At 50.2% G+C, this 71,076-nt stretch overlaps 1 protein-coding gene across 2 annotated transcripts; it reads right to left on the bottom strand.

Annotated features, from left to right (window-relative positions):
* Positions 1–25,031: 25,031 nt before the first annotated feature.
* Positions 25,032–58,585, bottom strand: AKAP1 (A-kinase anchoring protein 1). Of its 2 annotated transcripts, none has more exons than XM_029927592.1 (11): positions 58,506–58,585; positions 37,677–39,300; positions 34,999–35,132; positions 33,341–33,467; positions 32,673–32,800; positions 30,473–30,650; positions 28,935–29,085; positions 28,400–28,467; positions 26,951–27,024; positions 26,681–26,743; positions 25,032–26,105 (listed from the first exon to the last, which is right to left on the bottom strand). In XM_029927592.1, the coding sequence occupies exons 2-11, from the start codon at positions 39,274–39,276 to the stop codon at positions 26,031–26,033; spliced, it is 2,598 nt and encodes an 865-aa protein (XP_029783452.1). In that variant the 5' UTR covers positions 39,277–39,300; positions 58,506–58,585; the 3' UTR covers positions 25,032–26,030. The 2 variants fall into 2 exon arrangements, with proteins under 2 accessions (XP_029783452.1, XP_029783451.1); XM_029927591.1 differs by lacking the exon at positions 58,506–58,585 and adding an exon at positions 46,117–46,296.
* Between the last annotated feature and the right edge of the window lie 12,491 nt (positions 58,586–71,076).

Genomic DNA, 71,076 nt, shown 5'->3' on the forward strand with positions numbered 1-71,076 from the left:
ACTGTTCCTCAGGCTCTCCAGGCACACTCCTGCCCTCGGGCATCCCTGCTGGCCCCTGTCGCTGCCTGGCTCTCACATCCCCCCCGGGAACCCACAGAGTGCCTCCTCATCTTCACATTTTTGTTCAAATGTCACCTTTTCACTGAGCCCCAACTCGACCATCCTACTCAGAATTGCAGACCAGAAACCCCCACCTCGCACCCTCTGTGTCTCCCTCCCCCGCTCTGTTCATCTACCATCTTCCAGCTCAGGGCCCCTTAAACCTGAGTGGTGTCAAAATCATCTGGACGGCTTGTTGAAGAAAACACAGACCTGCGGGGCCCCCTCCTAGCAAGTTCTCAAGGTGACACTGCTGCTGCCTGCCCAGGGACCTCACTTTGAGAACCGCTGTGCTACCATACCGCATGCCGGCTAGAATGTAACCCCTGAGGGCAGGGGACTCGCCTGGAGAGTATGGTCTTGGGAGTCAGACAGCCCAGAGCCCCAGGCCTAAGCCCGCCGCTTCCTAGCTGTGACCTTAGTCTGTGTCACCTCTTAGAGCCTCCGTTTCCTTGTTTGTAAAGTGCATAGAATTAGGACTGGCTACCAGATTTGCAGGGTCTGGTGTCAAATGGCACTTGTTAAAAAATTATTAGGAATTTCAAGGTGTGGACTGCAGAGTATCGAACTGAGGGCCGGTCTCCTTCTGAGCACGGGGCCGCGTGTGACTACCCTCATGGCAACGCCAGGGACGCTGGGCCCGGGAGTGATAACGCGTAGTATCTATGTCATTGGGTTGTTGTGAAGACCAAATAGGAAAAGGTACGTGGAAATACCTTACACAGCTCCTGGCATATAATAGGTACTAAAAAAAATGTTAATGAATCTCTCCCCCTTACGTGTTACCTTCCTCTTCCGCCCATCTGTTGCCTCTCAGGATAAGTTTTCTTGGCTCCCGTGTTGCAGTCCTCACCCTGGAGCTCGGTCCCGCTGGGAAATAACAGCAAAGCCCAGCCTCACCCACTACGCAGCCTTGGCCTGCTGCAGCTGCTGGCTCAGCTGTTGCTGGAAGTGGGGGCCATGGCCCCCTGCCTAAGAGCCTTCGTGGCCTGCATGGGCCAAGGGGGAGGTTCTGGGAGGAGCAGGCTAGGCGCAGGAGGGAGCACAGACCCTGACACCCGAAGCTGCTCTCCGTAGCTGGATGAGGAACAGAGGCGCAGTCGGGGGCTCCCCGGGCTCTTGACCTCCCACATGAGTGAGCCCCACACAGGGCTGGCGGCTGCCTCCTCCCACCCACCTGAGGGGACAAAGAGGGACAATTATCTTTGAAACTGGAAAGCATGCTTTCTATCACTTTACTGTTAGCTCCTTTCACAGACCCTAAAATAATCAGACCTGGCAGAAATGACCGGCAGCTCTGTGGGTGTGGGGCGGGGAGGGGGTGGGGGTGGGAGGCGGGGTAGAGCAAGAGCCCACCCCCACGTACCGCCCTGAAGACTCTAGAGCCCTCATACCCAACCTAGCTGAAAGCCAGGGTCAAGGGCCTTGCCCACATCAGGCCACTGCAAACCAAGGCAAGACATTGAGCTTCTCGTAGCACACACGACAGAACTAGAGCAGGGGTGAGCGAGACGGGGCGGGGCCAGGAGCGGGGCCAGGTGTCTCCTGTTTTCAGCACGTTCCAACTATGAAAACTTACAGGGGCGCCTGGGTGGCTCAGCTAGTTTGGTTGAGCATCCAACATCAGCTCAGGTCATGATCTCAGGTTCGCGGGTTTGAGCCCCACGTCGGGCTCTGTGCTGACAGCTAGGAGCCTGGAGCCTGCTTCGGATTCTGGGTCTACCTCTCTCTGCCCCTCCACTGCTCACACTCTGTCTCTCAAAAATAAATTAAAATGTTTTAAAACTTTTTAAAAATAAATAAAACTTACAGGTTTACACACAAGAAAAGATAGGGTCACATTTTCCAATAGCCTCCCCCAAACATCTCCTTTTAGATTTTTTTTTTTAAGTCAGGTCTCCTGGTAAGTAATGTACTTCAATTTACAAGGCATCCACTGTGCTTAGTCTTTTAGAAAGAGCAATGCCTGTTCCAGCAAGTAGCGTTCCCATGCACACGTGGGCACCTGTGTGCGCACACACCAGCCTGCACGTGCATGTGTAAAGCTTATAGTAACAGAGGCTCCACTTTTTGTTTCCCCGCCATGCTGGGCAGTCTGGTTCCAGTCCTGCTCTGGCACTCACTAGCTAGGTGACCCTGCACTAGTTACTTATCTCTCTGCTCTGCCTTTTTTCTTCTTTTGTCCGTGGAGTCATGAAGATGAGCAATAATGAATATTAATGAGGTGCCTTGTTAATAATAACAAATTTGCAAGGTTGTTAGAACGGCCAGGGCGAATATACCTAGTGTGCAGGAGCTGCCCCAGAAATGTCCCCTGAAAGGAGGCGAGGACCCTGAGTTAGACACCGAGACCCAGCAGTGAGAAGTTGTAACTCGGGGTCTCTCGCTGCCCCCTCCGACCTGCTCTCTCTTTGTCTGTTTGACTGTCTTTTTCATGACCTCTTTGACAGAATGGTGGAATGGGGAGTTTCCCCCACACACCACTGCCTGGTGGCCAAAGGATGGTGACCGAAGTCTGAGGTATGACAGTGTAATGGTTGACGTCATGTGTCAAACCAATGGATGGGGCTGAGGGGTGCCGAGATAGCCCGCTATGTCTGGGTGAGTCCATGAGGGAGTTTCTGGAAGAGATGTAGCATTTGAATCAGTAGGTTGAGTAAGGATCACCCTCTCCATTGCGGGCGGGCATCATCAGACCCGCCGGTGGCCTGAACAAAACAAGTCAGGGGAAGAGTGGATTTGCTCTCTTTGCCTGAGTTAGGACATGCGCGTGCTGCCCTCACACATGGGTGCTGGTTCTTGGGGCTCCAGATCCTCCAAATATCGCATTCACAAGGTAACACTAAAATGACCAAAGGAAGATGGCAGGCATCCTGCATCTTCAAATGTGTATCCATACGCCTGTGCTGCAGTGGGTACAGCCACTTGCAAAAACTGGAGGGCAGAGTCTTCCAGAGCAGGACACGCACACCCCCGATCCAAGGGAAGTGAGGATGCACGGGCAGGAGAACATTGTCTCGGTCTGTTCAGTTGCTATAACAGAAGCACCAGAGACTGGGTGGCTTACAAACAGCGGAAATTGATTTCTGACCATTCTGGAGGCCGGGAAGCCCGATATCAAGGTGCTGGCAGATTCCCTGTCTGGAGAGCCTGTCTCCTGGTTCAAAGATGGCGGTGTTCTCACAGCGTCCTCACGTGGTGGAGGCACAAGGGAGCCCTCTGGGGTCTCCTTCCTAAGGGCGCTAATCCCATTCATGAGGGCTCCCCCGTCATGACCTAACCACCTCCCCCAAGCCCTCCCCCCAATTCCACTACACAAAGGCTTGGGTTCCAACATAGAATTCTGGGGGGACACAAACATTCCGTCTATTGTAAATGTTCCTAACAGTTTGTTCCTAATAGCCCCAAACTGGAAATAACTCAGATGTTCATCGGAGAGAATGGGTAAATGATGGTACATATTCATTCGATGGAATTCTGTGCAACAAGAACAAAAGCGAATCGCTGTTACATGCAAAACCATAGATGATTTTGGACCTTACATTGGGTGAAAGAAGACAGACTCAAAAAAAAATATGCACTGTATTATTCCATTTGTATGAAATTCAAGAATAGTTGGGTGCTTGGGTGGCTCAGTCGATTAAGCGTCCAACTTCAGCTCAGGTCATGATCTCGCAGTTCATGAGTTCGAGGCTTGCATTGGGCTCTGTGCTGACAGCTAGAAGCCTGGAGCCTGCTATGGATTCTGTCTCCCCTTTTCTCTGCCCCTCCTCCATTTTCTCTCTCTCAAAAATAAATAAACATTAAAAAAAAGAAGAAGAGGCAAAACCAACCCCTGGTGATAGGAGTCATAACAGTGGTTACCTCTTGGGGGTGTTGACTTCAAAGGAGCACGTGAGACACTTCCGGGGGCTGTGCCTGTCCTGATCTGGGTGATGGTACGGACAGTGGACACAGGTTAAAACCATCAAGCTGTGTACCTGTGATTAGTGCACTTTACACATACTTTACCGTATGTGTGTTAGATGTCATTAAAACGAAGAAAAATAATTATATTCTTTTACCAGACTCCACTGTGTGTGTGAACTACAAATGAATGAATCCAGTTACTGTCTTGGTAAAGCACACTTACTTTTCGTGCCAATGGCCTTAATTTTAAACACGTACACATTCGAAATATGCCATGATTTTTGCCACCTGTTTTGACATTGCTTTGTTGTTTAATAAGCCAAAATGAAAGAAAAGCAGCAGTGGTCTGCCCCTCTCTGAGCTTCTGGAGGCCACATCATGGACGCAACCACAGGACGAATAAAGTCCGTCCCCGCCCCCAGCGCCCAGCCTGGAGATGCAGTGGGGTTTGGCCATGTGCCCACATGGGGGCGCTGATGAAGCAGGCGGGAGGCCTCAGGGTGTCCAGTCCAGGCACTGAGCACTGGCCAGGCTTTCTAAAGCCCAGTCAGTGCTGGTCCTTTCTACAGCCTTCAGGGCATCCTACGCCACACCTCTGTGAGGACACAGCCTGGGAAAGAGGCACAGGAGCCAGAAAATGCCAGCAAACTGCCCAAAGCAGGTGGTCCAGGCTGACTTCCTGGGAGTGTTTTGTGTGCTGTCACTCAGGACCCCACAATTCGTTAATACTCTGTGACAGCAGAGTATTAACCAATTGTGTATTAAAATTCTTTTTTAAATTAGAGAGAGAGAGCGAGAATGAGCATGAGCCAGGGAAAGGGAAAGGGGCAGAAGAAGGGAGAGAATCTCAAGCAGGTTCTAAGCCCAGCACAGAACCCAACAGAACTCAATCCCATGACCATGAGGTCACTACCTGAGCCGAGATCAAGAGTCGGACGCTCAACCAACTGAGCCACCCAGGTGCCCCTTGAAACTCTTAATAATTATCAGACAGGGGGCCTCACATTTTCATTCCTACCACCCCCTGCTGATTCAAAGGCCAGTCCCAGAAGTAGCAGAGTCTGGGGCTAACAACCCAGTGTCCAGCATTGAGGTCCAGTCCCCACTCTGCCCCTTGCTGGCCGGGGTCCCCAAGCCACACTGTTTAACACCTGTGCCTCGGCTCCTCGTCTGTAATGTGGGGGTGACGGCAAGACTCCTTCAGGAGGTGTTAGGGGAATTAAATCAGCCTGCTGCAGCGGGCTGGCACATTACAAGTGCTTAGTAAAGAGATGTGATTGGCATTAAGATGATTGAGGGCCGATTATTGAGGCCGTGGTCTTGCCTGGACCTGCCTCAGAAATGCCTTTTCTAAAGGCAGGAGCCAAAGAAAGAAGCTTTGGGATTAACTCTTCCAAAATAGCAAATGTTCTCTCTTCGGTATTAGGTCTAACACCAGCTGCATTATTACACCCCAGGAGAAATGTGTCCTCATCAAGTCACAAAAGCCTGGTTTCAACCTGCAGGGAGAACAAAAAATAGTCTGAAATCCTGAAAAAGCCAATAGCATCAGGTACACGCTATCCAGTCCATCTTTGATTTGGGGGTTCACTGAAGCATGGCTGACGTGTGGTTATCTCGGGTCCTATGTGTCGCTTCTGTAAATAGACTTTTGTTAAAAAAAAAATTGACTGACTTGGAAAAAACGAAAGAAACAGAAGGAGCAGCGAGGCTACTTTTTCTCTATATCCTTCCCCAGAAAAGTGACAGGTCTGAGAACTCGGGGGATGCTGGCTGTTCACACAATAATTAACCTCTTGTAGCCTCCTTTCTGCCCTGTCCACAGCGGAGATTAGGAATGCAGATGCTGGAGTCAGCCTCCGGGGGGCGTCTTAAACACCACCACTCATCAGCTGTGTGGCTTGCGACCAGTCACAGAGCCTCTCTGTGCTTCTGCCTCCTCGTCCGTGAACAGGACAATAACGGTAATTACCTCCTGGGGTTCTTGTGAGGATGAAGCAAGATAATACAAGTAAAGCATATAGAATGGTGCCTGGCTCTTGGCAAGTTAGCTGCAGGCATGGGCATGAAGCACCCGGCCAGGGTCATGCAGAATACTGGGAGGAGTATCAGGAGTGCCCGTTATTACTGTGATTTAGAGTGCCCCAGGGTGTTTGGTCACATGGCTGCAGATCCCTTCTGAGGAACCCTCCAGACCCGGGAGGAGCAGAAGTGATTGTTTAAGACCTGGGGAAAACCTCGACCTAACTGAGACCTCAGCCTTTTGCGGGCGGTGGCCATAGAGCTCAGAGATATTTTCATGCCAGAGCAGAAAAAGCAGACCTTAGAAGTCAGCAAGTCCACGTCCCGCATCTATATAGGAGGCCTAGAGAAGGCAAGTGACCTGCCCAAGGTCACACAGCAGACTCGGGCTGGGCGGGGAGGACAGCTTGGGGTTTAGGACTTGCCACGAACGGCCCTGCACTGCTCATTCCCATCTCCAGCTCACTCTGCCAGTGCTCCTGGCTATGCTCTCATAGTCCTCCCCGCCCCTCTGTCTCTCGGGTGGGCATTCTATCAGGCTACGGGCTCATCTTATTCTTGGCCACATCCTGCTGAAGACCCATTTTTCTTACTGAATCAGGCCGCCGTTAGGTCCTGAAAGCCCCATAAGTCTTCTACGGATGAGCAGACCCCTTAATCTATTATTCCACAGTCCTATTTATATATATTTATCCATATGGCTATACAAATAGGGCTTTGAGACATATACGTGGCAGGTTATTGCTGTGACATAGTTGTTCTCCCCAAGAGGAAAACAAAAATGATGTAGAGCTGAGGCTCCTCTCCATGCAGAAAGCTCCCGTCTGATTTATTAAGAGTTAGGTCGCAGCCACATGCTCCGAAGGTAGAGAATCTATCGCAAAGTTGTCCGAGAACAGGACCCTCGGCTCCACAGGCCGAAAGGCAGGCTAGGCTGTGGCAGGAGCTCAAAGCCCCTTAGAGCAGCTGCTCACAGGCACTCGCCATGCACCGGGCTACTGACTGGGATTCCTTGGGTTGTGAGTGGAAGCAAGAAAGGGGGAGTTTGTTACAAGGAGACCGGGTGTGTCCGGGAACTCGGAGAGGAATGTGGCGGGCTGTGAGAACGGCCGAGCTGGGGAGATGCGCGCCACGTGCCGCCCCTCCCCTCTCCCGTCTCTGGCTCTTCTCTCTCCCTCCAGAGTGACGTCCTCCATATGGAAGGAAGCATGGCGGCCAACAGCTGCCACGTTTTCCTCCTGTGGCCTCCATGGACTTGGTGCTTTCTCTGGTGCCAAGCACAAAACCCCAAGAACATGGAAGGGAATTTCTGTTCCCTGCTTGGTTCCTGGGTCATACACGCGGTGTTGAGAGCCCAGAGCAGCTGCTGCAGGCGTCATATGGACAGACTGGGTGTGGCAAGGAGCAGTTCTAGGATGAAGGCGGGGGAACTTCGCGAGGAAACGCCAGCAGGCAAAGCTACCATATTTAGTCCATTCACTGAGTGGGTGCAGAGAGGCACTTGACCTCCCTGTGCTCCAGCCCCCTACGTGTAAAGTCAGGATAATGGTGTGCCCCATAAAAGCAGAGATCTGTGACTGTTTTGCTCCCGGATGCCTCTCCAGTACCTAATCCACGCCTGGAACATGGTCATGTCCAATAAATACTTATGGAATAAATAAATGAGTGATAACTCCCTGGCAGCATTGTTGGGAGGATTAACTGAGATGATAATAAGAGCTAACACTGAGAGAGCGCTTATGTGCCAGGAACTGGTCTAGGCATATAATTGAATATAGGAAGCGCGCTGGGGCAGTGCGTGGTGCACGCGGGTACGTGTAAGGAGGAGCGACGTGCTGGAGGTCACGCAGCCGGGAAGCGGCGTTCTGAAGCCGCCGCTCGCTTCCCCTTCTCTGATATGCTCTGGTCCAGCCATGGGTCAGGAGGTGACGGGAGTGCAAATAAATCTGGCATACGGCGTGTGGGCAAACCAGATAAATTATGTCGATTACAGATACATTTATGGCCACTTCAAAATGTATTACATGTGAGAATATTTAATGAAATACAAAGTCCTTGTAAATCATGAGTGAACTCACAGTGTTTTCTTGGCCACTGACTACTCCAGTTACCTCTGCTTTTATGGGGAAGGTTTTGAAATTTTAATTTTGAGTACAGACATTACGAGGAGGAGCCTCTGAGTTCAGCCTGCCTCCTCATGCCGCAGATGCGGGAGGCTGGGATGGGGTGGGGGGCGGCAGGAAGGGACTCACCCAGGGTCACACAGTGACTTAGGAGGGGTTCAGCACCAGGACACAGTCCCAGGACCACCAAGGTTTCCAGAAGGCAAGGGTGCCACACACCAGAGGGGACGCTGCCTCCTTCTGCTCTGGCAATCCCGAGTGCCGCTGAGGATGAGGGTTCGCAGGGAGTCATTCTTACAAGCACTTGGAGAGCCACTTGGCATGTCCTAGTGACGTTGAGGGTGTGGACACCCTATGACCCAGCACCTGCAGGATGATGCCCTCGGGAAGTTCTAGACACGTGAATAAGGAGGTGCGTTCAAGATACTTCACTGGGGGGCGCCTGGGTGGCTCAGTTGGTTAAGTGTCGACTTCGACTTAGGTCATGATCTCATGGTTCATGGGTTTGAGCCCCACATTGGGCTCTGTGCTGACAGCTTCAGATTCTGTGTCTCCCTCTCTCTGCCCCTCCCCCACTCATGCTCCATTTCTCTCTGTCTCAATAATAAATAAAAACATAAATTTTTAAAAATATACCAAAAAAAGATACTTCACTGGAGCTTTTAAAAATGGAAATAACATAAATGATCGTCAAGAGGAGAACGGCCAGGCACCTGGTGGCTCGGTCAGTTAAGCATCGGACTTCAGCTCAGGTCATGATCTCATCGTTGGTGAGTTCGAGTCTCCCATCAGGCTCTGTGCTGACAGCTCAGAGCCTGGAGCCCACTTCAGATTCTGTCTCCCTCTCCTTCTGCCCTTTTCTTGCTTATGCTCTGTCTCTCTCTCTCAAAAATAAATAAACAGGGGGGAGGGGGGAGGGGAGGTGGTGGTGATGGTGGAGGGCACTTGAGGGAAAGAGCACTGGGTGTTGTATGGAAAACAATTTGACAATAAAATATTAAAAATAATAATAAATAAATAAATAAATAAACATTAAAAAATTTTTTTAAAAGCAAAAAAATCATAATTTTTTAAAAAGAGGAAAAAGGACAGGGTGAAACATTCAATGACTTCCTACGCAGCAATTTTTAGAAAGAATAATCCAGTTACATCAATTCATAGAAATAAAGCTAGTGGCTGGAAGTATGACAGCCTGGACTCGTCCCGGACTTGCAAACCCTTAGTCCCTTCTCCTGGCCAGACCTCAGTTTCTTCATCTGCAAAATGGGAACTTGTAATTCGATCGGCGGTTTTCAAACTGCCTGGCAAAGCCATAGAGATGCTTCTTGGGTTCTGCAAACATCTTTCAAAAATAGTTGTAACTTTTAAAAATCTGTAAGGACAACACATACACTCCAGTGTGCTTCATACAAAACGTTAACCCCTTCGAGCCTGGTACCACACCAACGCGGCTCATATTGGATAGAACTCCCAACGAGCCCTCCACCTTCTCACTTTAATTGGAGCACGTCCGGAGACCGCAAGGCGAGCAGTTGTCAAAATCTGTTGCCATTTTCAACCACTTAGCTGAGAGTCAAGATTTCTTTCAATATTGTGCGACCAAAGCAAAACACAGCGGTAACTTGTATGCTGTGCAAGATGATCGTCATGGTCCATGATGTCAAACGTGTCGTTTTTGTTTCTTTCTTGTTTTATGTGCTGATGCAATAAACATGTTTAAATAAACTTCATTCTTTGGTACTTTTAGAGCCACACTCACGTTGTAGAGAGAGTCCCACGGGTTCCTGAATCCCCTCCGCCCAGTTTCAGTTTCTCCTATGACTTGCTATCATACATGACATACGCTTGTCGAAACGGAGACACCCACATACTAAACAAAAAGATGTCATCGGCTTTGCTACTAATGTCCTTTCGCTGTTCCAGGGTCCAATCAACCCAGGACACGACCCTGCAGTTAGCCAAACTTCTATTTTTGTCGATCCCAGTGTCGTCATTTTATAAATAAATGTTATAAATGCAAACCTGCAGGTTTATAGTGATAAAATGCCAACCGTATCTATTTGGCAGAGTGCAATTCTAGGAAGGCTTCTTCCGGGGGGAAGAAAAGGAAGGAAACAGAGCTCCTGGGGACTCCGCTAGGACCGACAGCCCGGTCTGTTGTGCAGAAGTAGGTCAGTCAGGACTTGCTGAGGAGAGCCAAGAGTCTTCGGCTCTCAGAGGGGAAGTTTCACGCCCGTCTTGGGTTGAAATTGCGTCTGCCTGTTCATCCTGGGGGTGGGGGCGGGGACTGGGATGCTCTTCTTCAAGAAAATGAACGTGAGCCAGGCGTTCGTCTCCTCATTCTTTCTTTCAACCTGCTGCCTTCCAGCAATACTCTAGGAGCTGGGAACACCAGTGAATAAAGCGGACAAATTCCTGCCTTGACGGAGCTTATATTCTGGCAGAGGAGACAATGACAAACTAGAGAGAGAAGTAAACTGTACGATGTGTTACGGACGCCTGGGTGGCTCAGTCAGTTAAACATCCGACTTTGGCTCAGGTCATGATCTCATGGTCTGTGAGTTCGAACCTGGCATCAGGCTCTGTGCTGACAGCTCGGAGCCTGACACCTGCTTCAGATTCTGTATCTCCTTCTCTCTGTGCCCCTCCCCTCCTCGCACTCTGTCTCTCTCTCTCTCTGAAATAAATAAACATTAAAAAAAATTTTTTTAACTATACCAGGTGTTAGTTGGTGGTGCCTAGAGAAAAAAACAAGACAGGGAAGGGGGGAAATGAAAAGCCATGGGGAAAGCAAGTGCAAAGGCCCCGAGGCAGAAATAATATACCTGTGTTTGAGAAGCAGTGCAGGGGACTGAGTAAGAGGAAGAGACCAGTCAGGAGGTTGGGTGGAACATGATGACCTGCCCCGAACAGAGAAAGCCCAGAGCCTTCTGGAAATAGCTGGAGACCCTGGGGGGCAGCAAGGCAGCCCTGGCTCAGCAGCAGGGGCTGGGTGTTCCTATGTGAGCTTTCACAGGAGTCCGACCAGTGTGAACCTCTGGGGAGGCCCAAACTATGCTCTGAAAGAGCTGAGAGGCACAACTATGTCCGGTGTGGAGCCAACGGGTCGGGCAGGGCTAGCCTGGACGCTGTGCTCGGCTGACTCCAGGACTGCTCCTGAACCACCCGCTGAGAAGCCACAGATACAAGGACCAGTGTTAGCCGGCCCCCTACACCCAGGGCCCAGGCTGCCCTGAGGATGAGCCGAAGAGGACAGTGAGGTGGGGGAGGGGGGATATGTTTTCCGGGGCTGGCGGCAGCAGGTCCCGAACTTACCAACCCCCAGAGAAATGACCCCCGCAGCCCTTGGTGCCCTTGCACAGGTGGCTGGATAGACAAAGTGCGGTACATCCCTCAGTGCAACACAGCAAAATGAGGCAGGAGGCGCTGATGCCCACACCAACAGGGATGAGACTCAAACGTGAGGCTGAACAAAAGAAGGCAGGAGGAGGAGTCCATGTGGCATCATTCCAGTTACGTGAAACCCCGGGAAACACAAACTAGTCTCCAGTGACATTCAGCCGAGTATGGGCTGCCTGGGGACGGGGTGGGGGTAGGACAGAGGGACTCAGCAAGCGAGTGGGGGTGACGGATATGTTCACTGTCTTGTCTGCGGCAAAACGTCCACATGTGTGTCCACCTCACATCTTACCAAGGTGCCGACTTTAAATGTGTGCAAAGTATCACACCAAACCGTATACCGATGATACGGCAATAAAGTTAAAAAATGTTAATGGACTAAAAACACTCCAAATAAGAGCTAGAGATTGTCACTGTGGGAAAAATAAAAGGCTTTGTTTGGTATCCCAAGATTTTATTTCTATACTATTTTGTGGATATGCTTAAATTATACATATTGAAAACATTCTTATATGTTCTATAGTTTATGTACATTATGATTATACATGATTATCATACTATAGTGTGTACGTCTATATGTGCCATATGTGTATTCTGTGAAAATATTTAGCTTTTATATCTTTTACATTTTCTCTCTCTTATGTGATTCTTTTTTTAAATTTTTTAATGTTTATTTTATTTTTGAGAGAGAGAGAGAGCATGAGCAGGGGAGAGGCAGAGAGAGGGAGACACAGAATCTGAAGCAGGCTTCAGGCTCTGAGCTGTCAGCACAGAACCTTACGTGGGGGCTCGAACTCACAAACTGTGAGATCATGTCCTGAACTAAAGCCAGACGCTTAACCAACTGACCCATTCAGGCCCCCTTCTTTTATGTGATTGTATACATTTATGAATGTATCCATACCTATTATATATAATGTGTTCATATTGTATATGATGTATAATCTCGCATGTATACATTTTATATATTAAGAGTGTATGTGTGTGAGTGTGTCTGTATTTGCATAGAAAATCCCAGATGTCAGCTGTGGTCTCATGGCCCCACAAGGAGTAACATTGATCATTGATCTGACTGCCCCATTTCACAGATTCCCTAAGATTTCTCCCAATTCCCAGCAGCCTGAAGTTCTGGACAGCCAGCCGCCCCCGGCTCTTGCTCTTAAGCTTACCTTCTGGATGTGGCTTTCCCTGTACATTAGTTCAGAAACAAGACACAAAGTCTCCTCTCCCTCCCCATGCTCTAATCAGCTCATATACAAGGCTGATGCCTAAAAACCAAATTTTCCATGAAGACTAGGGGATGACATGGCACTTCATGGCAGACAGCTCAAAATGATAGTGTATCATTCTTCAGGCTGTCCTGGTTGAGAAGTGGGGGGATTCTCCTCGGCCACACCAACCCGGCCCTCCTCTCCCCTGTCCCCTTTCTCTGCTTTGCACTCTCCCTGTTGGACCACCTTAGTTTTCCTGCCTGCCAGCACCTCTCCTGGACTCTCAGATCGCCGTGTGGAACGAAAGACTACAGAGAGGTAGTTGTGGCCACGGACAGCTATTTGTCCGACCGCCTACTATGTAGACAGGCTTGCAAGTCCCTCTGCCAATGTACCTCTGCTAACCCAAAAAGCAGCCCCCGAGATTGGCAGGCCACCGCTCCCAGGGTCCCTTCTCCCCTGCTCATGCCCACGTTCCCGGGAAGGGGGTGCTCAGTGTTCCTGCCTTGCCCCCTCCCTCTCTGAAGTCTTTCCTTCCTGTCCTAAACTGGGGCTCGGCGTCCCCCATCCCTCCCTTCGGGGGCTGCGTAAGTAGCAAGCCAGTCAGCACAGAGGCTGAATACACAGTTGGTAGAAATTAACCTGAGTGTTCAGGGAGGAGAACAAAGACTTTCTATGTGAGCCGGGGAGGGAGTCCTAATTGCTGGGAGAGGGGTGGCCAGGCCAGCTGCGGGGGGACAGTGGCAGAAGCAGGCAGGCACGTGCTGACTCGGGGAGCGTCCTAAGGGAGTGAAGGCGACACCGATGGAAAGGGGAATTTGGGCTGAAGAGGAGAGGTGGGCGAGGGGTCCCAGAGGCGGCCAGCTGGGGACATGTGCCTCTCCCCACAGCCCCGCTGGAAGAAAAAGGGCATGTGGGGACAGGGGCCCGGGTGGCAGGGGTCTCCCTGCGGCCATAATTGCAGCTCAGGAGGCATCCCGTGGTCCCGGGGGATGAGCAGACAGGAGATGGGTGCTGGGGTCTTCAGTGTGGAAGGAATGATGGGCCTCCTGGACCCAAAAAGAGGGGTAGACCCCATCCTGCAAGAACCCAAAGAAGCAAAGATGACTGGCTTGAGAGACTTCTCTAGATCTTACCTCATGCCTACCCCATGCAGCAAGCCAAATGGCACAAATAATAAGATATTTATCAAGTGCCGCCTAGACACCAGGAAATTCACACTGTTTGAGGTGATCCTAGTTTACAGATGAGCAAACTGAGGCCCAGAGAGGTTAACTAACTCCCCTGAGATCACACAGCTCTTAGCTAGTATGCCAACCCCCAGGTGTCCATGCATGTAGGTAGGCTTTGAAGTTGAGAGCTTTCCATCTTGGTGGCACATACTGTGGTCAGACACATCGTGTTCCAGGGCCTAAAACCCAGCAGGATATGTTTCTTTTTGCCCTGTGACCTCACAAGAGAACCGCCAGAGGTAGCCTGGGTCCACACCCAGGGTGTGTGCTGGGACCAGCACCACCTGTCCAGAAATCCCCACCACTGGCCTGAGCGACGGGCCAATCGCTCCGCAGGCGTTTTCTCGTTTAGCCTCCTCCTCCCCCACCTGCATGCAACTCTACCTGGCGGACCCGGGACGTAAGGAAGGGCTCCCGACACAGGCGTGAGCAGCTAGAACCCAAGACGAGGCAAGAGTCTTGGAACTCCTTTCTGGGCACTGCATCCTGTTGACGGATTTCCCATGGTATCCGCCTGAGGGCAAAGGCGCTCAATCATTTATTCATTCAACCAAACATCTTGGAAGGCCTCTGACGTTCCGGTGTTCCGGGCTCACCTGCTAGCGTTTACAGAAGTAAAAGACGCATGCGGTGCTCACAGCAGGAGAAGGGTGTGCCCTGGGGACGAGAGGGCCCGCATCCCACAAGTGGGGGGCTCAGGGCGAAGGCTGGGGAATACTCCCCGGAGGAGGAAGCCTCAGTTGTTGGGAGGAGGAGAGACCCAGCAGGGGACACAGCCCTTGCAGAGGCTCAGAGCGAAGAGAGGTAGAACCTTCCAGCAGGAGCTGAAGGCCAAGGGTGGCAGTGAGCCGGAGATCCTGGAGACCACGGGGCTCCGGAAGCCTTTCTAGACGGCATCAGGGGTACCCCCTGAGGATGGTAAGACTGGTGGGCGCCCCTATCCAGCCCGGAAATGGAGCTAAAGAAACCTTCCAGGAGTGTTTCTTTCCCCGAGAGAAATGGAACAGACCCGGTAGGCCCTCTGACTGGGTCTACCCAGCCTCGTCCGCCAGGATCCAAACATGGGCCCTGGCACATTCCAGGGGGTGACTGTGCCAGGCCACCTCCACACGCCCCTGAAAACCACAGGAGGGACACGCAGTCCCTGTTGCCGAGTTGCTCCGTGTTCCGTGTGTGCTCAGGTCCGTGTGCATGCCATAAATATTAATGGCTGCAAAACCAAGGCGACGGCCCCTCCACGCTCCGGAAGAAACCACCGGAGGGCATCTGGCTTTCGTCCTCCTGCCTTTACAGGCTGGGTCAAAGCCCAGAAAGGACTACACCTTCTAAAACCCGGGCTTTCTTAATTTGTTTAACAAAAGTCATCTCCAAGCTCTGTGGCCTCTTAATTTCCGTCGATGTTAAAGTGCAGAGAATTAAAGAATCAATGGACAATCAAGGAGACGCTGGCAGGTTCTGGCCAAGAGCAGATTATTTATTTATTCAGCCAGCCGCGCTCATTTTTAAAGCGCTAACTTTCCATTTTGTTTCTGACATCAAAAATAAATCAAACTAAACTGTACACGTCATAGCTGAAAAAAAGTATTTGTATGATGCATGGCCCCTTTGAAGGGCCAGTAGCCACCTGCAAAAGAAATTTTTGTCTGCGTTGAAAAAAAAGAAAAGATATAAATTCATTCTGGCACTTAACTCCCCTTAGGATACAGAGGGGATTGAAAAGACAGAAAGATTTTAATTCGCTAGTGATTTTTTTTCCCACCAAGTCTCGAGTTTCTTTCTGAGTTCTGAGCTTCCATCTTCCTGGATTGTCTCAGGAGGGTTGCCAGGCTTTAGTCCATTACACAGCGGTGCTTGGGTGAAATTTCAGAATGGGCAGAGGTAAAGAGCCGTAGTGGGGACATAGGCTGGCCTTTGGGTTTCCGCTCCTGGTCCTGGCCCTCCATCCAAAGTGGGGGTTACCCAATGACCTCCATAGCTTCCACCCCACCGACACCGTCTGACATGCCATACCTAAGAGGAAACACATATCTGCAGCTATGGGCCCTCAACTGCTCCCTGATTTGCACAAGCCCTGTCAGAATTTGGACAGTTTGGAGTTGTTCTGTGCTGGTTGCCTTCACTCTCCCCCTCCCCCTGCACCTCTCCACTCTTACCCCTAGCCCCTCTCCATAAACCCCCAATCCCACCTCCTACTTGCATCAGCCCAAGCTACCCCAAGGTCGAATCTAGGACAGTGATTTCAAACCTAAGTGTGCAATCAGAACCACCTGGATGGCATGTTTTAAACACGGTCTCTGGGGGTGCCTGGGTGGCTCAGTTGGTTAAGCATCCAACTTCGGCTCAGGTCATGATCTCGCAGTTCATGGGTTCAAGCCCCGTGTCAGGCTCTGTGATGACAGCTCAGAGCCTAGAGCCTACTTTGGATTCAGTGTCGCCCTCTCTCTCTCTGCCCCTCCCACACTTGCAATCTGTCTCTCTTTCAAAAATAAATAAACATTTAAAACACACACACAGTTTCTGATTCAGTGCATCTGAGGTAGGGCCTGAGAATTTGCATTTCTGGTAAGTTCTCTGAATGAGATCACCACTGTTCTAAGACAGCCAGTGGAGGCCAGTAGAGGCCACCCTTCCAGAAACTTGTGATGTGGCGCCATCTAGTGGTCCAAGGCCACAGTGGCAGCAGTCTGTGCAGGGCACATTGGGACCCAGACCCTGAAATTCACCCTTCCCCACACACCTCCAGAACTTCACGGCTTGAGTAGTGTATCCACCTTTGTTACCTCTACATTTTTGGTAAGCTTTTTATTTAAATGAAATTATCTCCTTTCATCCTCTGAACAAACACAGGGCAGAACTAAGAACGAAGTCTCTAGAGACCAGAAACATCACAGTGCAAATGGACCTTGGTGGTGTCCTCCAAACACTGTTAACGAACGGCGGGACAGCTCTGACACAGTGGCTGACAACAGCCACCGAGGTCCCACGGCGCTTGAACTCTAATTTAACCCGAAACTTGGTCCTGAACACTCCTGGCAGCCCAGTTAAGAAGGTAGGAAATAAGAGTTTCATCTTTTCCCAATCTGAAGCCAAGAAGCATACTTTTAAGAGGAAAATCAGGGGCATCTGTGGCTCAGTCAGTTAAGCATCCAACTCTTGATTTCAGCTCAGGTCATGAGCTCACGGGTCCCGAGTTCAGGCCCCGAGTCAGGCTTCGTGCTGACAGCACAGAGCCTACTTGGGATTTTTCTCTCCCTCTCTCTGCCCCTCCTCCTGCTCTCTCTCAAAATAAATAAACTTTTTAAATAAAATTTTTAATGTTTATTTTTTTAGAGAGACAGAGTGCAAGCCAGGAAGGGGCGGAAATAGAGGGAGACACAGAATCTGAAGCAGGTTCCAGGCTCCGAGCTGACAGAACCTGATATGGGGCTCGAACCTGTGAACCATGAGATCATGACCTGAGCTGAAGTCAGACGTCTAACCAACTGAGCCACCCAGGTGCTCCGAAATGTACGTTTTTAACAAGCGGTCCAGGTAAACTGAAGCAAAGAACCTGAGCCCTAACTTGAGAAACATTATCTTAAAGAGTCTGACTTCCTCTAACAGTGTTCCTCTATCCAATGCTGTCCCCACACATGACAGGAGCCACAAGTGACGTGGACATGTCCACCAGCCACCCTTTAAAAAGCAGAAATACCTGGGCGCTTGGATGGCTCAGTCAGTTGGGTATCCAACTTTGGGTCAGGTCATGATCTTGTAGTTCCTGAGAATGAACCCCAAGTCGGGCTCTGAGCCTGCTTTGGATTCTGTGTCTCCTTTCTCTGCTCCTCCCCCACTTGGGCTTTTTCTCTCTCTCTCTGATAAACATTAACCAATTTTTTAAACAGAAACATGTGTGCCTGATCATATCTTACTTTACCCACTATGACCACAATCGTTCATTCTTTTCCTCTAATCATGCTTTTTCTCACAAAGCGTATCATCAATGTTTACAGCACACCTCCATGCTTCACGAACTCGAGAGCCGCATGCGGCCGTGGCTACCATGTTGGACAGCACAGCTCTCCACACATGGAAACTGTGCGCACACGGAGACGGTCTCTTCTCTGCATTCAGGCACCAGTGACTTGAACACTTTCCACCAGACCCTTGCTAAGTGCTTCCCGTGCTCTATGCCAGCCTGCTTCATGCCAACCCTCTGTCAGTGCTCTTGAGATAGAGGCGACGCTGGGAATCGTCCACCACCACCGCCACGGCCACATGTCCAGAGGGCCCAGAGGCTGCAGAAGGAAAAGCAAGAGGGAGGGTCTGGGGAGAGGTACTGGGGCGAGGCTGGAATCCAACCAACAGGGTGAAGTGGATTCAGAGATGGAGTGGGATCGGCCTGGAGCCACGCATCTGCTTGGATAGGGCTCAAGGGACAGAAATGAATTAGGGAGTTTCTGGAAGGCCACTGGGAAAAGCAGCAAGGAAGCACTGGGAAAGGCCAACTCCATTTTAAGAGATCGGAGCGATCCTCTGGGAGCAGAATTCTCCAGCAGCACACTGGAGCCACCTGGTGAGATGTGTGTGTCTGTGTGTGTGTGTGTTAAGATTTTTATTTTTTAAATTACTTATTTAAGTCATCTCTACACCCAGCATGGGGCTCAAACTCATGACCCTGAGATCAAGAGTCGCATCTCTGTTGCTGAGCTGGTCAGGTGCTCCCCTGGTGAGCTTTTGGAAATCTCAGTGTGCAAATAACTACTGAAGCTAAACATAGTCCGACCCTCTCCACCCCTTCCCTGCTCCCCCGCCCCTGCTGGCCTTACAGGCCCAAGAAAAATGAATATATATGTCAACCCAAGAATGAATCATAGCCACTAAATTCATTACAGGCCCAAAGGGAAACCTGCATGAACATTAATTAAAGAATGGGTAAAAAAGTCGTGGTACATTCGTGCAGGAGACACACCCAGACGGCGAAAGTATGATGCACGAGGAAGCATGGTGCAAGATTCATGCAAAGTTCTAGAACAGGCAAAACCAATCTTACGGTGGTCAAAGAATAATGGTTACCCGGGGAGAGGTCACTGGCCAGAAAAGGGCCTGAGGGAACCTCCTGGAATCCTGGAAATGTTCCCCTCTCTTCACCTGACTCCGCTTACCCAGGTGTCTACATAAGAACGCATCGTGTTCTACACTCGAGAACTGCGCTTTTATGTACTTCATGCGTCATCTTCCAAAGGTAGCAATTAAAAACCAAAAACGTATCTCAGTGCCCAGGCTGCAGCCTAAATGAATTAAATCTGCGTCCCTGAGACTGGACCCCAGGTACTGGCAGTTTTAGACGTAATTCCGACGTGCAGCCAGCGTTGGGCCCTATGTACGCCCTAGAGCAGCATTTCTCAAACCTGCGTGGGCGCAGAAGTCACCTGGGAGTCTTACGAAAAGAAGGGTGCGGACTTGGGGCTCTGCTCCCAGGGGCTGCTGCACGCTGGGACTGTGGCCCGCACTTTGCTACGCGGGCAGTGTCTTCCCGGTCTCCCCAGGGTTCCAGGCTGGGTCGCCCCTACCAGGAACAAGGTTTCTTACACGGGGGAGTCTACAGGGCAAAGGAGCTGCCAGACAGAACCTGAGGGACCTGAAGATTCTGTCCTTCTCCAAGTCTACGGAGTTCATGGTTGGAAAAGAGGCAGGAAATACCAAGGCTGCATTTAAGTTTGATTAAATAGGGGGGAGTGAGCAGGAGTGTTTGCAGGGGGGAGGTCGGTGAACTCCCTCCACAAAGGACGAGGTATTTTTGACCTCGAAGGCCACACAATCTCCACGCAGGTTCTCAAGCTGGCGGCTGTAGCACAAGAGACAACATGTAAACAAATGCTCGTGGTGGGGGTGCCAACAAGACTGCACTTACAAACACAGGTCCGGTCCGTGCCATCATCTTGTGTGTGTGAGGCATGGACCCACTGGTAGAAGCCTGAGAAATGAAGAATCATCGCCCCTAGGGAGGAAACACGGGTACCTAGGGAACACGGCAAGAAGACGCCCTTTCACTGGTTATCCCTAGAAATCTCTGGAATCATGTACTGTGTGTACCACCTGTTTAGAAAAAATAAAAACACAAGATAGGACTCCTACACGTGACGTATTTGCAGACAGCCTCCTGCGACCACATGCCTTCTCTTTCACCACCTCTTTCTCCGGGTGTCCATGAGCTAGCTACAGGACAGCCCTGCCTCGGGGGAAGGATGGCCTTGCTATGCCACCTCCTGCGAGGAGCCCTCCCAGATGCACAGGAATGTCAGCCTCACTCACCATTCCTTTCACCAGGGAAACAAGCAGAGGCATCGCATGCAGATGCAGAGTCCTGGCCCTGCTGATTGTAAGCCCGGGTCCCACCTCCCTGGCAGTTGCCAGGGTCCCATGAGATGTGAGGAGAGGCACCTCCACAGGAAAGCACCGTCTGTGTAAAGGTCGCCGAGCCCACCTTCCCAGAGAGATGCTTCCTAATGGGTCGGTGTGGGACTCACCCTTGCAGCCCCCAGCAGGAGGCTCGGCATGCAGCAGGCACTCCATGGAGGCCCCTAACAGGATGCAGGGTATACAGTAGGCACTCCATGGAGGACCCTAACAGGATGCTCAGCATACAGCAGGCACTCAATGGAAAGGGATCACTGAGAGTAGGCAAAGCTCCTGCCTGTCATGAAGCCAAGGGAGCTGGAGAAAGGCAAGAAATCCATCCCAGGTTGAGGTAGGAGGTGTCTGCCTTCCGGCGCCTTCCAGGGCTTCTCACATGGCGTCTGTCCCACCAGATGTCAGCTGGGCCTATTTCTAGCAACAAACAGCCAAGATCTTGCCTAGGTAATTTGCTTTGTAAAAATACAAAGTAAGCCAGCCTCATCAACAGGAATCTTCAGGAAGGCTTTTACAGAACAGATCAGTCTAAAGGCAGAGCTGGCAAGTGCCTCTGTGTTCATCTAATTTACCCCCATGTTTCACAGATGGGGAGCTGGGGGCAAGCTCCTTGCCCCCAGCCCCATCGCTGGGGCTCTGAGTCCTCCGAGGAAAGGTCAAGGACCCAGAACGAGGGACCATCCATCAGGACAGGCTAGAACAGACTGCAGATAACACACAACCTTGACCTCAGTGACTTACGCCAGACTTGCTTCACACAGACATCCACCAGGAGGTCGGCTCCAAGTCTGCTGTACACGCCTTCGCGCCGGGCCCCAAGCACATGGCCTAGGCCGGAGGGAGAGAGCACGGGGGTCTGCCCCTGCCCACCTCACTGACCGCGCCAGAGCTCCGGAGCACTAGGCCACACAGTCCCGCTGCAGGGAGGGATGGGGGGCGGAATTTTTGCCAAGGAGACATTCACTCCAGCAGGGATGCTCACACTAACAACTGCTGGTGTTGTCAGGACAAAAAGATAGACATGTTCAGATATACAAGGTGTTCTGAAAACCGAAAATAAAGTAAAATAAAAGGCAACATAATACTCCAGACAAAAGCGAATCAAAAGCAAGAACTTAGGAACAGGTGCATATTAATGAGCCATTAAGCTAGTGAAACAAAGTTGGGCCAAAACATTTCCCAGTAAAGTGACTGAACTTCAAGGTCACCACTCTAAAATTCTTGAGCAGAGGCCTCTGTGAAATTCTGACCCGGGTTCTAGAGGATTCTAACAAAACCCAGGACACAGCGAAGTGTGTACAGAGCACTTTTAGGAAGAAGGGCAGAGATCTCTCTGCTGAGTTTCTTCTTATCTGGGGAGAAAGGCCTTAACCATGTGAGATTCATGGAAATATAAATTCAGTGTTACTGGTGAATTACTCCTATCTACCGATAACATAGGGACAAGATGTTCAATGCTCATTTCACTACAGGGAAAAATTCGAGTCAAAAAAATAAATAAAAATTAGAAAACATAATAGAAAAATGAACTCAATGGCAAGTCATATTGTGACAGGGACCACAATGAACAAGTCAGATTCACCTACTGACTCCACAGATTTTGCTAAAAAAACAAAACAAAACCCAACAAACAAAAACCCCAGCAGTGTGCAGCTTACAAGCCATTCACCCACCCGCTTAAACGACAGAAAAATATACAAAATTTAAAACAAAAAGCATCAAGCAGAATAAACACCAAAGATATTTTAGATGGAGAGAAAATGCCACCCATATGCTTTTTCAAACAAAGTAATGTAATGTTACTTAAAAAGTACCAGTTTCCAGTTAAGAAAAACAGTAAAACACAATACCAGAACCCTTTAACGTACTTTTCTTCTTGGAAATGGAAAGTACAGACACACACACAAAACAAAAAGTTGGAAGGAGAGGATAAAAAAACCAACAGATTCGGATAATTTACAAGCTTGATTTAATCTAGGACATAAAACTTTATACCAAACCAACAACATACATTTTTTTCCAAACATCAGTAAAACGTTCACCATTATTGCCTCTAAGAAAAAAAAAATCATTCTGAAGTTCACCTGGAAAAATGGAGGTGCAGAAGAACCAAGAACGCTTTGAATAAGGACAAACACAAGACGGGCAGTAGCGGGGTGATGGTGATCGATGGGATGGTCTGGGATCCGACGCACAGCCTCTTGTGGCTACAGAGAGAGGACTGTGGTTAGTCCAAAAAGGCAGGCTGGAAGTGTAAAATACACACGCTGGATTCCAAAGACTTAGTATGAAAACACTGTAAAATCTCACTGATATTTCTACTGTGCGTTACATGTTGAAATGTTGGGTTAAACAAACTATTAAAATTAATTTCACCTGGTTATCTTTTTTTCCTTTTTATTGCTCTCCTACAGAACTCTCAATTACCCATGTGGCTCACGTGTTTCTCTTGGACACTGCTGGTCTGCAAAATAATCCAGTTTTCCTATTCTCTGTCCATACAGGACATTTGCCAGTGGAGGGTCCGTTCCTTTTTGGATCATCAAAGATTCAAAATGTTCACTCTGGCCTAGATGCTGCTTGTAATTCCTGACCTCATTTACGTTTCTGAAATTTTCATTTCTCAGAGAAGCCAAATGATTGAGCACCTCCTGTCGTGTTTTCCTGTGCTAAGTTGCAAAACTTGTCCATGGGCCGAGGATTTAGCGAGCGTAGCCTTTACGTGGGGATGTGGCACAAAGCATGGTTCATCCTCACGCCGTCTCAGAGGGAGCTGTGGCTCGGGGCAACAGCCTGGCTCTGAGTCTCCCACTGCAAACCACCTTCTTAAGTCCCCACCTCTGTCCAGGCTCGGTCCCCGGCTCCCTGGGGCATCTCGGGGAACAAGTATTCCCTCCCGAACAGCATGGCGACCCCATCACTCCTGTGATAGCCAGTGGGATGCAGGAAGGTGCACAAGGTGCAGCGGCAACCCCAGAACCTATACTGACACCGCACTAGGACCGGCCACCCCTAGCAGGGCCTGAGGGCCAGAGGGGCAGCAGCTGGAATAAACACCCGTGGTGACAACTGGCCTCCCCCTTCCCCGACCCAGGGCGGGCTACCCAGTCTCCTTGAGCACTCATAACTTAAGCTGTCCCCTGGATGGCCCAGGTAATCCAAAGAACATGTCTAGGGGAACCTGGGTGGCTCAGTCGGTTGAGTGTCCGACTTTGACTCAGTTCACGATCTCATGGTTTGTAAGTTCAAGCCCCGCATCGGGCTCACCACTGTCAGTGCAGAGCCCACCTTGGATCTTCTCTTTCTCTCTGCCCCTTCCCCACTTGCACTCTCTCAAAAATAAATCTTTTAACAAAAACAAAAACCAAGAACATGTCTAAAATAACACCGGTCCAGAGGGTCAACGTCCAGAATGAGGGAGTGAGGACCTCCCTAAATCTACTTTTCCATAAGAGCAACAAGACTACCAGCAAAACGGACAAAGCTTTTTCAGAACTCTGTAATCTGAGTTTATTCAAGAAGCACATGCCCTTCGCCAGCTTCCGAACTCACTTTTCCTCCCATATACCAACACTTCCTTAAACGGACCCATCCCCAAAGGCTAAAACTGTAGGACTGAGCAGCCCACCCCCTCCTCCGCATTGCCCCACTTCCCCCGGTCCTGGGGGCCTTGTTCAAGGGGTCCTGCCCCATCACTTGTCACCCCTATCTGTCCCACTGGAAACCTCCATCTTGTCTGGACCACCCTGGCTTTGGTCTCTGTTCGTCTACCACCCTCTCCCCGCCTCCAGGCACCAGAACTGTGGGGTTCCCTCCAAACCCCTCAATGGCTCCCAAATCTGAAGGCCAAACCTGCACACCAGCCTTTGTGACTGTCCCCAAACTAGGTGAAGGCTCCCCCACACTGGTTTCCGCTCCAGTGATGAAGAACTGTATAGAAAAAGCAGAGACTGGGTGTGACCCAAGTTGGCCAACATAACAGCCAGTTCCTGCTGGAACTTAGGACTACCGGCAGCGGAGACCGCACGAGACCGCCTCACTCCCCACCGCGACCCTTCTGTGACTGTACTTCATTGCCTTGAGGTGGGTCTCAGGAGCTGGTCCCACAGACGAGGGACAGGCTGCCAAGCACTCACTACCCTCGGCCGGGGAGAGTGGCTGCGGCTCCCTGGGAGGATCCCTTCAGGGTGAAGGAGCCCTGGGCAGCCTCAGCTCTCCAGACAGCCCTGAGGGGCGGGAAGGCCTCGAGCCAGGGCCTGGGCTGCCTCTGCCCTAAGACGAGGAGCAGTTAGATCAAACTTCACTCCGCTCTCCCCACATCGGGAGTTATGGCTCCCACCACTGCAGTGCATTAAAGAACTGCAATGATCTACCGAGACCGCCCAAAGGAGTTGGGAACCCAGTGCTTTAAACTCAGGCCTGGCTGTTTGAGACACTCACGAGGGGAAGCCAGGGGAAGCGTGGCTGCCACCTTGTGGGGCAAGGAGCGGAAAAAGCTGGATGGAAATTTCTGGCTAACCGGGGTCCTAAGAGCCCCGGGTGTCCTTTAGAAGGGCCCCTCCAGCCCGCCACACACAACCACCTCCTCACTCCCCACCCTGACCCTTCTCAGCAGGAAGAAATGGACTCCAAGCTACAGCGTGTACAATTCAAGATTTATAGAAGTTTAAGTTACTTTCTTAAATCGCACAAAGCTAAAGCGAGTCTAAAAAAGAATCAAAACACACCACTGTAAGGTAATTCAATGTTTTTTTTCTTTCCTTTCTTCTTCTTCTTTTTTTTTTTTTTTTAACAAATTTGTACAGGGGAAAAAAAGCCCCGATCACAATCTACAGCCCAAAGCCACCCTGTCCGGCACCTAGGAAGCCGCCAGACGTGCCAGCCCAGGCAGGCAGGCGGCCGGGTCCGCAGAAGTAACTACTGTTCACAGAGGATGTGGGTGTGGAAAAATCTCGAGTTCCCTTTGTTCTCCAGTGTATCTTATACAAAATATTACATTTTTTTAAACATATTTACAGAGTTTGCACAAGTAGAAAATGGTTACAAATTACAACCAGGCTTGGCAAGATAAGAGCTCCCCTCCCCGGGGACCAAGGCCAGAGGTATGATTGCTTCCTATTTACATACGCATTAAAAAGTCTGCCTTCTGAGAGACCTAGATGGAGTTTATAAAAACTGGTTAAGCATCACAAATTCATTTACGTCAGCCGTACAAGTAATCAATACCAATTAGTGACTTCATGTCTTGCTCCCTGAAGAAAGGTTGTGAAGTAAAAGAAACCCTCTGAAGCAAGCAGGGCAGCCTGTGGCCCTCGGCTGCTGTCAAGGTCGGCCCTGCCGAGGGAGGGGGGCGGGCAGCGGAATGCAGGTGCTGGAGGACAGCCTGGCGGCCGCCCTTTCTACTTCAGCTTTTGTTTGTTTTTAAAGGCATGGAACCAGGTTCAGCCGACTGGCTTGTTCAACACCATCCTATGGCTTTGAGAGAGCCCACAGTCCCGTCTGAGAGACGCATCAGACGACATACAAAAAAAGAGAAGTTTCCGGGGAGGATGACATTTGTTATTCGGGTGTAAAGTCTTTGCCTTAGCGCCAAGCCCAGGTCAACAGTGCAAGAGACTCCGGAGAGGCCGTGGGGGGCAGGGTCAGAGGCTTGCGTAGTAGCTGTCTACCCACTGGGCAAGTCCCCGCTCCACCAGCGACCGGTTTATCAACACCGCCTGGAAAGTAAGGTTCCCGTGAGAGCTCTGCCCGCCGGCACCGGGCCCCCCACTCCCGCTGCCCACCACCCCCCCCCACCCCTGGGGCAGGTCTCAAGCCAGCAGGGGCTCTCCCTCTCGGGCCCAAGCGACCACACATGCCCGCAAGAGGTCTGAGAGAAACCGGGGGTGGGACAGGACCCTTCTAGGCCAACAGGGGCATTTACTTAATGTCCTGTTGGCAGGATGACAGGCTTTTCAATACACTTAAGAGATCTGAGCTTTAATACCATGAAACACAGAAGAAACCCCAATGGACAGAAGGTTCAGGAAGGTCTGAGAAGGACGGCTGACATTTGTCACGGGGCCTGTCTGTGCACTGCCAAATGCCGAGTGGCAGGCCACCACCTGCTAGGTGACTCTAAGCATCACCACCCCCAACTGTGGCCACCAAAATCTCTCCCGACATCCTACGGTCCCCAGGGCGGCACTGGCCTATAGTTCCCGACTGTCTCAAGAGGAGACCAAGGCAGAACCAGCCCCTAATCAATCCATGACTGCTGGCCAGCAGCTTAAAGGAAAAGAACAGAACTTACTTCGTTCCCAACCACACTCCATAGCTGAATCAGAGGAAGGCCAGTCGGACTGTAACTTGTCACCTAGAAAAACAACAGAAAAAAAGCATGCATGTTTAAAAGCTACCCCATGCACCCCTCCTTAACCCAGGGCCCAAGCCACAAAGGAGAAAGGAATTCAAAGGTCAGTTCCCAGGAATCCAACATCCTGGAGGCGAGAGGCCCGGAGGCAGGCCCGGAGGCCGGCCGGGCAGCAGCTCCTCAGGCAGGCCCCGGCTGCCGCCCGCTCACCTGAGCCAGCAGCGCAGTGTTTCCTGTCATCTCGCTCATAGCTGCATCGGCCTCAGGTGAGAAGTGCTCATCGTCTTTAGAGGAAAAGAGAAAAGCAGCATGTGACTTCACCGGGGCAAAGCGCCCTTGTGACTTACAGACTCCAGGGCTGTTCCAAGACTCCTCAGACGCTGCCAGGCACCCGAGACCCTCATTCGGAAGAGCCACCTATGCCAGGGGCAGAGGCCAGGCCTCCACGGCGCTCCAAGTGGATACACGCACAGCGTCTCCGCTACCTGCCACCCACTGCAGGTGGGGCCCATAGGGACAGACACTCTGCCTTCAGTGGGGATGCTGCCACCCCCACCCCCACCACCTTCCTGGGTGCAGTCCGGGCCGTGCACGTGGTAGATGTTCTTCCACTAAAGGAGCAACACCCTACAAAGGTGATGTTATCCCCACTCTCCAGGTGGGAACAGAGATTGAGGTGATGGCTGCAGGTCCACCAGCCCCCAGAGTGCTGAAGGGGAGTCTCAGATCTAAGCAGCAGGCCACGGAGGTGGCCCTCGGTGTTAGATTATAAAGTTATGCACAAGGACACAGCCAAGGCAAGAGGTGGCAAGGATGGGAGAGGCAATTCTGACAAAGGGAATGCCTGATGACAGAGGGGGCGTGTCAGCTGGGCCAGACTGCGGAGATGGACAGAAATGGAGCCGGATGCTGGACAGAGCAGCAAAGGAAAGGAGACAGAGGCCCTTGCCCAGCGCGCTGGCTGACAGGACTCTGGCGGGACTGTAGTGCCTCCAATGCAATTCACTGCTTTGGACAGGAACAAGATTAGAAGAGTGTGGGATGATCGAACTGTTTGTTTCCTACCAAGAGAAAAGATCCTGGTCATCGATAGCTGCAACCTGACCACCGTCCACATAGCAGTTCTAGGGTGTCATTTCCTCAGCTGCCCTGAAGGACAGATACTATCCCATTTTCCAGATGGTTTAAAAAAAAATAGCCAAGGCTAACTAACTTGCCCAGGACCACTCTGCTAGTCCTCCACCCTCAGGGATGTGGTTAGTCTGATATCACACAGCTCAGTGCTAGCATGGTCCCCACAGGGCCCAGCCCAGCAGCACTGTGGCCTCAATGCCTGACCTCAACCACACACACTAGGAGTCTGGGTCTCGACTATGTTCTGGAAGGTGCCTGTATTTGCAACCTCTCAAGTTGGAGGCCTGGGTAAAGTCCACCACGGTGGTCCTGAAAAGGGGGTTCAGGGACAGCGGCACAGGCATCACCAGAGTACTTGCTAGAGATGCACATCCTTGGGCCGTGGCCCAGACCTATTCAATCAGGAACTCCGTCAGAGGCCACGACCTGCACTAGCATAAGCCCTCCCGGTGCAAAGGAACATGCTCAAAGAGAAAGACGTACTCTCAACAACTGTTCCCACCAAGCCGGAGGCCCCATCCTTACCTGACAAAGGCATCACGCTGTCCAGAAGGACCTCTGCTCCCTGGAATGGCAGGGTCACAAAGTCAGACCTAGAAAAGTAAGGAAAACACCATTTATGAACCTGAAGGCTGACTCCACTATAGGCCAATATTGATCTTCTGCTTAGTGCTGTGAGCCCCCCACAACCCAGGATGAAGCGAAGCAGAGGCCTCTACGATGGGCAGGAGGCCGCAGCCCCTGGCATGGCTGGACACAAGCCAGCTCCCTGCTGCAGCCTGAACTCAGAGGGACTGCTCGCATCCAACTCCCAAAGAGAAGCTGCTTCACTTCTGCCCCATGATGCTCGGGGGGACCTCCTCCCCAAAACAGGCCTTTCTAGCTCAGCTTGACCGAGGCAAGCAGTGCAGCAGGTTCATATCAGACTCTGCCAAACCAGAGCAGGCAGCACAAGGAAGTGTCAGCCTCCGTCCCAGGCTTGGTAGAACTGCGCAGTTCTGCAGAGACCCCATGGCCTCGACGTGCACGGCATGTGCTCATCTGAGGAGCGCTGACCCACCGGATCTGCCGGAGCGCATCCACCTTCACTCTCTTATATCCACCGTAGTCCACGTAGCGGATCTCCACTTCATTGCTCTCCTCGTAGGAGGCCACCACTTGGGCTCTCCACCAGGCACCGTCCACGCCAGGGGCAGCACAGATGACCGTGACTGCGGGGCAGGAAGAGAGTGTGTGGACAGTCCTGGCATAGGACAAGGCACCAAGGGTCACCCCGGTCAGTGCTACCCACCTCCCTGCATTACTTCTCTGAGTCCTGTGCCTCCATGGGGCAGGGGAATGGCAAGGAGATCCCCCACACCCCCAGTCTTCCTGGAACCTGAGACTGGCCAAGAGAAGGACCTAGATGTGGGAAATTTGGCCTCCCACATATGCCACCCAAAAAGCCCTTCTGCAGACCAAAACACATTCTTCCAGAGCCTGAGATAGATAAGGACTGGCCAGAAGAAACCAAATAAATTCTAAAACTCAGGGAATGGGGATTTACATTCTTAAGGGAAAGTCCCAGAAAGAATCAAGAACCTCCAAACGCGGCAGATCTCACTGGCCTGGCATCTAGGGCCTGATCTGACCCGTGACGACTCAGAAGTTGATTGGAAGGGGACCCACAGGCTTAAGCCCACTTCTTCTAGCCTTAGCTTCAGGAAGTTGTTCGGAGCACACGTGTCCCTGGTAGCCAGTAGTCGCCAACCCCGGCCTGTGGCAGCAGGGCCAGAACAAATGGAACTACAGGCTGAGGGCCTACACACTCAGTTGACCACACTGTGTCCTGACCTTGACCCTTAAAGGGAACCCCTGGTATAGTCACTTAAATCCCAATCTGGTCTTCACTGCTGGACTGAGGCAATAGTAGACTCTGATGAAAATTAAATCCTTATTTCTGTGACCTGGGTAACTTCATGGGTATCTCTAATGCCTTGAAGCCCCTCAGGGTGCTCTGGGTTAGGAGTCCCTGACAGCAATGGGGAAGAGATGTTCTGACCCTAGATTCACAGGCAACAAGGAAAATAGTGACAAAGGACACACTCAAGACCACAAAAGTGAGTTTAGTTCCCAGTTCCGGCTCAAATGTCACTGAGGCAAGTCACTCGACTTCAGAGGCTCATTTTTCTCTTCTGTCAAATGGAGATGAACCAACCCACCACAGAGGCCTCTTGCTTGTCTAGAGCTTCTATAAGATCCACTGTCTGGACCAGGTACTTTACATAGAACAATACACCCCCGACTCCTGGGACAGACTGGCATCAGCTCCATTCAGCAGATACATGGCAGAGCTAGAATTCATGTGTTAAAACTCTACTCCAACTGCACAGGCCCCCATCAGCCAGTGGGAAGGCCCCGTCCATCAGGCTAGCTTGTAAGCCAGCCCATAGTGACTCCATGCTGCTGGCAAGCCCGCAGGGATGCTGTTCCCATGAAGGATCCCAGAACAGCCTCCTCCTGGGTCAAGACCAAGGGCAGAACAGGCCATCCCGAAACCCTCTTCCCATGGCCTGGTCGGAGCCCAGGGCTCCCCGCGGACCCCAGGACAGCACTTACTTTCCACCGGGGTGGGCAAGGTGGGGATCCCGGGCTGGGAGTAGCACAGGTACATCTGCTGGTCCAGGCTCCGCAGAGCGTGGAAGGTAGGGTGCGTGTGCTGCTGCACGAACAAGTGCCCGGCGTTGACCTGGTTGACCACGATCACCTCCACGGTGATGCCATCAGGGAGCATGAGCTGTGGAGAAGGGGCAGCAGGCACTGCAGCAATCCTCCTGGGGTTTGGGGTAAGCCCTAAGCCACAGGGCAAGACTCTGAACTGGCACGTCTTTCACAAGGGCTTGGCTGCCCAAAGCAACATGGCACCCAAACGACATTAAGTCAAGGAAAACTACTTGAGCCGTGAAAAGTGTAACACCTTGTCCTGCAATGCCAACAGTAACCTCTAGAGGCGGCCTCGCCTCAGGGCTGGGCGGGAGGAGGCAGCCGAGGCTGTAGCGAAGGGGCCAGAGCCTCGGCTCCCCGCACCGCGCTTGAGGAGACTGGAGCACTAGGAAAGGCAGCGGAATGAGGGGCCACTGAGAACACGCTCCCAGGGCCTAAGAGGTGGGCAGCCCCTCAGGCCCCTCAGCCAGCATCCACAGCCCTGCAGATGACCCTGGGAGCTTCAAGTTTGACAGCATCTCTCCTCTTTCCTGCCAGCAAGGACCCAACAGTCTGAGTCCTACGGTCTCTTCCTGTCCACACTCCACAGACACCCTCCCAACTCATTCCCACTGCCATGTGGAATGCAGATTTGCTCAGTGGCCAGGCCCACATTACAGGCCCTCACAGAGGCTAAGACTGGTCTCAAAAGGACCTGTCCCTGGACACTAGTTTTCCTGATGCCAAGTTACAGGCAACATCTAGGTGGCCTGGACACAGAAAGATGTCCAGTCCATCTTCCAGTCAGGTGGCCAGGCCTCTGGCTAAGAGTTCTGACTTCCCTACCTCCCCCCGACTGCTGCTGGCTGAAAGGCATCTGGGGTCTCCTCTCCACACAGAACACAATGGAGGAAGCCCTAACAACCGCTCAATTATTTAGAATTTAAGAGTGGGTCTGGTCCACGTCTGCTGGGGAAAAACCCTATGATCCAGAAGTAAAGGACAGAGTGGGGGTCAGCCCACTCCCAAACATCCACAGGAAAACAACAGCACATCCATCCCCTTCGCCCACCACAAGGGTCTTTGGAGGGGGCAAGTCACAGAACCAAGAAATCAACCATCCCAAACAAAAGCTAGGGAGGCAATTTTCTCGATGCAGCAGGTTCAGCCCATGTGTGAAATGCAGAGTCGTCTTTGGCCTACAGAATACTACAATTCTCCTACCAGTGAGATAAGGCTCAATGGAGCCGGAGGCACACTGCAGGATCCAGGCCCCAGAAACCCCACAGCCCCCAGGACACGAAGGCCCCAAGACATCAGCTTCCCCTCCTGCCAAACTCCAGGGTCAACCTCCAAAGAGTCTCCAGGTTTCCACAGCCTGGTAGGGAGAATTTCTTCTCCTTTATAATCTAGGGATTAGGGAAAGGGAATCCTTCACCAGGGCCACCACTAGGCCCGGCTCAACTAGGAGTAAAAAACACAAGGACCCGTTACGAGCCCATCCAAGCCCACAATGGTGGGTCCCACCTAGGCCTCAGCACCAGCTTAAGGAGACCCAAGCCAGCTGGGGTGCACCCAGTCTCCTGGCTAGAGTAGAATCCTTTCTATACAAATGCCTTAAAAACACAACAGGCACCAGTGTGGCAGAGCCTGAGGAGAATCATCTTTCCGAGTGGGGACAGAGGCACGTCTAACCAGCACTTCAGCCCTAAAGCCCAGCCCCAGAGAACTCCGGCTAGAAGCGTAACCGAAGGGCGCCTGGGTGGTTCAGTCGGTTAAGTGTCCAACTTTGGCTCAGGTCGTGATCTCACAGTTAGTGGGTTTGAGCCCCACACTGAGCTCTGTGCTGACAGCTCAGAGCCTGAAGCCTCCTTCAGATTCTGTGTCTCCCTCTCTCTCTCTGCCCCTCCCCTGCTCCGCACGGTCTCTCTCAGAAATAAAGAAAAATAAATAAATAGAAGCATAACTGAACTGACCAGAGGAAGACAGAGGTGAGAGGTCAGAGACATCAACGAGCTCTTGGCCTTGCTGGCCCACGGTCTTGGGAGTTTCTTATTCGGGGCAGGTTGGGGTGAAAGGGAGGCAAGAGGATCTGGTCCCCCGGGCACATGCTCACCCAGGAAGTCATCGGAAGAGAAGGCAGTGCCAGTGATGGCAGTGGGGGAGCGTAGATATTGGTGAGGTTCAGTTCCTTGAACTTCTTTCCAATCAGGTTCAGCGCCTTGTCTACATGATGCTGAGAGCCTAGATGGGGGTAGAAGCAGGAGAGCCACCCTGAGTAGGACAAATCGCAAACCAAACACACACCCCCACTTCACAAGTCCTTTCCAGGAGCTCAAGTAAACCTTTCAGGTGCCACACAGATAAGTTCTGCCTTAAGAAGAAAAGCATCTGCAGTGGCTTGAAACCCACTGGCCTTTCAGATGGTACCTCTGCTGTGTCCATGCTCTGAATGCAATAGGAGGCTGGCCGATGGGAAAGGCCCAGCCCTCACCGACTGGAAGGGAAGCCCGTTCTGCTGGGAGGGAGGCGTGTGAGGCAGCGGGCACTGTCAAGCCGGGGCCCCCAGCCTGCCTGCCTGAGTGCCCACGCCTTTCCTGGCAGATCTGGGGGAGGGAGCAGAGGCCCCTTCAAGTACCTGAGCTGAGGAGGAGGGCTGAAGACCACCTGGGATGACCAGGGTTGTCTATCTGGAGACCAAGATTCCAGAAGAGGAAGAACTGGGACTCAAATGCTTTATGTTTCAGAAAAGAAAACTAAAGGTGGGCAGCAGCTGCCACTGACCTTCTATGTGGCAGATCTGGACGTTCTGGGTATAAGGCAGGGTTGAGATGTAGATCTTGGCACCAGACGTCTGCTTCAGAAAACTCACGTAACGCCCCTGCTTACCAATTAACCGACCAACTAAGTGCTGAGAGAGACAAAGAGACAGAGAGACAACTAGGGGGTGTTAATGGGAAACCAATTCCTACGTTCCCAAAGACCTACCTTTGTTTTACACAAGGTCAAGCTCAAACACAGTAACAAGCCAGCACTCATTCGCCAAGCACTGTTCTAAGCACTTACCTACGAAACAGATACCTTTATCATGGTTTTACAAATTAACAAGCTCAGAGAGGCTAAGCAACTCTCCCAATATCACACAGTTACTAAGCTGCTGAACTACACAGTCTGTCCCCAGGACTCAGCAGTTCCCATTTCTTTCCCCGACAACCTCCCAACCTCCCAAATCTACACTCAGAGAAGTTTCACCAGCAGAAGAGCCGATTTACAACTCCTCTGGCCCCTTCAAGTCTATCTGGCTTCAAAGATAGAGGCTCCGTTTGAAAGGAAAAGTCAAAAGAAACCTTGGCCTTCTTGCTGCCAAATGATAGCAGGCTGGAGCCTCCGGAGGACAAGGCTTGCAGAAGTGCCCCGCGTGCCAAGAGTTCAAGGCAGAAAGAAGCAGCCAAACTTAGCCATGATGTCAGAGTAGCTCAGAGATGATCCCAAACGACCCCACCCCAGCGGAGCCATGAGGGACACGGTCGCTCTGCACCCAGAGCCGCCTGGGTGCGCGCCCTTTGCAACCACAGAAGAAGAGGGCAGCGTTGCTATCAGGGTCACGGCGGGCAAAAACACCACGGGAGCCAGCACCCCGGGGTCAAAGCAGCCCGCCTGACCCAGAGTTCGAGCCAAGTCAAATCTCCACAGCGGCAGGGAACTAAGTGCCTGGGAGAATTCAGTTGGCCAATTATTTCTGAGCCCCAGCAATAAACATCACGATCAAGCTAATAAATTGTAAGTTAGAACAGCAAGAAGCTAGAAACCACTTAAGTACTCTGGATTTGGGGACTGGTGAAGTAAATTGACATTCACGCAATGAATAATGCAGTTAAAATTATATTTTCAAAGAATAACACAGGAAAATTAAATTGTTAAATATTTAAAAGCATTAATTAAAGCAACATAATCTCAGTTTTGTTTAAAAACCACAGGGTGCAAAACAAGAAGGAAATAAAAGTCTTCATAGTCCCTCTCGGGGGTGAGATTAGAGCGGCTTGTTATTTTCTTCATACATTTCTATACTTTTCAAGGGCTCTGAAATATGGATTTACGCTGTGCTCAATTATCAAATCTACTTTGCGCTGGCGAGCTCAAGCAGAGCACAGTGAAGGGACTCCCGCCTGGCCCACGTCCTCAGGCTGGCTTTTGTTGGCATCTGGGGACAGCACTGAGCCCCAGAACACACAGGATGGCCCAGGGGAGTGAGCAGCCTGGGAGTCTGAGGCGGACAAGAACGAGTCCCTCTTGAGGGTGGCTGAGGGGACTCCGCCCCGCAGGAAGCTCTCTGAAGCTTGGCAGAGTGTGGCGCCCCCTGTCCCCTTCAGCCTCTGGCTCACTCAGGGGCCGCTTCCGGTTACTGTCCCTCCCCTGCAGCCCAATGAGCCTGCAGCCCTTACCTTTGGCACCTCGATCTCCCAGATGATGAGGTCGACCTTCTTAGGACTGGAGCCTGCCTGGGCGTTCTGGAGACCATCAGTCTTCCTGGGGCCGCAGCAACCGTCCACCGAGTCCATGCTGTTCCTGTCCGATCCTGCAGGGGAGGAAGCGGCACACAGAGACACACAGACGCCGGCTAAGAGAGGTCTGCACCTGTGTTCCCAGGAGGCCCCCCCCACCCACGCCCCCTCCTCAAGCTGGGAGGGGGACTGTCAACCTGCCGTCTAGAAGGCTCAGAACGACCCCAACGAAAGGAGGACTGGGGGTGTAGAGACGCCTAATTTTAGCCTGCGGCTCATGGCCCTGCTGGCTGGAGCGGCAGCCACGCCCAGCCACAGCTGCCGGTGCGGAGACAAGCGGTGAGCTGGGAAGGGGGGTCCATGGGTCGGGGCCAGCCAGCAGGTCTGCATGGTCCCAGGGGCCGGGTATCAGGTGCCGGCCTCCACAGAGACTGACCAGTCACAACCGGCCCATGCCTTTCCACTATGCCAGCCCCCAGACCAAGGGACCCTAAGGCCCCCAAGGCCTCAGGCCTGGACTCAAGGGCCGTGACTTTAAGTCAAGCAGAGCGAGAAAGACTGCACTCCGGCTGGCCTGAAGGCCCCATTCTTATCCTGTACCACCTGGGCCGTATTGGAAATAAATGGAAGGAGGCAGCTCTCCTTTCCCTCTGCTTAGGCCTGACTTGGGCAACTCTGAATGCTCTTCCAAGTTCATGGTGGGTCTTTAGCCCTCTGGTCAAAAGACTGAAGTTCATGCCCCAGACAACAGAGCAGGAAGCATGATCCTGAGATCAACGTGGTCCGCTCTGCTCTTGTTCAAGAATGTGCGGGGGCGGGGGGGGGGGGGGGATCTCAGAAAAACGGGTCCAGGCCAGCTTAAGAGAAAGGACTCTGGCTTAAATATGGACGACTTGACTGCCAGAAATAGATTGCTCCTGAGAGTCTACTAATTAGGTTATTCTCCACATGGTTTCTCCTAACCCTGGACGTAATCCTTTGCCAAGCAATGCATGTACTGTCTGGATGCAGAGTAAGGCTTAAAAGAGAGTCCATTCCCAGCTGAGGAACAGTCACCTTCAAAGTGACCTCATCCTTCAACATCAGGGGCCCAAGCCTCTCCTGGACAAAATAGGACTGGCTGATACCAGCCACCCCCAGGGACCCGCAGAGGTGGCTCAGATCACACAGGCCTCTAGCAGGCCGTGCTCATAGGCCAGACCCCCTCAGCCTCAACTTCCTCACGCACAGGGATGGCCATGCACTAAGGTGCAGGTGTGGGCGAGGCAGAAACCTGTGCTGTGCACAACCGAGTGCTGGGCAAACGGTACTGCCAGGCTCCAAGCCACTGTCCCCATACCTCCCCACCATCACCACGTCCCCTCACCGCCTTCTCTTCCACGAGGCCTCAACATGAGGCCTTCACTGCGTCGGAGTAGCTGCCACCACCAACCTAGAGGTGGCATGACATGGCTGACGGGCCTGTGAATTCGGCTGAGGGCCAGCTGACAAAGGGAAACTCCTTTATTCTTAAAAAAAAGTTTTTGCTTACCTATTTTAAGATCTTTTTGATTAAAAACAAGCAAACAAAAAAACATTTTAACATCCCTCAATTAGGATGCATCTTAACGGTCTCTGGCCTTCTACGCTCAACATCACCATGATGAGTTTTTTTCCTTTAGAGGCACATCAATCAGTAGTGTCTTAAAGGGGACAAAATGTGATGAAAGTACTGCTGGAAGTAGTCAAATTCCCAGTAAAGACCCCCAACCTTCCTGGAGCAGAGAGGGTAGGGACTGGCTCCAGGACCAGCAAATCAGAGACCCCCCTGGGGATCTATGGCCTCTTCCCCCAAGATAATGAAAATGCCCCAGGGTTGCTATAAAACCAGGGTCAGGAGCTGCTGACCTGTGCGTTAGCAGTCTGAAAAGTCTACGCGGGGGTCAGCACTCGACAAACCCAGTGGACACTTGGTTACCAAAGTGCCCCTCTTTCCCAGGGGTGGAACAGCAGCCGCACGGAAAGGAAATGGCGGAGGGCTCTCTGTGGAGGAATAGTGGCGACAATAAGGCAGGAAGGCGAGAGCCTCCCGCGAGCGTCAGGCCGTGGCCGCTCTCTGGGCACTTACCCGGTAAGAGCTTCTGGAGAAGGAAGGCGGGTGGAGACATGGGAACAAGCACATGATTAAAAGGAAATCAAGCATTAAAAAAAAAAAAAAAAAAAAAAAAAAAAAAAAAAAAAAAAAAAAAAAAAAAAAAAAAAAAAAAAAAAAAAAAAAAAAAAAAAAAAGCTAACACCCATCTTGGTACTTTGGAATTAAGCTAAGGAGGCCTCTCCATCACAGAAACCTTTAAGAGGTCAGGTTTAAAAGAGGTGGATCAGCGGGCCCAACTTTGAGCTGGCTCCTTCAGGAGGACTAGGGAGGGTCCCTGGCTACCGAACCAAGTTACAGCCCAACTCCTCAGCTACCCACCAGTGCCGCGCTGTGCCCCGACCGTCTGCAGGCCAGCTGGGACAGAGCTGGAGAGCATTCTTACTGCAGAAGCAGCAGAGGGAGAGGCAGACCAGCAGCCTTTGCCAGCCGAGCGGAGACCCCGCCACCCCGTTCTCTAGGTGAGGCACACCCAAGACCCTCCTACCTCCCGAGTGATCTGCTTCTGCATCTGCGGTCCATCCATCCTCATTCCCCAAGTCTGACAGCTCCCCCTTCAGCATCCCATTGCTGAAGGGCACAGTACTTTCTGGCAGCAGCGGGATGATGGCCTTGTCCCTGGGGCTTGAGTTGGTGTCCGTACAGGAGTCTTCAAGCCCTGAAGTGCTAAGGGAATCTGAGTGCTGCTCGGGGACCACTGAGGGGACATCCTGGCTGCTGTCAGAGGTGCAGGTGACACATCCAGCATCTTCTACCAGGACGCATGCCTCATCTAGCAGCTCTCCCTGGGGGGTGGTGGGCGGTGGGCCGGGGGCCAGGGAGATGTGGTGTGCAGAGTTCTTTGGCTTCTTGTCCTTGCTGGGGCTGGACAGAGGGCTGCTCAGGCAGCTGGCATAGGTCTTTGGTGGTGGCAGGTCCTCTGCGGGTGGGCCTGGTAAGGGGACAGCAGCATCTGACATGCCCGAGGCTGCCTCAGCCACCACAGAGGCTGGAGCAGGCCCCTCGGCATCCAGCCCCAGGCTGGTTTCCCGGCAGTCTGGGGCGCAGCTCTCCTCCTGCTGCCCATGGAGCTGAGCGGCCGAAGAAAGACACGGCCGGCCTGCGATCCTGCTCACGGTGGTGGCCAGCACCTCTTCGGTCGCCTCCGAGATCACTTTAGAGACGATCTGGTAGGCAGCCTGCTCCATCTCCTGGGTGTGCTCTGAGGCGCCCTCGTGGCCCAGCTCTCCTGCACAGGGTGCCTCACAGGCTGTGCCGCTGCCCCGAGGCACCGGCAGTTTGGCGACCTCCATCAGCTCCACATGGGCTGACTCCCTGCAGCTGCTCAATGGCGTCCCCACAGCACCCTCCTCGGCCTGCGGCGGGAGGCTCGTCACCTTCTCCCCGGCACCTCCAAAGGGAGCCAGGCTGGGCACCTTGCCTGTCTGCGATTCAGAGCCCTGCTCCTGGGACAACATACACCCTTCCGGCACGTTTCCTCCTGACACCGCATCGCCAGTGCCTTCCACCCCACCGGTCTCTCTTGGCTTCTCTCGGGGAGCTGCAGCCTGGCCCTGCCGGCCCTGCCCTGCTGGCCCACTGAATGGAGACTCTGGCTTGCACACCTCGGCTGCTTCGTGGGGGAAAGGAACCCCCTTTGGGGTCGAAAAGGGACACTCGGGAGGAATGGACTTGGCTTCATCACCCGTCAGGGCTAGTTCCACCTTTGTACTGTCATCTCTGTGTGTTCCTGGCCGAAATCTCACGTCTGTGCTGTTAGGAAGGCTGCCTGAGGACTCTGACCTGCGATGGGCTGGATGTGGCCGCAGCAAGGCTGGGGTCTCAGTGAGAGGCTTGCTCACGGACAACAGCTCCGTTCCCGCCGGTTGTACAGTGCTGGGGGGCGTGGAAGCTACTCTGGGACAGGGGTCCTCCACGGGAAGTGGCTCTGTGATGGAGCAGCCAGCCCTCAGCCCCACAGCGCTGGCCTCCACCCGTCTGTCCTGGCTGCTGACATGCTTTTTACGAGAGAAAAACCACCACCAGCCGAGAAGTGCTAGCATTCCAGGCAACGCCAAGGGGAAGAGTGAACGGAACTGGATGGCCATCCTGGAGGCCTGAAGAAATGACACCTGCAGGAGGAGAGAGGGATGCGATCAGAGTCAGGCAGGGGATCCCGACACCACTGCACAGGAAGACAACCAGCTATTTTCTTGCCCTTTCCCTGCCCTCGTAAGTTACATCCCTCCTCCAGCTCACACCCTCTGTGTGATCCACTGGAAGGGATGGGCAGGGAGAGACGGCCCCTTCTGCTCCCTCCTCCATATCACATTCCCTTGAAACAAGACGAGCCTTCTCTTGGACCCAAATCCCTTCCTTCATCATTCCTCAATGCCGAATTCTATGCTCCCCCAAGGGGATAGCGTGAAATCCACAAGTATGTATGTCCCTCACATGCACCCACAAAATCATGAATCAATGAAACCATTATGCAGCAAAAGAGAGCTGGAGCAAAGGATGAATACGATTTCAAAAGGATGAGGGAGTGCTCCAGGGTAAGAGACCAGCAAAACATACAGAGGCATGGAGACACAGGTCATGCTTGAAGAATCAAGTTGCGTAGTGGACTCGAGGAGAGCTCTAGGGCCTCACAGTGGAGTCTGGACTTTATCCTGTAGGCAACAGAGAACCAGCAGAGGTCTGCAAGGCACATACACCAAACTGTGTTACCGGGTGATTCTGGCAGGAGTAGGAGGAACAGCATATCAAGTGACAGGCACCTGGAGACCTGAGTCAGTTGGATCCAGGCCCGGGAGAAATGATAAGGGCCTAGACCGAAGAAGGTGGTGGATATGCGAAGGATATAGGAACCTCAGCTTCCTTCATCGTAAGATGGGGACACATTTCATAAAGGATGGCTGTAGGGTTAGCTATGTATCGAGTGCTATGCAAAGCAGGGTTAGCTCTCCTTAGAGGTATATGACAGACTTATTCCAGAACGCTTGTAATTCAGTACCTCCCATGCTAGTAAATTTTATTGTCTGCAAAAATCACAAGTCGTCTTACAACCAAAACTCCTCCATTGATACGGTGAATTATACCTTAATTTGGGTTTGAGCTTTGTGGCAGAGATAAATGTAAATAAATGCTTTAACAACTCTTCCTGGTTTAATTATGCTAATGGTCTTTGGCAAAACCAGAGCACACAGTTCCCAGGTGGTTCTAAAGTTCAGTGGAGGGTGGGAGCCACTGCTGTAGAACCTGACTTCTTCAAGTGAGGTCTACAGGCCAGAGGCACCGAGCATCACCTGGGAACCTGGCTACAAACACAGCCCCAGCTCAGACCTGAATCACTAGCTGTATTTTAACAAGACCCCCAGGGGATTCACAAACCCGTTACAGTTTGTGAAGAAACATCTTCAGCCCCAAAGTGAGGGGGTGGGGAATGCCATAAACGTTCCTGCTAAGATTTGAAAGTGAATCCATAGGAATGGAAAACACAAACAGAAGCTAAGCAGCGGCCACACTCAGAAAACCCCATGAATCCCTCCAGGCAGAAACTTCAATGATGCTCTTTACAGCTTCACTTTCAAACACAGAACCTCACCAGATGCTCTCTCCCTTGCATCTCTTAATCTTCAACCACCTGGTTTGGAATGTATTGCCATCATCAAGGTTAAAATAGCTCAGTGTAGGGGTGCCTGGCTGGCTCAGTCAGTGGAGCATGCTACTCTTGATCTCAGGGTTGTAAGTTTGAGCCCCATGTTGAGTGTAGAGATTAAATAAATAAAAACTTAGGGGTTCCGTTGGTTAAGCATCTAACTCTGGTTTTCAGCTCAGGTCATGATCTTACAGTTCGGGAGTTTGAGCCCTACATCGGGCTCTGTGCTGACAGTGCGAAGCCTGCTTGGGATTCTCTCCCTCCCTCTCAAAATAAATAAGCTTAAAACAAATAAGTACTTAAAAAAAAAAAAGGGTTCAAAGTCATACAGCCAAGGACCGGAACTCAGGTTCTACTCCACATTAAGTCTGGAACTCACTCATGTCTGAAAAGAATAAGGCAATATATGGGCCAAGGAAAGGGGAAGTTCATACTGCTCTTAAAAGGTTAAGGGGCACCTGGGTGGCTCAGGTCATGATCTCACAATCATGAGTTCAAGCCCCACATCAGGCTCTGTATTGACAGCTCTGAGCCTTGGGCCTGCTTCAGACCGGCTCTGTCTCTCTCTCTGCCCCTCCCCTGCCCCAGCACTCTCTGTCAAATGTAAATAAACATTAAAAAAAAAAAAGGTTATGACCATACCTCCTATGACCTATGACACCTGCCTTTTTTTTTTCTTAAAGTTTATTTATTTATTTATTTTGAGAGAAAGAGACAGTATGTATGTGAGCATGCAGGCAGAGAGAGGAGAGAATCCCAAGCAGGCTCTGCGCTGTCAGCACGGAGCCTGACACGGGGCTCAATCTCACACACCGTGAGATCAGGACCGGAGCCAAAATCAAAAATCAGATGCTTAACCAACTGAGCCACCTAGGCGCCCCCTGCAATCTTCTCTTAAAAAATAAATAAAAAAGTAAAAAATCAAAACAGCTCTGCACAGACAGAGGTCTGTATACTGCTCGTTGGGGCATGCCCTTATGGGGAATCACTGCAAAACACACTGCAGAATCCGTGGGCATGCCGGTGACAGAGAAGGGAGCTGATGTTCGCACGCGGAGACCCTGCAGTGGCACAGAAGCTAAAACCTGGAGCCCACCTCATGTACGCCGTCTGTGCCCGTATAACCCTTTAGGCAAACTAGGAAAGACACATGCCAAGCCTCTCGGCTAGAGAGGCAAAGGTTTTGCACATTGATCCTGTACCCTACAACCTTACTGACCTCTTTTATTAGTTCCAACAGCTTTTCATTTTTTGCTTTTTTTCCTTATCTGCCAATAGAGTCTTACTTCTTCCTTCCAGGAAGAGAGATTTTGAAATTTCTCTCAGCAGTTCTCCAACTTAGTGGCCCATTAGCATTACTTGGGAAGCTTTTAAAATCCCAAGGCCAAGGTGGCACCCGAATCAATTAACTCAGAATCTGAGGTTAGATGAGGGCACCAGGTGTTGTTTCTTTAACCCAGGCGATTCCAATGTGCACTCAAGTCAGAGAATCACTGTGCTGGAACCATGTGCACACCCCTGAAAAAGTGGTAAATTACATACAGGCTACTTGTTTAGTATTCAATGTCTTCCACATAAAAATAAATAAAATCCGAGGAGGAATAGAGGGTATGGGGGAAGGATGCTCTCAGGATAAGGCGAGGATGCCTACCACATGGCCTACTGTCAGACCAGTCCAACCCAATAGGTCACATGCCACCGGAAGCATGGCCTGGGTCTGAACCCAGGTTCTCTTGGCAGTCAATTTAGATTCAGATTCCTTATTAACTAGACAATCCCATTTCAACAGGGTTTATAGTTGTGATTCCCACAGTCTTCTACCAATTCTGTGATCAGGAACAAGATTACTACGTAGAATGGTGTAGAGAGGAAGATAAAGAATCCTAAGACTTAACCTCCCACAGAGGGCAGTCTCCCTGTTTTACAAATCAAGGGCCCAAAGCCAAACTCAACAGGGGTGTGTAAGGAGAGAGTTGTTAACCAAGATACAAACTGCCTCTCAAAGCAGTTGGGAGGGGTGCCTGGGTGGCTCAGTGGATTAAGAGTCTGACTCTTGATTTCAGCTGAGGACAAGGTCTCAAGCCCAGAGCCAGTACAGAGCCTGCTTGGGATTCTCTCTCTTCTCTCTGCCCCTCCCCCTGCTCAAGTACTTGCATGCGCCCTCTTTGATAGAAGACCCCAGCCCTTTAGTACTAGAAGTTGACCCCCACCCCACCTCCAGAGGTCCCAGGGACTGACTGTAAGACAGGCCCTCGCTGAAGCAGACCCTCTCAGCCTTGGCTTTGGCCTGGCAACCTAGCTGATCCACACCACCACCCAGACCCCGGCCTCCCATGTCACTGTCCTCACTGTCCCTTCTGCTCCTAGTTAACACTAAACACAGAGACAGTCACCTGGGGACACAAGACTGCTCTGCAGCTTGCAAGGACACCTCTACCACTGACACACCTAGCCCTCCCCGTCCCACTTGTTCCACGGGGGGGGGGGGGGGCGGTGAGACCCTAAACCCACCATCCACAACTCCCCCCAGTCAACTATCACTACTCAACTCAGGAAAGTTTCTGCATCATTTCCAAGCCAGATGCCTCCTGCTACTGTGTCAGGAGGACTCGTCAGAAGGTATTTAACACTGGTCCCCTGAGGCCACACGTCACCCAACCCATAAATACTGAATGCCCCACCTGCATCCCCAGTGCCTGCCACTACCCACCTACCCCCACCCTGTCAGGGTCCTCCAGGAAAAGCTCTTCTCTCCATGAAGACCTCCAGGGACAGGAACTGCCCAACTGAAGTGCTCAGGCAACTTGAGAAAAGAGGTGTAATATCCCCAGACAGGAGAAGGCATGCCTTGTTTATCCTTCCCTTGCCACCGGGGGCTGTGATTCGAGACGTTAACCCTCTCCACCAAGACAGCGCCACCCCACCCAGAGGAGCCTAGCTGGGACTCACTGAAGGTGCCTCACAGGGAGCTCCTGGCAACCGAAGCCCCCACTTCCCACCAGGCTAGAGAAGTTCCTCATTTCCTCAGCCCTTCACTCCCAAGAGTCTTCCGTGAGCCAATCTCACCTCAAAAGAGCTTCTTGTGAATAGAGACGATGCCATTTTCCCTGCTTTACAGTCAGATAGGTTTAGACAGGTGCTGGAAGACGCACCAACTGTGCCTGAACTCTCAGACAGGGCCGCTGCCACGCATGCACACACACACATGCCCACATGCACAAGTGTGCACACTTCAGCCTTACAAGGCTCTCTGCTACCCTCCTTCTCTGGGAATGGACTCTTGAGCTGCTCTCCTTGCCCTGGTTTGGTTTTGTTTTTGTTGTGTTCTGTATGAAAACTGAACTTCTCAAGACCTAAGTGGCATTTAACACTGCAGGTCTAAAAGCCTTCGTGCTCACAAGCTAACTGCAGGCAGCCTTCTCCCCGACGGCCCCCCCTCCAGAGGCCCCAGACACTCGGGCAGGCCAGAGGAAAGCCTTGCAGAAGGATGCAGAGCCCTGCCCGCGGGGTGGTGGGGAGGAGAGGTGGCTATTTTGAATCTGCTGGAATTAAATAGCTGCCTGCTTATTTTTAGCAGGTCCATTTGCCCGGGAATAGATGCACGCTGGCGGGTTGCCCAGTGGTCACACAGAGCTGAAGGCGCACGTGTCTCGGCCCTACAAGGCCTTAGCATTCACCTGCTCTGTCCAGGTTCTAAAAGGATTCCTTTCCTAAGGCGTTCTAGCTGGCTCAGTGGGTGGAGGATGCAACTCTTGGTCCCAGGGTTGTGAGTTCAAGCCCCACATTGGGTTGTGGAGATTACTTAAAAATAAAAATTAAAATAATCTTTAAAACGATTCCTTTCCTTCCTCCCAGAGGAACCTGTAGCTTCTCAGAAAAGCTTATCTCTGGAGAAGTAATGGCCTCACTCCCAGCACCAATGACCAACTCGGTTACTGCAGTCTACAGCCTTCTGCTAAACAAGAAAACAAATTTCTGGGAAGAGTACAGTGTTGGTCCCAGGGACTAAGCCCATTTGGCTACAGTTATTGTGGAAAGAAGAGCTGTGTGTAATTAATTGACAGGAAAGTTGATCATAAAAACAAGCACTTAGGAGTCAAGTGGCTATCAGGTCTAGACTGGACTTGGGCCGGGTCAGTAAAGCTGCGCCCACTCCGCATTCTGAGTGGACTGTTACATACCCCCTAGGTTGAAATGTGAACATTTCCATTATTCCAGGTTTGTATGTTCCCATTACCAAAGACAGTCCCCCAGGTGTTCGAGACGCCTCATCTCTAGAATGCCCAGCACATCAAGTTGTTGCTGAGGGGCTTTTCCCTCTGAAGGGGGGAGGGAGGTCTTCAAAGGACAGGGCATAGCTATGGGATCCCGAACCTGAAGCCCAGCACCTGCTGCCACTGCATTCGGAGCACAAGGGCAGGTTGTGGGCCTGGTCAAGGTCAAGGCCCCCCCCCCCCCCCCCCCCCCCCCCCCCCCCCCGCTTGTTGGAGGAAGACCACACACACAGAGGTCTCTGCAAGACCACCAAGAAAGCTTCTTGCTTTCTACAGCATGCATATACCTAATTCCTTACCAGGTTGAGGTTATACTTAGATTCATGTAATAATTCACACATAAGTATGTTCTGTCCACCAGAAGCTCACAATGCATACTGCAGAATCTCTCTTTCTCTCTCTCTCTCTCTCTCTCTCTCTCTCTCTCTCTCTCTCACACACACACACACACACACACACACACCTACATGTGCTGAGCCCAATTTCAGAAGTGGGCAAACAGAACCCAAAGAAAGCTGTCCCAAAGGCAGCCAGAACTTTCTAAGGTTGCAACAGTGCATTAATAACATAAATTAAGATTCTAAACTCAAGATGCCTTTGGGGGTGGAAGGGAACAGCAAGTCCCAGAGAGAGCGGAAGTCCTGAAAGCTGGAGCGAAGAGCCGGTAGGGGCCACACAAAAGGAGGCTGACCTTTACTGTCAAGGCAGTGGGAACAAGTTGCAGCAGCTGCAACCAAAGCAGAGCAGGTCACAAAAGGCAAAGGCCTGAATGATCCCCAAGTGACAACAGACAGGCCAGTACTGGCAGCTACTTTGTCACAGGGAGCTGAGCACTCCAAATGTGGTCAACATAACTAGCTGAATTTTAAATTTTACTTAATATTAATTTCAACTTAAATAGTCACATTGGCTAGCTGGTAGCTACCTACTGGGCACGCAGTCCTACAGGGCATTCCCAGAAGCCCCGAAGCAAATACAAGAGCTGGATAAATGCTGTAACAGTCAATGCCTACCTTGTGCTGCCGCTGAGGGTGGAGGGGGGCGGTGTTAGGCTGGGCCACTCGCCCTCAGCAGCATGTCTGGGGCCCAGGAGTCAGACTGCTGAGGCCATGCCTCAGGGATGTTGATCTCAGCCCAGCCCTGATGTTCAAAGGGTTGTTACCTTCATTGTAAGGGGCTTGTGTGAGCTGTGACTCATGTTGGCACCCTAAAGATTGCAAATTAGCTCACAATGGAGCTATGAGGTCCTGCTCCGTGCTGTCCCCCACACCCTTCATTGTGATGGCCTCACAGAGCAGCCAGGTGGGCCACTGTGGCCACACCAGCCCCTCTCCCTGTTCTAGGCAGACCAGCTGTCCAAAAGTCACGGGCCACTTCCCAGGCTGCCCTCCAGGAGACTGGAGGCTCAGCCCAGTACCATCTGGGTGGGAAAACCTGCCCAATGAAGCCTTCTCCAGCTGGGTCTCTGGGTCTGGAGACCCAGAGCCAAATCCCACCAGCGCCAAGTAAAAGCCAGAAATGAAAAAAAAAAAAAAAAAAAAACTATCTCCGGAAATCCTCTCTGATTAAGAGCTGGTCAATTACAAATTAAAAGAACCCCAAATTTGGAAAATATGGTTTAAAAAATAAAAAAAAGCAAACCCTACCCAAAAGTGAAATGCCCAGTTTCCCTCCCTCTGCTGACCAAACTCACCTGACAGGTGTCCAGTCAAACGATTAAGGGGGCGGGAGGAGTATTTTCTACAAAGGTCTTTGCATTGCTTCCTTTGGGAAGTAAGAATGTGATATCAAAAACTTCAGTAACAGCTATGCTACATCCGCCCTGCCCCTCGTCCCCAGCTCCTGGCAACCAGCCTGCTTTCGCGGTAACTTCTGACACTTCTGAGGACAGTGACAAAGCAGGTGCCAGGGAAGTGTTCCTGGGTAAACAGAATTGCGGCCCATGACCACAGAACCCTACCCAAGACCGCCCAGAAGGTATGAAGCTGTGCTCTGACAACAAGCTTCCTGAAACAGCTAACAGAGATGACATGCCTTCAAAAGGAAAAGGGGCATCTAGAAGGCTCAACTGGTTAAGCATTTGATGTCAACTCGGGTCATGATATCACGGTTCGTGAGTTCAAGCCCCAAGTCAGGCTCTGTGCTGACAGCTGGGAGCCTGGAGCCTGCTTCAGATTCTGTGTCTCCCTCTCTCTTTGCCCCTCCCTGCTTATGCTCACTTGCTCTCTCTCTCTCTCACAAATATAAAAAAAAATTTTTAAATAAAAATAAAAAAGGAACAGAAATGATGGTGTGAGGCAAAAGGCCCTTCACACCAGCGCCTCAGTCAGGTAGGCAGAGCGACAGGTAAGACACAGATTTCCCAAATGGCAGAGAGTGGAATGTGACCAACTCAGAAATCATATAAAGGCCTAAGGGCATTTCTATTCAATACGGGTTTATGGGCAACTACAAGGTACAAAGTGCAGTGAGATACAGAAATGAATCAGACAAATGCACTTTTGAGGCATTTTCAAGTCTTTCAGTTTCTTTTGAGGAAAGAAAAAAAACCCAGTAACCTTCTTCAATGGGCCTGTTGCTGCCAACCTCTGCCACTTAACCAACTGACGACCTTGGTCCAAGGGTCAGAACCTTGGTCCAAGGGTCAGAAAAGTATCCTGGTTGGGTGACAAACAGGAATTAGGCTGTCAGTTTCCACAGATTGGAATGTTCTAATGTCCTGGGGTGGGAGATGAGAGGTTAGAAGCCTGAATGCCAGCATTCTGAGAGCCAAGGGGGCCTCAGTTGTCCCATTTAATACACAAACTTTCACTCAATACTCATTTTCATCATTACGGAACACCCAAATCAGAACCCCCTCCTGCTTTATTCCTTTATGGAATAGATCTTCTGCTGGCATGGTGGAAGGGGTCTGGGCGCCCCCTGGTCTTTGCCGACTTTCTACCAACTATCCCATCTCCAGCCACACCCCAAATCCATGCCTTCTAAGGGACTTGTGCATCAATCAGCTTCCTTCTTGTGGGCTGCCTACCCTCCCCCACTTTTCCTCAGCAAGCTACTGAAAGACAAGGGAGTAAATTAAGAAAAAAGGAGGCACCCACCCACAAAGCAACACAACCAAAGAAAGGAATGGATTCCCAGGATAAAGGGGAAGCAGAGCTGGGGACAGAGGTGCTTCTCAGGAGCAACACCAACAAGTGGAGAACCTGGTACTCAGAAGCTCCAAGAGGTGCTCTGACAACAAGCGCCAAGGCCCAGTGGAGAGCCAGAGAACTAGGGAGACAAAAAATGAAGCTCAAGAAACACAGGAAATTAATGAGGACCAGGGAGGACAGAAAGGAAATACGAACACCAAAAACTTCGCTGCCATTAGCAATATTTATATCATAATGTACACTCAATGGACATTTGACTAGTATTGTGCTACCTCTATACCAAGATGAGGGGAGAAAAAAAGTGTAGGAATGAGCCTAGTCCTTGCCTTCCAGAGCAGAAAAACAAGTCAAATAATATTCTTAAGAAGGAAGGAAGAAAAGAAAGGAAAAGGACACCATTTAGAAATAAAGATGTAAATGGCGGGGAAGACAGCTAGAAGAATCAAGGGCAGCTGCCTCTAGACAAGGGGCAGGTCAGGAAGCACTAAGGGCAAAGGGCTGTTCTTTCAAACCTTGTGTAGAGTTAAAAGTCAAATCTTCCTACAAGTAATGTTTTGACAAAACAAAAAATATATTCTTAACTGTTAGATAGCAAGGGATGCTCTATTACCACAGAGCTCTAGGATTGTTAAGCAGTAGAACAAATGTGTGGTGTCAACTCATTTATGTACAAACTTGTAATGCTTTGATTTTCCCATACTTGATGCTCATTCTGCTTCAGAGACCCCCAATTATCCTGCTGACATAACAGGGTAATCACAAAGAGAGGGGCTTACTGGCGGCAAGCCTCTTCCCACCCACAGCATCTGGTCTTTCCGCCCAACTGAGGTCTGGCCAGCATCAGGCAGCAGGACCCCTCAGGGCTGGTCATTCATTCATTCATTTTTGAGAAAGAGAGAGAGTGCGCATGCAGAGGGGCAGAGAAGGAGAGAGTGAACCGCAAGCAGGCTCGCCGCTGTCGGTGCAGAGTCCGACACAGGTCTTGCTCTCACCAACCGTGAGATCCTGACTTGAGCTGAATCAAGAGTCTGATGCTTAACCAAATGAGCCACCTAGGTGCCCTTGGGCTAACCATTTAATAAAGATTTTAATTTCTACCATGAGCCAAGTTCCACGGCAGAGGGGGGGGGAGGAGGTGGTGGAAAGAGGCCCCAGAAAGCAAAGGTGGAAGGAGGGGTAAGGAGTTACATTTCAGATAAGACACTGCCAAGATGCAGCAACCCAATGGGATAAAATTGCAGCCTCTCTCAAGGGCATTCAGAGAACGAACCCCAAGCATCCCCTGTACGTAATGAATTAACTTTACTCCTATGCATCTGGAAGGGGACTAGCTGGAAGACAGTTGAGAAAGTCATGTTCTGTGTTCTGTAGTTTAGATAAGGCACCCAGGTTGAGAAAGGCTTAGTGAAATGTGCACGAAAGAGAGGGAGCTCTACACAGAGGGTCAGGGCACGCCTCTCCGAAGAGGTGGCAGGGGAGCTGGAACAGCAAGGGGCAGCCGTGCCAAGATCTGGGAGGACAAAAAGAAGAGGCGGAGAAAGTTCCAGGCAGGGAGAACATGTGCCAGAGAACTAAGGCAGGAACAAACTTGGCTGACTCAAGCAACAGCAAGAAGGGGAGGTGAAGATGAGGTCGGAAGTCTGCTGCCAGAGAAATCGCTCTCCGCCATCACTGAGCGAGCAGAAGCCATGCTGAAGGTCAAGAACCTGGAAGGAACAGGCTTGCTGCACTTTATCCAGAGAGGAGAACCAACTCGCCCTGGGAGCCAAGGGGCAGTAATTTCTTTTTTTTTTTTTCCTTTTTGAGTGATACAGTTTTGAATTTTATTTTTAAAGTTTTAGTTACTTATGTAATCTCTACACCCAACATGGGGCTCAAACTCACAACCTCAAGATCCAGAGTCACACTCCCTTCCAATTGAGCCATCCAGGTGCCCCTGTAGTTTCTTAATAAATAGAAGCGGATCCTCGAATCCATTTCAGAAACAGGGGTGCCTCTGTGGCTGGGAGCACAGAGGTACACACTGCATGAGTCCAGTAGGGGCTCGCTTTCTACTGGAGTTCTCAGCTAAGGCATCTGCCAGGAAGCCCTGAGGTCACACCACTCAATAGCCTGGAGAGCCACTGCTAGGCCCGGACTCCAGCCTTCCTCCCCCACCTTGTATCTGTTCCAAGAAGGCAGTCCAGGCCCCGGGGAGCGGATGGGAATGGATGTGTGCGCACACCCTTGCCACTTCTTTGAATCAGACTTTGCAAAAACAACCTCGGTCTCCAGCCAACATAAACGACGTGCAACAGAGGACCTTATACGGCTAGAACCTTTCTTAATCAGAAAAAGATAGATGGGCGGGAGTTGGCAGCTCCACATTAGAGGAAAAGAGGAACAGAAAAAAAGGAGAAAAGAGGACGGTGGTGAGGAGCAGAACTTCTTCATCAAACTCCTTTTCCCTCTCTCTCTGGCTTCCTCAGCTCCCCAGTAAGAGTTCCTAGTGAGGGGCAAGGCTCTGCTGCCTCAAACCTTCTGTTTTGGTTTTTAAGACAGAGGATGCCAGTAATCAGGCTGCGAGCTGAACCACAGTGTTACAGAGGGTTAGTGTCCATGTGAAGGCCTATTCTTGGGTCAGGTGACTTCCCATGAAGATGGCATAGTGTCTGTCATTTCCAGAGAAATTGGCCACTGGGGCAACAAGGGGTCCTAACACCAGGGAGTTCTCTGGCTCCCGGGCTGTCTGTGTCACAGGCCCACCTGGCCCAGCATCTGCCACGGATCCGGAACAGAAAAGGCAGCCCCCGAGATCTGTTAGGCAGCCACTGCCCCACGCACACTCACGACAGTTTCTAGGGTGACTTAATATTCTCTTCCCTCCCGACTGGGAGACAGCAGCAGTGTCCACACCAGCCACATGCACTTGGCCTTCGCAAAGGATGCCACCTGCTAAAAATAGCAGGACAGCACAAGCTTGGCTGGGTGGGCCTCCCCAAAGTCAAAGGACAAAGCAAAAAGGTTATTCTTAGCACAGCCTTTTCTCACCAGAGCCCAGGGCACATCGGGGAGCTGCAAGTCACTCCAGCTTCTTCCTCTTGGGAGGGACGTGAAGAAAGAATGAGAAGGAGGTCCATGGAAAACAGATCTTCTGCCCCAGGCCAAGGCTGGAGGAGAAGGGGTGGGCGTGCTGAGGACTGGGCCCGAGCAGATCTGTGGCCTCCTCCAATAGAGACAGACCAGGCTACGCCCAGGTGACAGCCTGTTGAGGGCCAGGGAACAGGTCTCATGACCTCCATGTGAGGTCTGACAGGCCACATTATTATTAGCCAAGGAATGAGTGACTTCAAGGTTGTCTTTTCAACCAGGTGACTGAGCTACACGGTAGCCTTCAGAGCAGCTTGTCCAGGCCCTCAGGCATGGCAGCCGAGCCTACAAGGCTGTCTTAGTCATTACTTGTGCGGCTCTAAGGCACTGGATGGTTGCATAATTCAGAGCTAAAACATGACTTTGGAAAGACGAAGAGAAAGTAGGATCCTGAACTTGTTTCCCGTAAGATGAAAATGTCCTGTAAAACAGATTATGAATACCTCCCTCATAGGGCTGTAACGAGGCAGACAGGATTCAAAACACCGAACAGCCTGACTCCATTTGTGGGATGAAAGATTTTAATCTTTTAAAAACCCAGCTTCGTTTCCAGATGACAATGGAAGGAGATCACAGAGCAGTGAATAAGAAATGGCCTCTACGCACAGAGCTGGAGAGAGAATCCTGATCTATGTCCAAACCAGCCCTGTGTCCAGGGATCAGCTTAGCTTTCTCAGGGCCTCAGTTTCCTCACACACAAACTAAAAGTACTTAACCTCATAGGGTTGAGATAAAATAAAAAGGGAGTACACCAGACTCTTGAACAACACGGGTTAGAACAGCACGCATCTGCTAGTATGCGGATTTTTGGATGGAGCACAGCACTATAAGTGTTTTTTCTTATTATTTTCTTAATAACATGTTCTTTTTTCTGGCTTATTTTATTGTAAAAATAAAGTATAAAATACATATTACAAAATTTGTGCTCACTGACTACCTATGTTCCCATAAGGTTTCCAGCAGACAGTAGGTTATTAGTTCTGTTTCTGAGAAGTCAAAAATTATACAGGGGATTTTTAAATTTTTTAACATGTATTTATTCTTTTTTTAATTTTTTTTTAACATTTATTTATTTTTGAGAGACAGAGACAGATCATAAGCGGGGAGAGGGGGAAGGGGGTCAGAGAGAGAGACAAAGAATCCAAAGCAGGTTCAGAGCTCTGAGCGGTCAGCACAGAGCCTGACATAGGGCTTGAATTCACAAGCCAGATCAGAACCTGAGCCGCAATCAGACACTTAAACAACTGAGCGGCCCAGGCCGCCCTACGTGGGTTTCCCACTGCCCACCGGCCCCCTAACCCCCGTGTTGTTCCCTGCTAAGACGCTGGGTATACAGTAAGTGCTCAAAAAGTACCTGTTAGCGCCTTACGCTTCCTGGCTGGCTCCAAGGAGAGCTCTCACCTCATATGCCGAACGGCAGTCTAGCAGGGTTCAAACTAAGCATGTCCAGGACTAGATGAGGGGGTATCTGGAAATAAAGCTGACCCTCTAGAGCCAGCCCCAAGCCACACTTCAGGACCCCCATTGTGTCCCAACATTCCCCACTGCTCTCTGTAAACACAGGCCTCCTAACACCCAGACACACTGGAGGGACAGACTGAAAAGGATGTTTGTTTGTGTCTGCAAATCTGGTTGAGCACTGGTCACACAGCAGGACCCTCAGGTCATCAGGTGGGTGAAGGGCCAAGTAGCAGATCTGCTGCCTTCTGAAGAACAAGGACAGTGAGCACAGGCCTCAGACCACCAGCAGGGCCTCCATGACAATAAACACATTCTCAGACCAAAAGGGCTTTCAAGGGCTTAGCATCTGCCCCTCCTGCTTCATGCTCCCATCCCCAGGCTCTAGCTCCTCCTCTCTAGAACCGTTTCATAAGTGATCACTGCCCTCCCAACTGGCAGACCAGAACTTGGGTTTTTTTTAACGTTTATTCATTTTTGAGAGAGAGAGAGAGAGAGAGAGAGAGAGAGAGAGCGAGCATGAGAGCTTGCGCGGACGAGTAGGGGAAGGGAAGAGAGAGGGAGACACAGAATCCAAAGCAGGCTCCAGACTCTGAGCTGTCAGCACAGAGCTCGACGTGGGGCTCAAACTCACAAACCATGAGGATCATGACCCTAATTTGGACAGTTAACCAACTGAGCCACCCAGGCACCTCCAGAACTTGCTTCTTAACATGCCATGGAGAGAGCTGACAAATAATTTGTCACCAAAGCTGTTGGACTTGTGGACTAAGTCCAAACACATGATGCTTTATAAGGTGAGACAATTAAGCTTTTAGAGGTGGACCAAAGCTAAGACCACTACTGTCCTCCAGAAACTTCTGTGATGGTGATAATGTTCTAGGCCTGCACTGGACATTTTTAATGGAATGGATTCTTGAACCAGGCACACGTGATTAGTAGCTACTGTAGAGGGCAAAGCAGCTCTAGACCCTCTCTCCTAAGGATCAATTTAGGAGGGGCACTTGGGTGACTCAGTCGGTTTAGCGTCCGGCTTTGGCTCAGGTCATGATCTCACAGTTTGTGGGTTCAAGCCCCGCGTCGGGCTCTGTGCTGACAGCTCAGAGCCTGGAGCCTGCTTCAGATTCTGTGTTTCCCTCACTCTCTGACCCGCCCCTGCTTGCACTGTCTCGGTCTCTCAAAAATAAATTTAAAAAAATTATTTAATTAAAAAAAAAGGATAAATTTAGGAGACAAGAATAGAGACATAATAAAAAATAAGGGGCACCTGGCTAGCTCAGAGGCGTGTGCGGCTCCAGATATCAGGGTCTGAATTCGAGCAGGGTGTAGCAATTACTTAATAAATAAAAACTTAAAAAAAATATTTAGCACAGTAGCACCTTAGATCTAAAATGTTCTTGAGATGCACTTAAAACAATGGACTGTGGCTTTTTTTTTTTTTTTTAAGGCTTTGACTTATGCTATCCACGGAGCCATGCCTCCTAGCCCAAACCACCCCCCCATATAATCCTGCAAGCACCTCTACCATGCAGCAGCCCAGAGGCACACTAGAGGAACTCCAGGGCTCCCAGGAGGAGAATCTGAACACCTTTGATTGTGGCTGACCAACCCTCCTTTTACCAGTTGAAGATACAGAGACCCCAGAAAGGTCTAGAACCCCTGCTGGGTTTCAGTCCTGAAAGCTGCACCCAGACCTCATCCCACTAAAACCAGGTGAAGCAAGCCTCACAAGCCCTCAGCACTGCACATTACTTCCAGAACTCACCTGGGGCCCGGCTTTGTTCCTAAATGCACAGTCTTCGATAACTCCCAGCTAAGTGAAGGCAGCCAGCCAGTATTACCAGATGGGCACAGAATGCTATCAACTCCTAAAACTACCAGACTGAGCTGTAGAAATAGCCAAATGGCCAGGACTCGGACAGAACCATTTAGAACCATTTAGTAGGTGGAAAAGAAAGTTAAGGAAAAGAACTCCTTGATCACTACTTCTACTGAAAGCCAGTCTTCAAAATGCTACATGATAACATACACTCCTTCACTGCAACAATCTGCTTAGAAAGCAACAGAAAGATTAAGAGAAAAGCCTATGGATTTGAACTATTCCTTGGTTCTTCTCACAAAAGCCCTCCAGAGAACCTAATTTAAGTGCAAACCCACACTTGTCAGTGTCTCTACCCCTCGATTTGTATTTTTATTAGCTATTGAAACAATCCTGATTGACCTCCAGCTTTACCCTCCTCAATTGTACTCAGAGGTGTGAGGATTAAAGGATTAGAGAGGTGTTTTCATGTAACTCTCCCAGCACAGATAGGAACTGTCAAGGAAAAGGTATCCTCTAAATTATAGTTCCCACATCCCTACTAGCTACCTCTCTAGCCAGAGTCTGTCTGCACTCAAAATATTGTCATTGATCATGTTTTCCACAGCCCAAGTTTAAAATCAGTATTGGAGGAGGCAGATCTGTTCTGTGGAGTGCCACATACAATGGGTACTTGAAGTTAAATGATCATAAAGGTGAAACCTGCATGGGGCATTACACCAGAAAGGGTTGTGGAGAAAAGAACTCGCTTTAGGAAACAAAGGTTAAGGTTAAAATACATCCCACACAGATTAGCAACTCCAACAGCAGGACATGATTTCAGTGAGACAAGGGGCCCAGAGGCCGCCTGCCTCCCCAGAGCAGAGGAATACAGAATGGCACACAGAAGGTATGAACTCATACACAAAACTGGACTTCCTCACAACAGCACAACAGACCAAGTTAGAGAGATCCTCTCTTCTAGACTCACAGGGAAGATCAGGAAGGAGTGGCCTGGGGAGAATAGGCTAGAGAGCACCAGCTGGCCAGGCACAAGGGGTGTCTGCTCCTCAAAACTTAAAAGCTGCACTCGACCAAGTGATGTCCCAGACTAGAGCCAGGAGGCAGGTAGCACAAGATTAGGAAACCAATTTGTTTTCCTTCCAACCAAGTTTTTAGGACCGAGATTGGGGGGGGGGGGGGAGTACTTTTAATAAAATCCAAATCACCCAAGTGATTCAAAAGATTTTAACATTAATCTCACAGACTCTTTTGGAGGGGAAAAAAAAAACAATATTGAAACAGCCCTCATGAACCCGGCACAGTGTCCAGTCTCAAATAGTATCTCAATCTGCCTTTAGGATGAGAGGGAACACTGTTAAGACTAAAACTAGCCTCACCTACAAACCATGGTCATGGACATGGCCAGGCCTGGGTCTGTCTGATGCCCAAGAATAATTTGGATCACCAGTTAAAGTGAAACAAACTGCTCTAAAATATTGATGCTCGGCAACCTTACACTAAAGACAGATCCACTTGACACTTGGGCAGTCCACATTGACAGCAGGCACCTACAAGTCACCCTGCAGTGACCAACTGTGAATGTACTTCCTAGAAATGGATGGGAGGAGAAACCGATATTCATTCAAAAGGCTCCAGCAACTCAGAGATGTCTCACTCAAGGGCTTAGATGGGATCAGTTCCCAGCAAATTTTGGGCCCATCACCTAGCCTTGTGTGTGACAATGGAGCCAATTTAATTGAGGCAGGCACTGAAGCTTCAGAGATTTGCATATCTGTAGGATCAAAACAACCTCTTCTACCTAGACCCAAATTTCTGAGAATATACCCGGGAATTAGGACCCAGAACCCACAAAACTAGTTAAGAGGTGAAAGAGGTTAAAGTTCAACACAAGTCAAAACCCTCCACAAAGATAACTTCCCTTGTTTCCAGTGCTCACAAAATCTTTTCTAATTTTTGATTTATTTTTTGTAATCTCAACACCCAACGTGGGGCTCACCACCCCAAGATCAAAAGTCGCATGCTCTATGGACTGAACCAGCCAGACAACCCTCAGAAAGTTTTAAACAATCAGCAGGTGAACCACTGGAATACGAGGAACAGAGAAATCAGATAACTAGCAGATCTTCCCAGGATCTACTCATTGCAAAGCTGCTCTGTGCCTTTAAGAGCAAAGGGGATGGGTGGTGCTTACTAAGAGTCCAAGCTTTGCTATTTGAATAGAGCTTAAAAAAAAAACTAATTTGGGAAGGACTTGGTTACAAAAGCACAATAAGGTTACTAGTTGCCAGAATTAACAGCTTTTCGAGTATGGAGTTCCTTGGTCCATAACTGCCACAAAGGGGTTGGGGGTGGGGAGGTGGATAGCAAGCCAACAGATGTGACAATACTAGGTGTCCAGCAGCCCAGATTTCCCCGCAGGAGATAAATTTAAACACTTCAGTAGGGGAAGGACAGCTAGTTTAACCTAATTGCTCTGCCCATGCCCTCTCCCCGGTTCGAGCAGCCTCCACTTACACCTGGAGAGAAGGGCACCGGGTTTGTGTTAGCGGCGGCCGTGCGGCAGGAAGGCGCCCGCTAACCTGGATATCTCCGCAGGAGAGGAAGATCTCGAAATGCCCCGGGGCTTCCAGCACTCCCGGTTCGGTTCCGCACCGCCTACTACCAACAGCGCCTTTCCTCCCAGAAGCCTCACCAGGAGGGGCACAGGAAGGGACTGTACCCTTGGGCACAGAACAGTGAAACTGGTGAGAGAGCCTGCCCCGGAGGCGTTCAGACCACAGTCTCCCCAAGCACATTCGAACCCGTAACCCCGAAACTGGCTTGGTCCCTCCAGACCTCGGGCCTAGCCGGGAGGGGTGCCGGCCGAGTGGGACACGTGACCCGCGCGCCCCCGGGCATGAAGTCAGCGGGCACGCCGCACCGGACAGCCTCCCCCTCTCGGGACACCCTTCCAAGGGGCTGCAAATGCTAATCCTCTCGAGAGACGCCGAGCCTTTGACTTCGGGACCCTAACTCTGTTCAAACGGTCCCTCCCCGCGAAACAGGATTCCAATCACCACCGGTGTCCTAGCCCATCGTCCCCGTTCCGCAAACCAAGCCTCTTCCCATTCTCAGGGGCTAGACGACCAGCTGGGTTTGCCACCGCCGGGCCTACGCGGGGAGCAGACCAGCGCGAGCTAAAGGGGCCCAGAAGTTGGGTAAGGTTCCTGAAGTGACCAGTTCAACTCAGCCCTTCAGGAGGAAGAAAGGGGTGCCCGCGGGCCTACGGGCACCTCCTCGCCCTTACGAGCACCTGGCCCTGCCCACAACCCGCCCTGCCGCCGCCTCTCCCGGCTCAAACTTGGGTACACACGACCTTTGAAAAGTAAATGCGTGCGGGGTTGGGCGACCTTGGGTGGGACGCGCTCGGGTCTGTCTCCCTGGAGGGTGTGTGCGCTCCGGGAAAGTTAAGCCACAGAAGGGTGCCCCGGGCGCCGCGTCCGAGCCCACCCAGAGGACAGTGAACCGTGTGGGGGGGGGGGGGCAGCACGCGGCCGCAGAGCACAGCGCCAGCCGCGCACAAGCGAGATGTCAGCGGGAGCCCGTGGGCAGACAACCCTGGCGGGGGAGGACGAGGGACGCGCAGGCGACGGCAGGGAAAGAAGGGCCTGCTTGACAGCAGGCGGCGGGCCGGAGCCCCTCGGCACGCGCGCGGCGTCCGCAGCCTCAGGCCTCCGGGACACCGGAGCGCACGTCGCACACCGCACCTGCACCCTGGACTCCCCTTCAGCCGACGGCGCCGCCCTCGGGGCCCTGGCAGATGGCCCCCGGTCCAGCCGCCCCGGCGGCTCCAACTCACCAGGTCCTCCGCGACAGTCGAGAGGTAGAGTCCTCGCCTGCCGCCGCCGCCCCCCTCCCCCCGGGCCCAGACACCCAGCCCCGCTGCGCCGCGGCCGCTCCCCCACGTGCTTGCCCAGGCCGAAGGAACACAGAGACATTAAATACTGGGGACGCGCAGCTACGTGCCCGCAGCGCGACGCAAGGCTCCGCCCCCCGCCCTCGTGCCCCCGCGCCGCCTCACTCACCTGCGCGTGCGCGCGCCGCCCGCCGCTCCCGCCCGCGCTTCTCCCAGCTGCGCCAGAGAGGGCGCGGTCTAAAGCGCTCCACTAACATCCCGCAGCCGCCGCCCGCAGCCCAGCCTCGCTCGGGTTCTCGCGAGATGAGCTGTAATCTCGGCGGGACTGGAGAAAGGGCCCCGGCTGGAGCTCGGGCGGCGCCGCAAGGGCAGCGAGGGGTGCCCTACGTCGGCTCGGGGCGGTCTCGAGGCGTCGGTTAGACCATCTGCCGGTCTGGTCGTGGAGAGCCCCCTGGCAAAGGCGACGGGCCGGTGAGGGGTAGGGCCCGCCTTGTTCCCCGTAACCGTCAGTACTTTGTAATGCATAATTAGATGGCCGGTAATACTTGCTCAGAAATAACTGCATAATGGGGAGTACCTGGCACTACTCAAATGCAACTTTTTTGCCCATTTTTCACAACTTGGTAATGCTGAACCGAAACGCTTTCCTCTAAACGGGTTTGTGTTTTGGAAGAATTACTACGAGGAGATGGTCACTATGACTCATTAACTGCCAGGAAACTTGGGAAAATAAATCTCCACCAGACAAGCGGACAGGATGGGGTCGCAGCTGGCCAAGCCTACTCTCAGTCTTAAGACACTTTAAGTAAACATTTGGGCAAAATATAGAAGAGATCATACTAAGAACCAACCAGTAAAATTACTTGGGAAAGGCTTCATCTTCATTGGTGATCAAAATGTAAATAAATAACAATGAGATACTATTTACCTACTGAGTTTTAAGTGTATATATTATATATACATGTATATTATATATATATATATATATATATATATATATGATTCCCAATTGCATGCTGACATCAGTGTTATGAAGGAAACAAAGAGGAAGTTGAAATAGGAAAGACGTAGCAAGGTTTTATGGTTCCAGAAGGCCTAAGGTAAAATTTAAACTGAAACCTACCAGATAAGGAGGAGCCAGCCTTGCAAATCCTATTTGGGAATAAGGATTGGGAAGTATTCCCAGCGGAGGCAACAGCACAGGCAAAAGTAGGAAACAGCTTTTGGTGAATGGAGGAGATCAGTATGGATGGAATATAGTGGGGGCTTGGGTCAGTGCAGACTTAGAGGGAGGAAGATTTTTTGTGGGGAGAGGGTAAGAAAACTAGACCAGCTTATAAATTATAGTAAAGCCTGAGTTCTGTTCTACTCTGCTCAGCCCCAAAGCCAAGCATGCGTCCACCTCAGCGTCTTTGCACTGACTCTTCCCTCCAGCTGGAATGCTCTGCAGAACTCTGCAGAGCTCACTCATTCACCTCTTACAAGTCCTTTGCTCGATGGTCATCTACTCAGTCTCAGTGAAACCTCCCCTGGTCTCCCTATTTAAAATTGTAATCATACACACACACACACACACACACACACACACACTTCTCTCTCCCTCACCCCTTCTTTATTTGCATAGCACTTATCACTGTCTACATACTATATACTTCATTTATTCACAAGAGGAGACATTACTGAGGGCAAGGCACATGGAGGGCATTCAGTAAAAAGGTATTTTGTGAATGAATGGGAAGCGGTTAAAAAAGGTTGAGTAGAGAGTGATACAACGTAATTTCTGTTTTTAAAAGGGAACTGAAGGTGCTTCTGGGTGGCTGGGTTGGTTAAGCATCCGACTTCAGCTCAGATCATGATTTCACGGTTCATGAGTTCGAAGTTCGAACCCTGAGTCGGGCTCTGTGCTGACACCTCAGAGCCTGGAGCCTGCTTTGGATTTGGTGTCTCCCTTTCTCTCTGCCCCTCCCCTGCTCACGCTCTGTCTCTCTCTCTCAAAAGTAAACATAAAAAGGAAAGGAAGGAAAGAAAGAAAAGAAAGAGAAAGAAAGAAAGGAAGGAAGAGAAAGAAAGAAAGAAAAGAAAAAAAAAGAAAAAGAAAGAAAAGAAAAGGAAGAAAGGAAAGAAAGAAAAGAAAGCTGTCTCGGAGCATATGGATTAACCAACTCACTTCAGTGCTGCTAGCGGCAGACGAAGAGAACCAGTCAGCAGTTTTATATAAGAACATGTCTACTTCATGTTTGAATTGTGCCCCCTTAAAAAAGATGTGCTGACGTCCCAACCCCAGCACCCCAGAATGTGACTTTATTTGGAAATAGGACTGTTGCAGATTTAAGTTGTGGTCATGCCAGAGTAGATTTGACCTCTAATGCAATAGGACTAGTGTTCTCAAAGAGAGCAGCCATGGGAAAACGGGAAACACGAGAGAACACCACGTGACAATAGAGGATTGGATGTATGCATCTGGAAGCCAAGGAATGCCAAAGATTGCCAGCATACCACCAGAAGTGAAGAAGTGACACTTCTCGAACAGCTGGATTTTTTTTACTTCTTCCCTCCGGAACTGTGAGATGACAAATTTCTGTTGTTTTCAGCCACCCCGTCCATGGTGCTTTGTCCCAGCAGCCCTAAGAAACTGATACAGTACCTTTCTTCCTTGAATGCATGGAAACTAAGTGGTAAATGGGAATGTGAATTCACTCAGCAGGGGATATAAGGGGGCTGTCCCCTCCCGCCCCTTTGGACCCAAGGTGTCCTGGCTTCCCAGGGCAGAGGCTTCATCCAAGTGGCTATCGTGAAGGGGCTTCAGATGGGCAGTACCTAGGCTCTGGCACGGTCGCCACCACATATTTCTTGGGAATTCTTACGTATTTAAGATCTTGATTCTGGGGGCACCTGGGTGTCTTAGTGGGTTAAGCATCTGACTTTGGCTCCCATCATGATCCTGTGGTTCGTGCGTTTCGAGCCTGGTGTCAGGCTCAGTGCTGACCTCTCGGAGCCTGGAGCCTGCTTCAGGTTCTGTGTGTGTGTGTGTCTCTCTCTCTGTCCCTCCCCTACTCATGCTCGCTCGCTCGCTCTCTCTCTCTCTCTCTCTCTCTCAAAAACAAACATAAAAAAATTTTTTTTAAGATCTTGATTCCGGTTCTGTGCAGTAGGCGCCCTGCAGTAGGTGCCCTGCATGGGTATGGTTGGCCATTTCCCAGAGCCCTCTCCACTCTTCTCAGCTTCTCCCAGTGGCAAGTCCCTTTGGAGGTGGAGCCCAAGAAACTCTGTGAACTACTTCAGCCAGGGTGAAGTTGTACCCAAAACCAATTTAGCTCCTCCTGCTATAGCCAAGCTCGTGTGTATAGAGAAGCAATTAACTATCAGAGACTGTTACCTACTTCATTTTATTCCATGGGAGATATTTCCTTCTGGGCCAACTGTTGGGATCTGCCCAGGGGCCACCTGACCGTGGGGACATGCCTGCATTGGAATGTGTGAATTTCTTGGACTCTATAAGAAAACTGCAGTGAGCCCTCTCTGGTAAGGTTTATAATCTGCTGTGCAGTGTTTATTTTGTTAATTTGCATACCTTTTTGTACACCACTGCAGCCAGGATTGTCTGAAAACAGCAAGGTCTAGAAGTCTCAAATAACTTTGGGGGGAGGTGTAGGAACTTCAGTGGGCATGAGAGCTTTTGGCAAGGGGACCCACCTCTAGGAGTGACAGGGTAGAGCACATAACAATATGGGAGCGCAGACACTGCACCCAAACATTCCATTGTACCCAACCTCCACACACCCTCTGCGATTTCTCTGGAACCATTTTCTTGCTCTGTCTATTCTGAAGCCTGGCAAGTTTCTGTCTTCTGTACAATCAGGCACTCCAGTTTCCTACAAACTCATGTGCTCTACCCAGGACTGTCACTTGCCCCCAGAGTGGCATTGTGCAAATTAGGTAACAGGTGTCCTTTCCCCCAGACACAGCTCTGTGCCAGGCTCCATGGTGAGCAGAATACAATAGCATGGTCTGGATTTCAGGCTCCACTTGCCCTTGGGCTAGATGCCCTTGTGCAGGACACAACCTGCACAACCCTCCAGGACATTCTTGCAGTTGGGAGTGACTCCTAGCAGAATCAGTGCTGTCTACTATGACGCAATCAATCAACCAGACCCCGGAGAGTCTGTGCACCACACTATAATAGCTTTATTCATTTAACCACCAAACCAAAGCCTATGCTATTGCCTTGTTCAACACAGGGGTGTTTTGCTTGTATATTTTTGTTTGGGATTTGGGGGGGTCATGGTTGGTTTTTTGTTTTTGTTTTGGGGTTTCTATTTTTTTTTAATTTTTTAATGTTTTATTTATTTTTGATACAGAGAGAGCCAGAGCATGAGAAGGGGAGGGGCAGAGAGAGAAGGAGACACAGAACCGGAAGCAGGCTCCAGGCTCTGAGCTAGCTGTCAGCACAGAGCCTGACGCGGGGCTCAAACCCACGAACGTGAGATCTGACCTGAGCCGAAGTCAGAGGCTTAACTGACTGAGCCACCCAGGTGCCCCTTGGGGTTTCTATTTAAGATTTTATTTTTAAGTAATCTCTACACCCAACATGAGGCTCCAACTTACATGCCCGAGATTAAGAATCACGTGCTCTACTATCAGCACAGGCAGTAGAGCAGGAGTCCCTCAGCACAGGTTTTTAAAAAACACTGGCAGACAGTCTCTCCTTTGCTGTCCTGCCCACTGCTCCCTGCAGAGTATTCAATAAACTTCTATCTCCTTTGTTCTGCCTTGACTGAATGCTTTCCCCTCCACACCCCAATCTGGTGGTCCCACAGTCAGTGGCCCTCATGGGGACCTCTGCCGCCCAGGAGTCTCCCTGGATTCTCTGAGAATTACTCAGGACTTTTTCTCAGTGGACCCATTCTAGTACCCCTTGGGGGAACTGACAACCTCTGGGTGAGTTTACTCCTCAGTGAGGATCCCAAGACCCAGAAGGAACCAGCCGGACCACCCTGCCTGCGCTTGTCCTCTGGAGGGTTCCTTCTCTCTCCTTTCGCATTTCAGCCCTTCAGCAACCTAACCTGAGTACTCTTCAGACAACTGAAAGTCTGAGGGTGAACAGGTAGGACCGCCCATGTCCTCTCCTCTCCCCCTCGGTCCCCTGAGGCCTCCATTCCCAGTGTGCGGTGCCAGTGGCAGCGGCAGCTGGTCCAGGACGAATCCGCACCTGTTGCAGACTCGGTGGGGACCCTTCCCTGAAACCATGGGCTCCCGGCCACCTTACTTCTTTCAGCTCCCCCGTTTATCCTTTGTTCCCGTGGGTCTGGCTGCCATCTTGATCTACAGGCAAAATACGCTGCTGTGGGCCTGAGTGAAGCCAACAGTTCCATCTACAAAGGATGATTCCACAGGGGTTCCAGCCCATGCCATCAGAGCATCCCCTCCCCTTGAACCCCATGGGCGTGGCCACCAGGGAATTTCCCTCAAATCACCTCTTTGCATGTTAATCTCGTACCATGCTCTGATCTCTAGCTCCCCAGAATCCCTGATGGACCCACAAGTTTGGATAGGGACAGCCCTCCTGCCCCGACCCTGCCCAGGGCCAGCATGAGGTGTCTATTAAAGATGAAAGCTCCACCCACACATCAAGGATCTGTCATTGTCGACAGATGTAGAGGATGTAGAGGCCACTTTTAGGCAACAGACCTGCGCAATGGGACCCTGAGTGAGGCAGAAGGACCCCAGTGACCACTGGGCTGAGTGCAAACAGGCTCATTAGGCAACCGGCCTCAGAATAGCCACAGGCCTATGGGCTACTTATAACTGGGAACAGGTACCAAAAAAGGGAATTTCCATACGTTCCTCTCCTTCTCACTCACGCCCATCACTATAGCACCCCCCACCTCCTGGCATACGGTCTCTCCTTTGCTGTCCTGCCCATTGCTCCTTTGCAGTGTCTTCAATAAACTTATATCTCCTTTTAGACAAATACATGAACTCATAAATAAACTAAAAACACTTGGAACCTCAAGTAACTTGACCTAACCTCTCAGTTTCCTCATCTGTAAAATGCGGGTAATGACAGGCCCTCCTTCGTGTGATTTTTGTGAAGACTGAGATAACCCATAGAAAATACTTTGCACAGTGCTGAGCCCAATAAATAAAAGTTATTATTCCATTTCAAGTGCTTTTATGGAGAGATCAAGAGCAAGATTCATTCAACAAATGTGTGTTAGCAATTATTCTGTGCCGGGCCATGCGTGAAGTGTTGTGGTTACCCAGGTGAATGCCCCAGTCTCGTAGAGAAGGCAGACATGAAGACGCACGACTGCCATGTGCAGTGGAGTCGGTGCTGTAACAGAGGTAAGGACAGAGGTGGGATGAAAGGTGGTAAATGTCAGGTTTATTCTTCTTGCACGCGGTAGATAAGATAGTTGAGCAGTGGCAGAATACTGTCGTTCCTAGTTTTCCTGTAAGGTAAGGTAATGTCGCTGATCGATTTGGAGATATTTCTTCTACCTGTCATGGGAACACCCAACAACAGGCCTCTAGTATTGCCTGCCTCTCCGTGAAAACCTCAGCAGTTATGCCGTGGGGCTGGGGCATGGCTTTGCGAATTTGTTGAACCTTTTGGAAAGCTATGTAGTAATCATTAACAGACTCACATAAAAAAAAAAAACGTTCATATCCTTTGACCCAATAACTAGATTTTCAGAAAAGTATCTCAAGGGAATTCATTTAAAAGAAAAGCAACATACCCAGCAAGCTCTTCATTGCCATTTTCTCTAGAGCAGTTTAAATAGAGAAACAGGGGTGCCTGGCTGGCTCAGTCAATGGAGTGTCCAGCGCTTGACCTTCAGGTGGTGAGTTCAAGCCCCACATTGGGTGTAGAGATCACTTAAAAAAAATAAACTGCTTAAGTGTCTAAGAGGAAGGGAATGGTTAGTTAAATTATGATACAAACAAATACTCTCTGGAATATTATATAAGTCCTAAAAATAACAATTTTTACCACTATACGATAGCACAGAAATTTTAGAAATAAAATGCTAAGTGACAAATTCGGAATTCAAAAATGTTTCTTTGTGAACAAGGATTAGAGCCAGATGGGGGAAAATGATTTTCATATGTTTGGGAAGTGAGTTTGGAATTGATTTATTGTCTTTAAAGATATTTTACATTAGGGATGATGTGTGCGTTGGATGGTTAAGCATTTGACTTTGACTCAGATCATGATCTTGCAATCCGTGAGTTCGAGTCCTGCGTCAGGCTCTGTGCTGACAGCTAGGAGACTGGAGCCTGTTTTGGATTCTGTGTGTGTCTCTCTTTCTGCCCCTCCACTCGCTGCCTCTCTCTCTCAAAAATAAATAAACATTAAACATATTTTTATTAGTTAAAATCAAAATCAGAGAGGAAATTCAGGCGAGGCCATAGGGAGAAATGGTTTATTAAAAAACAAATGCCATAAAGTAGTTGCGAGAAAATAAATTGCAGAGATTTAAAAAGAACAAGTGTTTAATCTTCTCCCTGCAGATACTAGTTCAGAGGGGCTCAGGTAGGGCTCAGCTATTTATATTTTTTCAGAGCTCCATAAATGATTTTGATGCACACCAGGGTGAGATCCGCTGAGACAGAGGCTTGCATTATCCTTTCAAATGATCTAGTAAACACTCTGATCAGAAACATAATATAAGGCACTCCTGGCTGGCTCAGGGCTAGACTAGAGCATGTGACTCTTGATCTCGGGATCATGAGTTTGATCCCCATGTCAGGTGTAAAGTTTACCTAAAAAATAATAACACAAGGAAGATTTACATAATGAAAATGTTCCCCCCCCCAATAAAATATGTTTCTACTTGTGGGCCTTTTCTATTCCCATTTATTTAGTTATACTCTGATAAATTTGAGTCCCCGTACATAATCCAGAGCACAGAAAAGACAGCTTTTGATAAACACACATGGTTCTGGTCTATGTAAGGGGGAAAAAACATGGCATAAGAGCTGATGGCCTGGGGGTTAGCAGGAAGAATCATAGAAGAAGAGAAAGACCTCACCTCCACAACAGTCAAAATATATTAACAGAATTTCAAGGACAACCTCCCACTGTGACCAGCCATGGACCTTTCTTAAGGAACAGAGCAGTGGGCAGTCTCGTGAGATTTAATAAGCATAGTTTCCTTTCTTTTATAATGCTGGCATTGACCCATATTGAGCTATTGTTAAAGACCGAAGAGAAACTGAAAAAGCCGAACAGAGGCTTGTTCTACCCAGCTTAACTTCCAGAGACTATAGTGAACAGGATAATAGATTCTTTGAGAAAATCCTGGAATTAAGCAATTTTTATGACTCTATTTCCCAAGACCATTATTTCCCAAAGTGTACTCTGTAAAAAGTAATTCCTCGGAAGACTGGAAGAGATGCTTGGAAAGGGGTTTTATGATGAAATAAATTTGAAATCTATGATTTAACCAAGTTAGAAAGATTTCTTTGCTGAACTTCTTGGAGACCTTGTGAATTTCCAAGAAAAGAATATAGTATGAAATATGAAAACCTTATGTTGGTGGATGAGCACACTTTGCAAGACACTTCCATGGACCATAAGATTCCCAGTAAGAGTTAAACAAATGTTAGTTGTTAAAGCAAGGAAAATTAGTACCGGGTATTATGGTCCTAGGTTTATATTATTTCATTTGGATTTTTCACCTAAAGAAAATTAACTTTCATGTGAAAAGTAGGAGATAATATATAGAAAATTCAAGAACAAATTGAGGGTTGCTGGAAGGGAGGTGAGCAGGGGATGGGCTAGGTGGGTGATGGGTATAGAGGAGGGCACTTGTGATGAGCACTGGGTGTCATATGTAAGTAATGAACTACTAAATTCTACTCCTGAAGCCAATATTACACCATCTGCTCACTAACTAGAATTTAAGTAAAAGTTTGGAGAAAAAAATGTATAGGAAATTCAAGAGCCTCACCAGATAAACTCTTAGAACTGATGAGAAAGTTCACTGAAGTTTCCAGACATAAGATCTTTACGCCCCCCCCCCAAAGTTGCTTTCCTATATACCAGTAGCAAATAATGAGAAAATTTAGCTTCAAAAATACCATTTACAATAGGACCCAAATCTATACACCATCCAGGAATAGGTCTAACAAAATATGATCACAACTACTATGGAGAAAACTTAAAAGTCTTTTATTCAAAGGCAAAAATGAATTCCTAAACGAATGGAGAGATTATACACCATTTCGTGGTTGGAGAAACTCAGTGTGGTAACAATGGTCTCCGTCTTTCACTTCCTGTGATTCCCACTTAAAACTTCTATTTCTCTCTTACCCTTCATTCTTTTGTTTCTTGTAAATGTCTAAGAACAGAGAAGGTCTCCACCCTTCCATTACCAGGATGTTTTTCACCCTCTCATGAGACATATTTTAGAGCTCCATCTAAAGATGCCCAGTCATACCCTGGTGGTTGTTTGTAAGATTTTCAGCACAATATGAAAAGGTCTTAAAGTAGGGAGCCTAAGTCCCTCGATTGGGTTAAGCATCTCACTTTTGATTTTTGCTCAGGTCATGATCTCACAGTTTGACAGTTTGAGCCCCACATTAAGCTTTCTGCTGACAGCACAGAGTCCACTTTGGACCCTCTGTTTCCCTCTCTCTGTGCCCTTCTCCCACTGGCGCTCTCTCTCTCTCTCTCTCTCTCTCTCTCTCTCTCTCTCTCTCTCTCTCAAAATAAACAAACTTAAAAAAAAAAAGTAAGCAGTTGCAAGCTTTCATGCTTTGATTGCCTGAAATCTACACAGGCTACTAGTAATGTAGTCACAGGTTATCCAGGGAAGCAGAAATGCTACAAATTATGGGATAAGGAATTTATTACAGGAAGGGCAGCATACACAGTGGTGGGAGTAGCTGGGGACGTACAGGACCAGAAGAAAGGCCAAGGATCAGAGAAGAGGTCATCGCTTGGTCCATCTAAGAAGCTAAACACATCGAGCACCGAAATGGGATGGCAAATGCAAGCTCACGGGAGATCAGTGGGAAGCTGTGTGGTTAGTTTCTTTGTGAGTCACTGTCAAGCATCTGGCAGTGACTCTGGGGCCACACTATCAGTCTGTAGGGTCAGGGGGTGGTAAGAAGAGGTGGATCCGGAGCAGAGGAGAATAGGACAAGCTGGAACACAAAGGCAACTATCTGTAACCGTTTCCAACCATGACAGCCTTCAGAGGGCCATGGCTGCTGCTTCACTTCCACCTTCCAAATCTTACGCAACTTCCTATTATGGCCAACTCCTTCCTGGAACCCCACTGAGAAGAGGATTCTGGGAAATGTCGATCCCACCTAATTCGAACTGACACAGCACAAATTGCCCTACCCTTTATCCAGGCAGCCACACATCAAGAACTTCATGTAAAGGTCTTCCAGTAAAGAAAGAGAATCAGATGCTATAGCGTGTGATTTGATGAGGAGTCCGGCAGCAGTCGGACCCTGAGCCACCAGCTGCTCTTCTCACTGGGCAATTTTTCTCACACCCTTCCAGGTTCCCAGCTCTGTGACCCTCTCTTCTATCCCTGAGAGCCACCCATCCTCCTTTCAAATCTGTAGGCTCAGCCCCGTCACAATTTTCCCGTAACTTTGGAAAAGGAAGGTTAAGGATGTGAAGTCTGCTCCCTGGGGACACAACACAAAGTTAAGTTTGCTCTGAGACCACCGGTGACTACCCTGCCCCTGTCCTAGTTTCTCTTGGCCTTGCTCCTGGAGCCGAAAATGCCCTTATGATGATCTGCTGAGCGTTCTCTCCAGCCCTCCTGGGACTAAGTTCCTGACTCACTTTTACCCCACCAACCCCATGCAAGTCCTCCGAACTCCAGCTGGGAGCAGTGGCCACTGCTTGCAGGCATGCTTTCCTGATGTCAACTCCTTCCAGTTTGACTTCCAGTTGCAGCAATCCCCTGACTCCTCCAAGCCATTTCGAACCCCCACATTGTTTGTACGTGTGGTTCTTGTTCCCCAGATGCGAAAAGCCACCTGCTTGGTGTCCAGAGCCTCATTTACCTTTTCACTCCCTTCCGACTTTTGCTAGAATATACCTTTCCCTTGATGACCGGATTTGACGGTGTATTCAAACAGCTGCTGCTGCTGCTGCTGCTGCTTCTTCGTCGTCGTCACGTAGAGTCCAGTTAGACCGTTCATCCCTTTGAGCCTAGCACAGCTGAGTTCGACATTCAGTTATATTTCATTTCTGACCATATTTCTCTTTACTTTCATGACAGCATTAGCAGTTGACTTTCTTTCCCAAAGGAAAACAACCTGTGGTTATTGTTATTTTGTTATCACCTAAGGAAAGTGTCTGCAGGCCAAATCAGGAGCAAAGAACCAGAGTCATGCTGGCCATTCAGTCAACTCGTTCCCAGGTGTCAGGTGTTTCAGATGTTTGTCCTGGCAAAATGACAAATGACTGCACGTCACAGATCTTTGGGGTCCCTCAAAAGCATTTTAAGTGGTGACTTTGGCATCCAAGAACACCAAGGGTGTTAACTTATTACCATTTCTGTAGCTACCTTCTATCAACCCCTTGTCCTGTCAGATGACCCAGACACCTCCTGCCTCACTAAACAATTGCTTCTCATCAATCGTCCTGGTCCCCAGATTCCATGTTCTGCCTGCCAACTGGACAGCTTCCCAGAACCCACGCCTGTGGACCGCCTTCTCTGGGTATATCCTGAGTGGGTGTTTTTGTTTTGTTGTTGTTGTTCATTTGTTTTGTTTTGTTGTTATGAGAAACAGAGAGAGAGAGAGAGAGAGAGAGAGAGAGCAGGGGAGAAGCAGAGGGAGAGAGGGAATCCCAACCAGGCTCCACACCCAGTGCGTAGCCTGTCACAGGGCTCAATCTCACAACCATGATATCATGACCTGAGCCAAAATCAAGAGTCAGATACTTAACCAACTGAGCCACTCAGGCACCCCCTGTGTGTGTATCTGTTTAAAGTAATCTCTACACCCATTGTGGGGCTCAAACTCATGACCTTGAGATCAAGAGTCAGGTGCTCTACTGACTGAGCCAGGCACCCCTGAGCAGGTATGTGAAGTGCCAAGCCCCCACCCCTTCCTGTGTGCCTCCTTTTTCAGTGCTCTGGGCCAGGTTGGCTAGGATGACCACCATTACCCATAATGCACTGAGTACTTGAGCACTGGATGTACTGACTCCTGGAAATAGTTTAAAATATCTCTGCTGGCTCCAGGGAAATTTACCAAGAGAAAATAAAGGCATCTGTGAGACATTCTGGATCATTAAATCATCTCATATGAGCCATCCTAAACTCTAACAAGTTGAGCAAGATTTTCATTGACCGTGTTACAGCCATCAAATAAGGCTCTGGTTCAAATATATGATCCAATGGCACTTTTATGTACTTCACAGCTCATTGGACTCCCCGTGTCATCATTGCATAGAGTCCATTTAAGTCCTAAAGTACATTAAGTCGCATTAAGAAATTGTGAAGTCACACACTTATACTGTTCTAGGTGATTA

This window comes from Suricata suricatta, chromosome 17, assembly GCF_006229205.1.
Source record: "Suricata suricatta isolate VVHF042 chromosome 17, meerkat_22Aug2017_6uvM2_HiC, whole genome shotgun sequence".
NCBI classification, from domain to species: Eukaryota; Metazoa; Chordata; class Mammalia; order Carnivora; family Herpestidae; genus Suricata; species Suricata suricatta.

Coding starts and splice junctions, on each gene's coding strand:
- AKAP1 (XM_029927592.1), bottom strand. CDS start 39,276: ATGGCCATCCAGTTCCGTTCACTCTTCCCCTTGGCGTTGCCTGGAATG. Junction 35,133..37,676: donor AGAAGCAGATCACTCGGGAG/GTAGGAGGGTCT, acceptor CCTCCCCTGCAG/GATCGGACAGGAACAGCATG. Junction 27,025..28,399: donor CAGCGTGATGCCTTTGTCAG/GTAAGGATGGGG, acceptor TTTCCTCTAAAG/ACGATGAGCACTTCTCACCT.